The sequence below is a fragment of the Cibotium barometz genome, chromosome 32 (genome assembly GCF_041138505.1).
Source record: "Cibotium barometz isolate CiBa-2024 chromosome 32, ASM4113850v1, whole genome shotgun sequence".
NCBI classification, from domain to species: domain Eukaryota; kingdom Viridiplantae; phylum Streptophyta; class Polypodiopsida; order Cyatheales; family Cibotiaceae; genus Cibotium; species Cibotium barometz.
This window is the reverse complement of record NC_141077.1, coordinates 13,164,212-13,231,711: the sequence shown is the minus strand read 5'-3', so window position 1 is coordinate 13,231,711 and position 67,500 is coordinate 13,164,212. Positions and strand designations below refer to the sequence as shown.

Below are 67,500 nucleotides of genomic sequence, written 5' to 3'. Positions count from 1 at the left end.
AGCTGCAATATTATTTTTCTAGGCACATATGTGAGGGATATTCATCAACGGATCAACAATCTTTAGGGATGAAGAATGTGTGGATGGAGTTAATACATCGAGAGGGTTCTTAGAAATCTTGCTTAACTCAGTGCAGGCAAAGCAAAAGTTGTTTGAGATTGTACCTCTCTTTTACGCCAGGCAAATGGTGCATGTGCTGCCATGCGTGCCTACTGCTCACTAAAAAATCAATGCCTTATATGGATGGAGGTGGTGGATTTCCCAACTACTCTACAAGATGCACTACCATAGATAGCTCAGACTTTGGGAAAAGTAGTGTATGCACTTAGAATCACTGGCGATAAAAGTGGGATATAAATGTGCCAACACCTGAAAGCATTGAAATTGAGATTGTCGATGTTCCCATGGGGGAAAAGCCATATGAATTAAATTGGTCTCCTTTTATTGGGTTGTGTTTTAAATGTCACAAGTTTGGGCATTTTGCATCTGAATGCCCAATGCTGAAATCGCAACCCCTTCAGAACTCAATCCCTCCTCCATTGGTGCAAGAGCAACCAAAACTGCTAGAACAAGTACCAATGGTAAATGCGGTGAATGCAAATGTGAAACAAAGTATGGCACAAAATAAAGGGAAAGTAGTGCAAAAAGCACAAAATAAAAGTAATGAGAAAAACAAACAAATCAACCAAAGAAAAGATAAAACATCTATGGCCTCCACCTCGGGTGAGTCAACCACATGTACATCCATGAATTGGTTGAATGTAGTGAAGGGAGGGATGGAATACTTGCAACAACAAATGCATGGAGAGCTACAGAGAGAGATGGTATTAGCAAATGATTATATGCATGATGGAGAGCTACAGAGAGAGATGGTATTAGCAAATGATTATATGCAAGATGCATGATGGACATGACACCATGTAAATATGTAACATATAATGTACAGGGTTTGGATGATCCTAATAAATTGAGGTTGCTTTGGGATTATGTTGCTTCAGCGGCAAATCCGTATGTGGTTTGCTTTGCATAATCAACATGCTTCTGCTAGAAAAGTAGGTTATTTTAGAGGTTTTACTATATTTTTTGCGAGAATTGCTGATTACTCAGGCACATGCATAATGATACGGACAACTTTAAGGCTAATGCTTCCCTATAATGATCCTCTTAGATACATTGTGTTGCAATGCATGTTGAATGAGTAAATGCATAAATTTGCACGTGTATATGCATCGATAGTGTCAGCTAAAAGGGAAAAACTCTGGAGAAGGCCGGTTGTCTATCTATGGTTAACAAATAAATTTGTGTTAAGAGACTTCAATAACCCTCCATCAGTGCAAGATAACACATCTGGAATTCACACATGATTATTGCAATAGAAAAAGTGGCTTGGTAGACATTTATTAGAGACACTGTATCAATGGATATGTGGAATGTGAATTATGCTGACAAAAGAGGATTCACATTTCAGCATTATACTAAATCAGAGTATCAATCAAGGCTTGAAAGATGCTATATGTTAAATGTACACAATTGGGGATTCGAGCCCTGCAAAGGTATGGGTGGATTATACATCACAATTATCGAATCATTATCCATTGTGGGTGGGGATGCATTTTTAAATTTCTATGGACAATGCAAGACTGCAATGTAAACGACTGCAAATAGTCAATAACGCCTACCTAGCACATGATACTTATCGATAAAATGTGTACAAAATCATTGCATTACTTAGAGAAGATGCCTACTATGATCTGGACTCAACATGGAGAAACTTTGCAAGAAGGATGCAATCTATCATTATAGAATATGGTAGATGGTATATGGGGTAGCAAAAAAATGAAATAAACCATTGCAAAGTAGATGTGCAGGCATTGCATGAGGTTGCACAAACAATGTAATTGAATAAGGAGGAAGAAGAAAAGATTTAAATGCACGATATATGATAGATTGCAACAATCAGAGGAAATTGAAAAAATGGCAAATACAAGCTAGGAAAAAGCCTTTACTAGATAAAGGTTGCTTATTAAAACAATTTTTCAAAACCTTGCATGCTAAGAGATAAAAGCAAAGCATACATCGTGTCCAAAAGCCTAATGTTGTGGACCAATGATGTAAATGATCTTGAAAGGGAATGTGTGGCACATTTCCGCCAATGAGTCTTTGCTACACCAAGGGACTTCCCGTGTGAGAGAAGAGTTGAAATTAAAAGCCAGGATCTTTATAAATGTGACACCAATTCTTAACCAACAAGAAGCTACACACTTGGAATCCCCTTTCATGAACATGGAATTGCAAAGTGCTCTTACCAGATTAGGTAAGTGGGAGTCATCAGAATGGGATGGATTGATCATGGAAAATTTTCAACATTTTTTTAGAGGAATTGGAAGAAATGTTATTGGCAATGATAAATGTTACATCGTTGCAAAGAGTGATGCTTGCTTCCTGGCAAGAGGGCCTTGTGAAATTGGCTTTGAAAAAGAATGCATGCCTAAATTTGGTTGATTGGAGACCTGTCACTTTAATGCCAATGCTATACAAATTGGTGACAAAGATGATCTCCAATAGAATAGCCAATGTGCTTAACAAAGGGTTGCATCCTACCTAATACGGGTTCATTCCTAAACGACAAATAACAGGCAAGATATGTACAACTCATGTGGGAATAGAGTATGCCAAATATATTGGTCAGAAGGTATTGTTACTAGATAGACATTGCCAAAGCATTTGACATAGTGGAACTTTATTGCTACCACCATGAAGCGTTTGGGGTTTGGTTTGAAAATGATAGAAGTCATCTACTGGTTGTATGCAGGTAGCACAAATAGATGTATCATTGGGAAAGGATTATCATCACCCCTAGACTTTGGGAAAATTGGTTAGACAGGGTTGTGCAATGTTGTATGCAATTGCAACTCATCCTCTGCTAATGTATATGGATATTCTCACTCAAGAAGGAAAATTAGATGGACTAGTGTAGCTAGACGGGTCATCATCAATGGTTGCACAGGCATATGCTGATGAATCTTTTTTCTTCCCCCAGCAGATACTTCAAGGTTTGACAGTGATTATGGACGTTTTGGAATTGTTTGGGATAGCACCATCACGGGGCTGAAAATAAACTTTAGAAAGTTGAAATTGCTACCACTAAAATGGGTGGATTGGGATAGTATACTCTGGCCAGGAGATATACTATCCCCATGCCAAATCACTAGGCATTTGGGAAGCCCTTTGGGTTGGAACATATCTTTCAAAGAAGCAATTGCATGGGTGCTCACAAAAGTCAAACAAAAGGTTGACTACTCACACTTATCTACATAGCCTATGTCAGGCTGCGAATAGTACAATCTATCATAATGGCTTACATATAGTTCGTATTGTTGTTATCGATATGGGACAAAAAATCGATCGACACATTCATGTCATCAGCAAATGGAACTGTTATGGAAAAGTAGCTCTGATAAGAAGGCTTTGAGGCTACTAAAAATGGAGCATGTTTGCAACCCTTAAATGCATGATGGTTAAATATCTTGAATGCGCATTACCATGTACTGGCTCAAAAAAGTACCATGATAATAACTTTCATAGAATAAGGACACCCATGGGCACAGATGATGGCTTTGCAATGTGTACGTGTTACAAGGCTAATTCATTTGGGCATTGGAATCTTTCCTATTGGGATATCTTAGTAGGTTAGGTACATGGAAAAATTTCAGGCTATCCCTACTCTTCCAAATTGCTCCAAGGCTGGAGATCTGTGCTCATACATTTGCATTGGCCACATAGACAAATGCCTCTTGGAAACACACTGGTAGATGAAAATGTGCATTGGAGCAGAGCATTCGATACGCCATTGGCTGTGGTTGAGCCAAGAAAAGCTTATTTTTAACACAAAAAGGAATTTGCATGGTGGGAGATGTCATATCGATTGTAGGCAGACCATTATCATTTCCACAAGTATAATGACAATGGCAATTAGGAGCCCATTACCACCCCGTATGGAGACGACTTGTTGCTTAGCTAGAAGGACATGGGGATATGACCTATATATCGGTTGGGCAAAAACAAGATGATTGGCCTACTAAAAAACATCTGACCAAGTTATATTATGCAGTTTCCTCTTTAGGACTGACAAGAGCAAGGCATATAGATTACTGCTTCCATAGCCATGGATAAAGAGACATATGGATCGGGTGTGGCATATGAATAAGTCCTTAGGCTGGTGGAAAGGTAATTTAAAAAAGATATGGAAAACCAATTTGCCTTTAAAACCAAAGGTTTTTATGTGGAGATTCCTCATAGGAACGCTCCTGGTAGGAGAGTATTTGGCAAAGCACAAATTTGGGGCTCCAAATTGTTTGCAGTGCCATCATCGAATGGAGAGTACTTATCGTTCGCTCCAAATTGTTTGCAGTGCCATCATCGAATGGAGAGTACTTATCGTTTGCTATGGGCTTGCACTAACAGAAGGGAGTTTTTGGATTGCCTATCTTCCAATATGTAAATAAGATTCCCTGGGGTAAGATTTGGGAAAATATTTTGGATGTTTGGAAGCTATCCTTCTAGATTGCAGGAATACGTTCTTTTCTTTAGCTAGGCAAGATATTGGGCTATATGGACAATTTGGTTGGATCATAATTATGAGATGTTTGCATAACCTCGGATGGAAAAGTATATTTACTTCCATTGATCATTACTTTAGTCATTACATAATAGTTTTGAGGTGCGCAGCAGATTAATTAGCAAAACTACAAAGTGTTTTTCTACTTTTTCTAGATGTACTCTAATGAGAGCCTTATTGGTATATATGATATAAGTAGAGCCACATGTGAACATGGGCTAACCAAGGGCACTTTTTCCCTTTGAATTTTTTCCCTTGGAGATCTAGTGTGAAGGGATACCATCCACTTTATTTGTATTATGACATTATGGAGTTGACCTACAAGCTCTACACATTCCAATGCAACTCCTTTTTTTTTTTTTGTAATGTGAGATTTTTTATTGGTACCAAGCGGTGTCCTTACAGATGAGTCCTTACAGATGAGAGCTGGAAGTAAGACTGGATCACTGGAAGTAAGACTGGATCACGAGACCTTACCCCAAAAACACACACACACTGCTATACCGCCCTGTTGGTGAGTGTGTACTTACTGTGTGTACTTACTCTAGTGTGTGTGTGTGAGAGAGAGCGAGTGTGTGCTGCTATGCCAACCCTAACTCCGTGGCTGTAGCTCTCCTCGTGGGCCAACAATGGTATCATAGCTTTGTTGCCGGCTTCCTATCATGTAGGCGACGGCTCCGTCCATTCGCACACACGACCAGGTGAGCTTCCGTCTGGCACTAACTCCGACCATTCTGTCCGGTGCCCCTTCCACCGCCTTGCCTAGCGGCTTGCTGCCCGACCCGACGGCACTAGTGCGGGGAGGTCCACCTTCGCCCAGTCCACAGGCAGTGCTCAACGCACATTGGGCGGCGGAGCTCCGCCCGCCCACTTTATGCCTGACATGGAACAAGGCGGATTTTTGCGTTTTTTGGGGGGTCTTTCGTCCGGTGATTTCGCCACCCGACTCCAATTTCATCCCCGTCTCGTCACCGTCGCTTTTGCGTCTCGCAACCAGCTACATGGTTTCCTTGTGTCTTCGCTGTTCCCAAGCTCGTCGCTTCTGTCTCAGGGCACCTTTCCATGCAGCACCCACTCCTTCTGCAAACCTCGACACCCTCATCATCGCTTCCCTTCAAGGAGTCGACCCACTTTGTATCAATTCTTCTGTAAAATAGAGGTTAATTCTAAAATTCAGCACATGCTTAATTGTATAATTCAAGGCAAACAGTACAATTTCATGCACAGTTGCAAAATTTTTCCTTAATTGCAGAAATTAAAGCTGTAGGCTTTACATAATTTGGGGGTTGGGGGTTTCAATGTTTTACATGCTTCAATGCATAATTCACACTTTGGGGCAAAAATTTTGGGCTTTTGCAAATTCATGTTTAATTGCAAAATTCAGCTTGCTGTTTTTTATAGAAAATTGGGGGCTTTCAAAAGTCAGTGCTTAATTGCAAAATTGAAGTTGCAAGGAACACACATATTTGAGGCTTTTCACATCTGTATACAATTGGCACATCATACAGCACACTGGTGCACAAAACTTTGGGGCTTTCCATTCTACAAGCCTTGTTTGGATGTTTATGCATTGATTATGCAGAGAGTTGCATTACTTGTGTACAGCCTTGTATTTGGGCAGAAAGTTTGCTCAGGATTTTGTGATTGCTTGGCATAGCACTCCGGTGCATTGGAGTGCTTTTTAGAGCATACTTGGTTGCAAGTGTTCGCATATCTTTTCCGCAGAGAGATTTCAACATTATGGCTGGGAATACAACTGATATATTTAGAGATTTGTCCTAAGAGGACAAACTGGATGGTAGTAATTACTCCTTGTGGAGTTTCATGGTCCGAAACCTTCTTGTGGCCAAAGGTTTATGGGGCCATGTATTAGGTGAAGATGTGCGCCCTACAAACATAGCACCTATTACACATGGCCGTGGTACTCAACAAGCTGCAACACCTACTCCTTAGGCAGAGCAGACAAATTTTTTCCCCTAGTGGCAGTTTGTTTTTCCCTAGTGGCCTTAGGCCCAAGATCTTCATATAGTTACCATTTTTTCATCGTCCGGGTGCATTACATTGCATGTAAGTGCTTTTTTCTACCCATAGTAGAGGCGATGCCGTTGAGGGAGCACCTAGTGGGGGTTTGAACCTGGTCCCAAGACAAACACTCCACCACTTGAGCTACCACCTCATTGGCGTGTCGCAGCTAGCTTTTGTGCTGCTTTTTGGTCTACACTGCAAGAGTGCACTCAAAATAGTCCTATCTCTAAGGTCTTTATTCGACAGTGATATTTGCAAGTTCTATTGATTGTACACTGTTTCTCATACATTGCTAGACAAAGAAACGAGGGGACGAAAAAGAGCGGGAGGACAAAAAACAAGCAAGAGTGAAGGGGGGTTAGGGTCGGAGGAGCCGAAAATTAATCTTGCAAAACAAAGACTAGGGCTGAAGGGAAACAGGGGTTAGGGTTGGAGGAGCCTAAAAACAATCACAAAACAGAAACCACGGCAGAAAGAGCATGAAGGGGGTAAAACCGATGCCGAGTGATGACGAAGGAGGAAGGGGGAGGAGGGGGCTATGGGCTAGAGAGGGTTGGGTAGTGCCCCGACACTGCAGTAAATTTTTTCCCCTACTCGGCTTAGGCCCAAGATCCTCCTATAGTTACCATTTTTTCACTATTCATATGCATGTAGGCGCTTTAATCTGCCCATAGGTGGTGCCATCGAGGGAGCACCGCGAGATTGGGTTTGAACCTAGGACCTCCTAGTCCCATGACAAACACTCCACCACTTGCGGTACCACCTCGTTGGCGTGTCACAGCTAGCTTTTGTGTTGCTTTTTGGTCTACACTACAAGAGTGCACTCAAAACAATCCTATCTTTGAGGTCTTTATTCGACTGTGATATTTGCAAGTTCCATTGATTGTACACCATTTCTCATGTGTTGTTTGGTGATACTAGTGTGATGATTGATCTTGGTCAACCATAAACTGGGGAACCATACAAAATTCTTCAAGCATAAATCATTGATAGCATCTCCTTGTCATAATTTCGATAACTCATCTCTCGAGATGTCCATCTAGTTGTAAATTGCTTCTTCTATACATACCCTTTTCACACAAGTTTTCTTAGCCTTCTTTAACTTATGGAAAGTATCCAAGGCCTTCCATGTTACCTAGATATGTTTGGTTTCCTTGACCCATTTCAAGAGGTCTAATAATGGAGGTGCAGTGTCACAAAACTTGTCCATGAGTGGCATTTTAAACATAATCATGTTTAAGACTGCATAATCTCACACACTCAAACTTACCCAATATAATGGCCGCTCCACTAATGGTATAATGATGAAAACTAGGCCCTTCCTCCACCCTTGCAAATTCAACTCCAAGATCAGGACCTCTGCTAAAGTCTATAAGGTTCCTCTAGGAAAAGCCTCTTGCAAGACTAAAGGCCTCTGTAGGAGTGGCATCTATTCTTGCTTGTTTCAACGCACCAAACTTCATAAGGTATTCCATAGTTCCTATGTTGTACATGTCTAACGGTTCAAGTCAAGAGCTTACCTTAGCCTTGTCGAAGCATGTGTTGTTAGGCCTTGCCTTAGAGCCACAATTGCAACTTCCCAATGTGGGTGTGCTAGCTTATCCATTGTGTCTTCACTCACTATCACACTAGAATGCTCCTTTTCCAATGGGGTGAAGGTAGATGTTATGAGAATATATTTTAAGTTCTCTTTAAGAATATTAAAATTTCCCTCTTGAGTAATTTGGGGACGCCTAGGTTACTCTTGCGTCATGCCGGCTAGGTTAATATTGTGGGTGACACCACTAAAAATATTAATACGTGCGGTATATGACGTATGCTTGGGGCCGTCTATGATTATTTCAGTTAGGTTTGTATTGGCAGGGTGATCCCTGGAAGTACTTACGCCTGGTAGTCATGAGTTGGTTATGGTTTGTGCCTGTTTAATATTTGTGAGATTAATTTAATTATTAATTGGGCTTATATTTTCAGGTCAAGAAGATTACGAGGATTGATAAATAATGTTGAGGAACATTCTTATGTGCATCCCATTTATTTTTACAAGCATAGCTTGTAACCTTAGCAAATGATTTTTCCATTTTGAACTTTAGGAAAGATACATTTATAATGTAGAATTTATTAAAGCCTATGGCTTTACCCTAGTCCCAATATTTAACACTCTATTTTTGTAAAAGAAGAGTGCCGTGCTCTCTAAAAAGCACATTTAGTATATTTTGGGACTATGGCCTATTTTTGGTGAAAAGAAAGCTAATAAAGAAATACTCTTGTGTGGGGGAAGGCCACGCACAAGGGGGGGGGGAAGATTGCACCCAGCATGGTGTTGATGGTGATGTTTTTCTTTCTCTTGTCTAATGTTTTGTTATATGCTTAATTTTTAATTTAATTCAAGTAGTTGTTTTGATATTTGATTTAATTTATGAGTTTTTTATTATTCTCTTCAAGAAAATTAAAGGTCCGGTTGCAGTGGTATCAGAGCTTTGGTGTAATTTAATTTTCTTGAAGGCGGTCAAAAGAGGTGAAAGAGACAAAAAAAGAGGTAATTTTGGTAATTTTCTTGAATTTAAATTGAGAAGAACACGTTTAGGGATTTTTATTTATGTATGGATGAAATAAAGCTTGTTTTTAATTGTTTTTAACCATTGGGTAATCAATCTCCATCAATCTCCATCAATCTATTGACCAAAGGGAGTTAGTTTGGATTTCTTCTACAGATTTTTAGAACTTACCTCAAGAGAAATTTCAAGAGTTGTTAAATTCTTGTGAATAATGTTGTTTTCTAAATCCTCATGAAGTACGAATAATATAAACAGCTTGTTAGTGAAGATATCATTATTTAAAATGTTTTAACCTATGGCTAGTTTTCTAATTTTAAAAGAGTACATGGATTATTTCTTGAAAAAAAAATTATACATATTCTTTTTAATTGTCAGGAAATGGGTGAATATCCGCAACACCGTCGTACTATTCAGGAACAGCTAGATTCTATCTATATTCTTTTGAATCAAGAACGAGAGCATCGAGACAAATTTCAACGAAAGATTGAACGACATCTGTCTAGAATAAACAAAAATATTAAGAAGTTAAAAATGTGGAAGCATCTGACATGCATAGCCCGACCAATGACATCGTATCCGAGCTGTCTATTGTCGAGTGTTTCAGGTGTAAGATGTTGGGACATTATGCTAAATCTTGCCTGACTAGAAAGAAGAACCAAATTGCACAAAAGGACATGCTAGACACCGAAGAGGTTAACGCACTCGACACATTAACCAAAGGTGGAGGTATGTATTAAAAATTATTCATTGTATACAATTTTTTGTTTGCTTTTGTATCTGTCTTCTGAATATTCTTTCCTTCTATACCTAGTTAGAAAACTTTAGCTCCTGAAAAGAATTTTAGATACCGTGACCTAACTAGAAAGATCGAGACAAGATTAGTAAAAGTTATCTTCAAGATCTAGTTGCCCAAATACAAGTAAAAGTGATTGCTAGACATTTCATAGAAGATTAAGACCAATTTGAAGATTTAAGAACCGAGCAAGTTTCTCCAGTCTTTGATTCAAGTTATCAATTGCTTTACCATCGAATTTAGTGATGATGAGAAAAGTAAAGAAATAGCTTTCAAGTGACTAGAAACCAAGCTTAAGTTGTATACCAATCACAATTACGAAGTTTATACCAATTCAAGTAAAGTTTTATCTAAATTTTCAAGTGTTCCAGTTTAAGATCTATCTGAGTACAAGATTCTTTCAAGTAAAGTTTTGTCTAAATTTTCAAGTGTTCTAGTTTAAGATCTATCCAAGTATAAGATTCTTTCTAGACCAAGAATTGCTCTAAGTCAAAGATATCTTCAACCACAAGATTTAAACTCTTTAAGAACAAGATTTATTCAAGAATTACAATTATGATTTAATTAAAATCTCTCAATTTTCTCTCAAGTCAATTATGATTTAATTAAAGACTAATCTCTCAATTCAATTATGATTTAATTAAAGACTAATCTCTCAATTTTCTCTCAATTCAATTATAATTTAATTAAAGACTAATCTCTCAATTTTCGTCCATTCAAGTATTTTTAATCTAAGCCAAGATTCATTACTAGTATATCAAGTTCTTGCTATCAACTAGGGTGCAAGATATCTTTCTTCAAGCTCTGATTTTAAGTTTAAGATTAAGCTTAAGATCAACATCCCCTTTAGATTTCATTGTTTACAAGTAAGATTCACAAATTCCAGAATTATAAACCTATTCAAAGATTATAATTTTCTGAATTTAGTTAGACAATTACAAGATTAAGATTAAGATTTTTTTAAAAAAAAAATCTCGAGAATTCATCAAGATTAAGATCAAAAACAAATCCCGAGAATTTCGTTAGACAATTACAAGAATAAGATCAAGAACAAATCCCCAGAATTCATCAAGTTATTGACAATAATGTAAGTGATTATTTTTCAATCTTAAGTTGATAAGAATTTCCATTTCGACCTTATTCATTTTTGGAATAAGACTTGTAGTCTAATTTTGAGGATAGAGAAAAGTTATGTCAGAATAAAAGTTTCAGAGGGAATTAGCTACTCCGTCTCAAACTTCTGTTCTTAAGGTAGTGTTGTGTGGAATTAATCTATGGTATGGGACATTAGATTGGTTTTACATGCCTACCCCAGACGTATCTATGTCTTCTATCTTTCACCAGCAAGTGTTTGTATGTGGAAGGTACCTCTGTGGTATGGGACACTTAGATCCCTTTTACATGCGTTCACTTATTTGGTTTTATTTTCAGAAATTGTTTGATGTGATGATCTTGTCCTCCACTTGTGCCATGAAGCCATCCACTCATTGATTGCGCAACTGAGGACAGTTGATTCCCAACAGGGGGGACTGTTATGATGCTCAGATAATCCCAACACCCCACTTGGAGCAAAAGCGGAGTGAAACGCAAACGTAAAAGAAGAAACCAGCCTCCAACTCCATCACAACACTACAAAGATGTGGTCTAGGCATGCACACCAGGCTTGTGCCATGCAAGTCCCTCACTTAGCTTTTTATGAGAGAAGCAGAGATTATTTCTTAGTCACCCCCTGGCTCCTAACTGGGATACATCTTTGCCTTTTGTAGCATCAAGGCATTACAATAACTCCAAAAAACATCCAAAATATTTAGATCTCGGGGGACAACCTGGGCAGAGAACCCTAGACTTAAACATAAATAGAAACTTAAAAATCCCCCCTCAGACCCAGAATGGCAGAAGTTTGAAGTAGAAGAGAGAAACCTCGTCAAAGTGGAGGCTTCATCTTGACGTCAAAGGCTTAGCCCTGAAATATTTGGGAGTTCTAAATAAATATTTAATATTATTATTAATTAAAGGTACAATAATAACCAGGGTGGCAATGAAGTTTGTGAACCCTAAGTTATGGATTAGTAGACTGTTAGGCAATGTAGGTTGGTGAACCATGACATTGCAACACTGCCTTGAGGGCTAGTAGTTACTGCTAGGGCCATTGGGCCTTATCACCCTAGCCCTTGAGGCTTAGGTTTAAGCGTCAAAATCCTTAAGGCTTAAGCCTTAGCGGCTTAGTGCTAGGCACTGCGTGCTATCCTACATGGGGCCTAGGGCTTGGGCCCTAGCGCCTATGTGCAATTGTATAGTGAGCTTTCTTAAAAGCTTTTGAAGTCTTAACTTGTAGCCCTTGGGGATCTCGAGCTTTCTCAAAAGCCTTGTGTGCAGCCCCTTGGGGATCTCGAGCTTTCTCAAAAGCCTTGTGTGCAGCCGCCACCTTGGTCCTTGTCTTTAGCTTTTCTACTTGTATGATGATTGATCCATGCTTTGAGCTTTGTAAGAGTTAGAACTTTACAAGTGATTTTTAATACTAAGACGCCTTCAAGGCTTTAGCTTCTTCTTTGGAAAACAAAGGCGCTCACTTAAGGTGTTTCAATTAAGATATATCTTCGATCCATAACTTCATGCTATTTTTTTCAATTCAATTGCTTTACAATTTCAGATTTTTGTTATGCATGCATAAATCATGAAAGACTTTATGCCTATTCCCATGCTTATATAATTATGCAAGCCTAATCATAATCTCTCACATGCCAAGTACTCTGGGCCCCGGCTATGGGTGTGGCTTATACGCAAGCTTTTACATGTCATGGTTAGAACTTAGGCCTATGTGACCTTTGACCCATAAGTTACAATATCATGTTCTTTTTCTCAATTCAATTGATTTAGAGTTAAGTTCTTTATAATTCATGCATGATGAAAGACTTTATTATGCCTATTTTCATTTTTACATAATTATTTTAACTTAATCATAATCTTTCACATGTCAAGTACTAGGGCTATGTGTGTGGCTTGTACGCAAGCTTTTGTATATCATGGTTAGGAATTAGGTCCATGGCACTCCATACGGCATAGAAGTTTCAAGTTCAAAGAAGCGAAAGCTAAGTGGAAGCAAGCATGCATCTACTCTTGTCAGAGCGAACGATGAGATAATCGACTTAGTCAATGAGGAGTACAAAGAGAAGGAAAATCTTGCTAGTCATACGGAGGCTATTTGATGCCAAAAAGCTCGAAGAGATTGGAACAAGGCATGGTTGAGAACTTTCGACTGGGTGCTTTTTGATCATGAGGTAGGCCGTATCTTTTGTAATTTTTGTAAAGGTGATCCAAAGTGTAAGAGTGATTTTGGTAAATCGGGTTTGATTGATAATATTCAAATTAGTGCACTTCTGGATTATGCAAAGTCAAAAGCGCTTAGACTAGCTGCATATCACCATTGTACACATAGAGTTCGTGTTACTAACTCCTTTTAGAAAAGAATAAACAGAAGGTAGAACTTGCATCTTTTCATCTATTTGTTGCTGCATATCATGTTGCTAAGCAGAATCTATCATTTAGCACGTACCCATCAGTCTTGAATTTATTGATGTTTGTTGGCTACACTTTTAATCCAAGTGATACATATCATACTGATAAGGCATGTGCTATGTTTGTTCACTATATAAATGAGTCTTTATTTAAGTCACAACTTAAAAGAGTTAAACACCATTTTTCAGCTTAATGTTAGACGATAGGGACCAATCAAAATTTGATCATCTATGTATCTTTCTTTGAGCCACTAACAATGTTTTGGGGGCGTTTGGAGTTACAAAGTGGAACTGCATCATGTTTGTATAATGCTTGCATAGATTTTTTGGCTAAGCATAGCCTTTGACATTCAAAAAATGGTATGTTTTGGATCGGATGGTGAATTATCCATGGTTGGTTGTTATACTAGATTATCAACTCGCTTAAAGAGAGATAATCTATATATGACAAGTATGCCTTGTATTGCGCATCGAACGAGCTTGTGTTTAGCAGATGCTATAAAGCAGTCCGATGTTACTAAGGATGTTGATGCTTGCATGAGTGCAACTGCTGCTTTGGTCTCAAAAGGTTCTTTTAAGAAGACAGCTCTAGAAATTTTGCAAGAGAGTGTGGTGCAAAACGACAAAGCAAACAGTGGAGGGGACGCTGGACCCAATTACATGCTTTATAGGCACTAGGGATTTTTCTCTTTACCAAACCCTTAATAAGTGCTGTCACACCAAACAATCAAGAAACAGCCTTTCATACCACTCTGAGGCTTTAAATCATTCCAACAAACACACTCATGTGGGTTTAAAAAACCTCACGGTTAGTACCTGTGGTACCACTCCAAAATTTTACATTTCATTGGATGGCGACAAAATGACTAGAAGGACAAGGAATTTTTATGAAGGAAACCTCCACATCTAGATGCCAATATTAAACAAACTTGTGCCACGAACCCTTGCAAACATACCCTCAAATATCAACTCCAAATGGGTGTTGATAGCATGTATATCTCACCAATGCTCACTCAAGGGTTATGCCTAGGCTTCCTTTTGCCAGTGATTTTGGGCTGGAAATGTGGTAATGAGGAAAGTTGAAAGAAAGTGAAGAACCTTGCAAGAGAAGTGGAGATGAGAGTGTGAGAGAAGGTGGTAGAGAGAGGCATTGCTAAGTGGTTCAGAGCACAAGAAGAGAGCCAAGGGTATGTGGGTCAAGAGAGAGAAAATTCTATGTTCTTCTACTATGTTAACCCATTAAGTGACATCAATGGTGCGGTTTACATGCTTATCTTCTTTTATGTACATGCATGTGTAAGTGTATATGTGTGTCAAAGTGGAAACGTCAAGAGTGCAAGAGTTTGCACACGGAAAGGAAGTGTGTGTGTGTGTGTGTGTGTGTGTGTGTGTGTGCGCGCGCACACACACACACACACACATGTATAGAGAGAGCCAATAACTTTCTTCTATGTTGCAATGATGGTGTTGTGCATTTTATCTTGGGATTGTGTACACATAGACCTTACACCTTTTATTGGCTATTGATGTAATCTTTCTAAACGTCAACATGGTAAGCACATTCCTAGCTCCTTAGCATACAAGAAAGAGCAAAGGGATTGAAAGAGTGTGGGACAAAGAGACTTTATGCATGCTCTGCACTAAATCTAGTTTTAAAGCACATGCACAACTTACACCAAATTCTTGAGGGCAAGTGTTGTGAAGCAATCGATGGCTCAAGATTTTGTAGGACCAAAAAGAGGCCGGCCTCCCTAGCCTCTTCACCAACATAAACCATGGTCTCTCTGACAACCCACCCCCAACTTCTCCAACAACCCACCAGCTAGCTCATTCCAAGCATTGGCTACAACCTAGCAAAGCTAAAAGCCATCGGATGAGACGACCAAGCCATCGACACACCAACCTTGACGTCGGCAATAGGAAACACCCTCGCCTGTCGTTGAAGAACAAGTCTGCATCTGGACGCTATTGGCATCCTGTCGAACCAAGATGTCCCAAACTTTCATCTATCCATGCCAATCATTATATGGGGTCCTAGCATTTATTATGTCGATCATAGGGTGTGGACTCCTCCTGCCAACTACCTCATGTTGAAGGGTCCACACCACTTCCACAACCATCAAAGGCTTGCATGAACCTCTACATTGCCTATCACTTTCCATGCCGCCTCGACAAGCTACCTACCAGCATGGCTGGCCAAAGCTTTTCATCACTTTGCCCAATATCTGGCTGCAGGAGATTCGGCCAAAGCTGCCCAGTATATGGCTGCAAGAGATCGGTCCCGAACTAACCACTTAACCTCAGCACCACCAACTCCATGGCATATCCTGGACGATCCACACAATCTGATTCCGTATAGCAACTTCATGATGTATCCTGGACCATCCTCACAATCTATCCAAGATATGCCAACTCCATGGTGTATCCTAGACCATCCACACAAGCCAGTTCCCGACAGCAGCTTTACCACACCGACTTGGGTGACGTGAAGAAGTGGTCACCATTAGGAAGGAGGGTACGTTAATCACTCCCTTAGTCAACATGGTTTCACTCGCCCGCCCGACCTACCATAAGGCATTTCGCCATCTTATCTATGTGAACAGACACTTTTTTTGTAAGACGGCAATGGATTATATAAAGAAGCCATACCTTGCACTTAAGAGTAGTAATAGAGGTCGGGCCATGTTTAAGTTTGTGAGCTCTGCTTCTTCCCTCTTCTTACTTTTACTTGCAAGCTATTGTATTCTTACTTGTTTTGATGGATGCTTGTTTGAATAGATGTAATTGTAAGTTTCCCTCTTCAATAGTTTCTTCTTTTCTTGCCTTTTGCGAGGTGAATCACCACGAAGACAGATCTTTTCTTGCCTCCATCTAGGCATTGAGAGCTCTCCCTTCACCCCTTTGGGGCAAGGAGCATTCCAGTTTCTTCTTTTCTTGCCTTTTGCGAGGTGAATCACCACGAAGACAGATCTCTTCTTGCCTCCATCTAGGCATTGAGAGCTCTCCCTTCACCCCTTTGGGGCAAGGAGCATTCCAGTGTGACAACAAAGTGAGGACGCGACGAAAAAGCTAGCGCACCCACTAGGGAAGGCAGATTGCAGATCTAAGGCAAGTCTCAACCACACACGCTTTGCCAAAACTAAGGTAAGCTCTTGACTTGAACAAATGCTTCTATGCGTTTGACCCTAGTCACATTAGATATCTAGCCTCACAGAAGATCAAATTTTAATTTTTGGAAAATCCATTAGCTACTTTCTCACATAGTTTTCCCTTAGTTTATGTTAGTTAGAGACACCAATGTAGACATATAGATTATTGTATTGCAATATGTTTTATAGAATCATTAGAATCTAAGTCTATTACTACATAGATTTAGTAACACTACATGTGGTGAACTTCTCGATCTTTTAAGATCATAACTATTTCAAGTGTTTCAAGGAAACATATCATCAAATTTTTTTCCTTTGCTTGATTGGCATGTATTTAAGCTAATGATAGAAATGAAATTTTTTGAATAGAACCCATGATCCCCTTGTTATTTTATCATTTTTTTACAAGAATTAATATTATTCTATCTTCTACAAATTCTCTCTCTCTCTCTCTCTCTCTCTCTCTCTAACATGAAAAAATAAATATCCCTAGGGCTTTTGTTACTTCGCTTTCCCATCCACAAACACTTTAGGTTAGATACCTTTTTATACTAATTGGCTGGATGCTGCAATAGAAATGTTACAGATTCCAATGTTTCCATGGTTTAGTTTTTGGCAACTGGGAATACACCAGACCTTGAAATTTTCTTAGAACGAGGAAATAAAATTGATGTCGGCAAGTCGTATGATCCCCAATATCTAGCTAGCTCCACCCAGTAGCCTGAGCAAATTTCTTTCTTCTTTATTGCATAAAGAATCATCTCTATAGTAATGGTATTTCACATTGGAAGTTGGTGGAACAGGTGACCTAGAGACTTCACTATCACACTGCAACATTATTGGCAAGGGCACGAAAAATCGATACCATCATCGTGACTTCACTTAATGATCCAATTTTAGCATCATCAAATCAAGTTTGCACCGACCGTAACCATGAATTTCCATTCCTTATTGAAACAGATTGATATTATATTTTTTCCTCGTCTCAATAAGAGGATTCTTCTGGGACATCAATCCCTTCATGTCATACGGTTTCTGAGCCAAACCAGTTACACATACACCCAAGTACATAGTCCTCGCCGAATATTCCTTATGTCATCATGTTTCTTTCTGTGCTCATGAGCATAGTGGCCCAGTTTTCCACAATAAAAGCAACTACTACCTTGCCTATCTTGTGGACTCCATGAACCATGACCTCGAGATCTCCGCCTACCTCAAGAAGGTTGTCCCCATAAGTATGACCCGACTGTCCATTTAAGTGTTATCATATGTATCCCAATTGAAGTTACCTCATTGTTGCAAACCATGTTGTTGATTTCCACTTCTATCTACCCCTTTGCCTCGTGAGGAGGTTCTTCCCATGTTTCCTCTTCCTCTATTTGAGTAAAATCCATGTTTATGGGCATTGCTATTGGCAGGTGCTCCTCCCAATTCCAATCTAATTTCTTCACTGCTCAACAAAAAAACTAACTCTATGAAGGTAGAGTAGCAAGTTTCCTTACTAAAATCTATGTCTCAAACGATGTATACTCTTTCCCAAGTCCCGGGGTAGTTGCCAACACCATGTCATCATCATCATCCACAATGACTCCAATGCAACCCAATGTATCAACAATCTTTAATATGTAATCATTTATGCTCAAGCGGTCTCTTGACACTATTAAGTTCCTGCTTAAGCTGCAACTTACGTGCTTTTGTGGTAGCTTCATGCATACCAACCAAAATATCCCATGCTTCTTTCTGAGCAGAAGCATCTTGTATACAATCAACCATTCCTCACTAACCTGAACGGATATCTAATGTAGCACTTTCTTGGATTTCTCATACTAGGCTTTCTATCACTTAAGGCTTCTGGATCCTCTATCTCAAGATCAACCTCGAGTTTCTGTTCTTTACATGTTACCGAATCCTACATGCTTTTTCAATAAGGAAATTTGACATGAGGAACTTCCATGTGTGGAAGTTATTCTTATCCAACTTCTCCTGTAATCTAGAAAATGTTGGATCGGGAGGCTTTTGGGCACGAAGGACAAAAGCACCTACCGGCCAACCTGAGGCCAGGGAGAGGTGCCCCCCACCTCTAATCCCCTGCACCCACAAAAATGTGGGGAGATGGATTCTCATTGATCGTTTTTTCCAATCCCCTCTCCCTTCAACGGACAGCTGGCGACTCACACCTCATATGCCCTCTCAATGCCCAACCTTTCACTCGTATATGGGATATATCCTTTCTTGCGTGGCAGCTCGACATTGTTTCCAATACCCTCTCCCTTCAACGCACCCCCGCTCAGCCATGGTTTACCACCGACAACCAACACATCCCCCGCCCAGCCATGGTTCACCACCAACAGCCAGCCAACTCAATGCGCCTGTGCAAACCATGACCTCCCATTCACCCGGCGTATCAACGTACTTTGTAGCTGCAACCCAAGAGCAAGGAATCGACAACAACATCAACAACCATTCAACTCCACGCAAGGCACCACACGAAATTCTTTTGAGCAACGAAGGACACACCTACCAGCCAACCTGAATCCCCTACACCCACAAAAATATGGGAACATGGGTTCACACGAAGCTTTTTGCCTCATATGCCCTCAATGCCCTCAACTCCACGCAAGGCACCACACGAAATTCTTTTGAGCAACGAAGGACACACCTACCAGCCAACCTGAATCCCCTACACCCACAAAAATATGGGAACATGGGTTCACACGAAGCTTTTTGCCTCATATGCCCTCAATGCCCAACCTTTCACTCGTATATGGGATATATCCTTTCTTGCGTGGCAGCTGGGCGTTATCATTTTTTCCAATACCCTCTCTCCCTTAAATGGGTAGCTGGTGACTCACACACCAGCACCAACAGTGGGTCACCGGCAACCAGCGCACCCCCGCTCACGGCGCTCAGCCATGGTTTACCCCCACCGACAACCCCTCCAACAGTGGGTCACCGGCAACCAGCGCACCCCCGCTCAGCCATGGTTTACCCCCACCGACAACCCCTCATATGCCCTCAATGCCCAACCTTTCACTCGTATATGGGATATATCCTTTCTTGCGTGGCAGCTGGACGTTATTTTCCCAATACCCTCTCTCCCTTAAATGGGTAGCTGGTGACTCACACACCAGCACCAACAGTGGGTCACCGGCAACCAGCGCACCCCCGCTCAGCCATGGTTTACCACCGACAACCAGCACATCCCCCGCCCAGCCATGGTTCACCACCGACAACCAACTACTCAAAGCACTTGCCAACCATGACCTCCCATTCACCCGACATATCAACGTACTTCACAGCTGCAACCCAAGAACAAGAAATCAACAACATCAACAACCATTCAACTCCACACAACCCAAGAACAAGAAATCGACAACGTCAACAACCATTCAACTCCACGCAAGACCCTCGCTTTAATACCAATGTTGGATCAGGAGGCTTTTGGGCACGAAGGACAAAGGCAGCTACCGGCCAACCTGAGGCCACAAAGAGGTGCAAGAGCCTCCCTCGCTCTGATACCAGGAGGCTTTTGGGCACGAAGGACAAAGGCAGCTACCGGCCAACCTGAGGCCACAAAGAGGTGCCCCGCACATCTAATCCCCTGCACCCACTAAAATGTGGGAGGGATGGATTCATGTATGTGAAGCTTTTTGCCTCATGCCCTTAATGCCCAACCTTTTGACTCGTATATGGGATATATCCTTTCTTGCATGGCAACTGGACGTTTATCGTTTTTCCAATAGAAAGGACTATTTGACACGATGACCAAATAAAACCTACAATTTTCAGGCAAGATGCTCTTCACATAGAGCAACCAAAACATGCAAATGCTCTTCTTTGCACTTGCCCATGCCGATGAGCTCCAACTCAATGTCAAGTTTCAGATTTGAGCAAGAAAAAAAAACTATACAAGCTTTTACACCACATGTACATGCTTCCAAAATGTGCTTGCGTGTGTTTTTGGCAACATTACAACGTGCTTCCTTTGCTATCTTTGGCAATCCATTCAAGGATGTATCTGAACGCCATAAAGCAAAACTGAGGCTGAAGGTTAGGAAGAGATGGATCTCCAAGTTTCAACATCATCGCACACTCTCTCAAACACGGTATGCTCATTTACTTGCTAGAAGTCACATTGTTGCAATTTATGGTTGACAGCACTTCAATGTTGAGGTCTACAAAGGTACCCATCATCTCAACAAATTAATTTTAATAGAATACCACAAGAAAATGTTTCTTCACAAGATTTTGCTAGTGTAACATGGGAAATCCTTTCAAGGTTTTCCTTACCATAATTTGAGTCTTTTGCAAATTGACTATACCATATCTTACCATAATTTGAGTATTTTGCACATTGACTACCATATCCCATACACACGTCATTTCACTAGTTCATAATATAGCATAGTGGAAAATATAAGCTCACATGGCGCTTTTACTTCCTCCGTCATTCTCCCAAGGCTTGTCTGTTAGGACCATGTCAAAAGCTTTCTTAGAGTCTACAAAGCAGAACTACAACCCTTGTGTCAATTCGGTTCTCCATAAGCACTATGACGATTATAATAAGGTTGGGTGCACACCAAAAACCTGTTTGCCCTAGGGCTCACTCATTGTTTGCTTCTACCCATCTGCTGTTTGTGTTCCATGACAATCCCAAAAAAGTTGTGCACGTGCGTGTGTGCGAGAGAGCGAGAGAGAGAAAGAGAGAGAGAGAGAGCATAAACTTGGTTGCATTTTTTAGAGACAACAATTGGAAGACTTGGAAAGCATTTAAGATGGCAACAAAAGCTAATGATATCTCTTGCTAATCAAAATATATAATTACATCGCCTATTGAAAAAAGAGTAACCTTAATCATATAATCATGCTCAACCTTTGGCACATGGTAATTGGACAAATGGGAGGTCATTTTTTGGCTGAATAGTCTCGAGGACCAAAGATAGTGGATCCAATTCTAACATTTGTGCTTCCCATTTCAATCTGCAAAAGAAGAGATGTCGTTTTCAATTAGCTTTCCACAGAAAGAAAGAGCTCTTACAAACTTGTAGGCATCAACCAAGGGCCATCACCAAGCAGCATGGCCATCCATCAGCTATCTCCCTTATTGCATAAGAGAAAATTGTAATTCCTATGCCACAGGTTACATTTGGCATCTCTCTCTCTCTCTCTCTCTCTCTCTCTCACACACACACACGCGCGCGTGCACGCACACACAGCACGCGCATGCATGTGTCTGCATGTGCACACAGATTGGGCAGACAAATGCTCGCACTTGTGTGCTACACATCCATGGGTGCACACACACACACACACACAAAGAACGGGCTCTACACATGTTACACAGAGAGAACAGGCTCTACACATGTTATGTTAAATGAGAAGGAAAAAAAACAACAATTGCAACTACTTACTGCCTGCTCAAAGTCCCCTGACATGCCCATCGAAAGCTCAAGCTCATCCTCCGGAATCTCAAGTTCCTTAGACACCCGTGCCCTGCAGTCAACCAAGGTCTGCAGACAACACCAATTCAATTCATACATAGGTTGATAATCATAAGCTTTTGAAGTGCCAATAAAATCGTGGCAAAAATCAATACCATGAAATTTTCTGGACGTGAACTATAGTCGAGCATCCCAATGGTCATCAAACCGGAGAATTTCAAGTTGGGACATTGAAACTTGACATGTTTCGCAAGGTCAATGCACTCTGAGGGCTCCACACCAAACTTTGCTGTAGCAAATATCATTAAAAGAGTTAAAATATATTAAAGACAAGAATTTCTTATCCTAGATTCATATTTTTTAGAGGATAAAATGGTATGCTTTGCCAATAAAAAATTGGCAATTGAGCTTTACACGGGTCATTTACCCATTTAATCCCCATCTTAGCTGCTTTGACTACATGCATGTAAAACCACTTAGCATAGACACATCTTGCATTGGTTGAGATAAGGAGACTTACATTCCTCCCCACTGGTGTTAACTTGAACGAGCACCTTCAAAGGAGGCCTTTCAAGCCCTGCCACTGCTTTGTCAAGATTATTTGCCACCTACAAAAACATGAGACCACACTCTTTGAGTTTTTGCCAGTCTTCAAGCTATTTTATTCCTGACGGGAGTCAAACCTCCAATGCCAACATATATTGGAGACGTATATTGGAGCTATTCATGCGTGCACGCTCATGGCTTCTATAGACTTAACATGCTACACAAAGCCATTCAAGTCAACCCTAAAGTTAAACAACTTTAGGTTCATTGATATTTGTTTCCAAGAAACTATCCTTCAAGTCAAAAAAGAGAATTTCTATTCAAGAACGGACTACATCCCTCGAAGCATGTATAAAACATCACAAGAGGGGAAACATTATAGGCTCCCATTGCCAGTAGTATTTTGGAGGCCCCTTGCACAAGTCCTAAACATGAAGCTAGAGATACGAAGATAGTAATAGAAGCGCATCACCACTGGTGGGTTTAAGCATCATCTTGGATATTCAAGTCCTTTTGCAAGGACAACCTACAAATGGATTGGATCCTTCGCACACACTCAGTAAGGTCAATTCAACTCTAATCATGCTTCTTGGGGATCCCACAGCTGCCTCAATCTTCCTTCTTGGAGATCCCAAGGACTAAGGCACACACGTCTTTGACCCAGATAAATCGAATTCTTCTCTAAAGAATGTTGTTATAATATATGGACCGACAGGATCGAATCTATGTAAAATTTCCATGTACTTTCATTGGCAAGTCCAGGTGCAATGTGATTATTGTAAGGTTCCCCCCTTCTAAAATAGGAGAAACACTTATGATAGTCCGCTAAGTCTTAACTTGGGGAAAATTTCCTATTTATCGACACCTTGATCATGTAGAGATTCAAGGATACGATTCATAGGTAAGACCTAGTCCTAGCAAGGGAAGCGTGATCTTCTAAAAGTCAAATCACCCATAGGGTAATTTATCATAAATTGGGCAACTACTAGACTTGATTTCTAGAGGCAACGCTTTTTTCCTCATCCATGCAAGGCACAGCCGCTGACCTAGTCTTCTAGAATAGAGTTACCCAAGAACCTAATTATCTAGCGTAGGGCTTTCACTTAATCTGTTGGAAAGCTACCCGACTAATCGGGCCCACCCGTCCGTAGGATGGTGCCATCGGGACATTCCATCCTTCCACTTTTCACCCTACTCACGCGTCAATTTGTTTTCTAATTAATCCTACCACACTGTTTGACATAAATAAACATGTTCCTTAATTAAGGTCCTTTTCACAAGGTTTGTTAAAACAGCCTTTTTACACAATACAATCATGCCAAAGACAAGATATATATATAAAAAGTTTATACATGAATCAATTCCATACAAGCCAAACCGGCTCTCTTATTCTTTTCCTTTATTCTGCCGATGATCTAGAATTCGGCCTTCCAGCCTCTACATGCTGGGCAAAACCCTACGGGACCATACACCTCATCGTCGGCCGTTGGCAAGGACTCAAGCCGGCCTGTCGCCCTCTCAGGCTCCATTGCTCGATCCTCCCGCCCCTCAGAGGGATGTCTGCACACTAGGGTGGGCTTATTTACCGCACTAGCCTGGGCCCTCAGAACTAAGCAGCATCATAACCTCTCGCCTCAATCGACGAACCTTATTCTCCCAAGGGTATGAGGGATACCTTGGGCCATTCCCAAGCTTTGCTAACGACGCCGCCCGGCTACACAAGCACGGAACGGAGTTAGCGTTGAAGCCAGGAAAAACTTGCACTCTTTAAAGATAACAATTTCAATGCAATTTATTGAATACAACATCACACAATTCGTAACTTCATACAATTTTATGTCATTATTTTTAAAAGGAAAAGATACACATTTATTAGCACTAATATTTAAAAAAAAAACTCTTCTTTAAAATATAACCAAGCTAACCTAGCCACCATTTCCTTGAGGAACTTGAAAAGAGAGGGTTGGAGCCGCATCGGGAGCATCTTCCCTAATCTCGTTGTTGCGCGCTCCTCTCAAGGCAATATTCTGACGTTTCCGGGATGGGGCCATCTTGGACGTCGACTTGTAGAGCTCGCTTCCGCGGTCGAAACGCTTCAGTCGGATCTCAATTCTGAGATCGTTTACTCACCGTATGAGCAAAAGACTATAGCGTATGAACCCTTTCTTAAGGCAAAAACCTCTTATTAAAGTCTACGCAAATGGGGGGGGGGAGGATTGTGAGATGTCCTTAAGACAAAAACGTTTGTACTGAGGACTGCTGTAAGTCTCTTCACACGGGGGGGGGAGGGGGAGGGAGAGGGGGAGGGGGGGAAGAAGAGTTAAGGACACTGCCTCCTGGCAAGAGGGGGATGGAGGAAAATTGCCTTATCTGAAAAGAGGCAAATGAGGGGGTGTGAGAGGGGTGGTTGCAAGGGACGGCTGTACTACAGCAAGTACACTGCACAGGGACAGACGGCGGTACGGACGGCAGTACAACAGGGCATACGCTGTGCAGAAATGCGTGTTGCCTGTGGAGCATCCCGAGAGTTTATATAGCTGTGGGTATGGGTACGGGCGCTGCGCAAAGCAAGGACGAAAGAACGGTGTACCATCAAAGACTATGGATCAGTGGCCTGCATGGGTCCTAGGGAAAAGGTACGGTGTCGGTTATCAGGAAAAGGTGTCATGTGCACAGTGGGTATCTACCGTGTGCTATACGCATGCAAGACTAGTTTCAAGGCTTGGGGAAGCTTGGAACTAGGCAGGCTGATTGACGAGCTGAGTTAGGGATATACTAACGGGCGGGCACCCAAGTATGGACGGGCGGGCGGCCAAGTGTGGACGCCCGATGACCGGCCAAGAGCCTATAAAAGGGTGGCCAAGGTTAGTTATTGGGATATAGAGAGTCTCGCGAGTTTGTGAGAGCTCTATGGTCTTGGAGCCTGGATCTAGTGCAGACGTGCACCTGCTTTATGCAGCCGAGGCCGGCAGCGATCTCGAGGCCCACGGGGGCAGCTTCGTGGCGGTATGGGACGTCGCGAGGAGGAGATTGGTCGGTACGTCAACCTAGTTAGCTCAGCTCGTGGCTCGGAGGGGACAGCCAAGACTGTGGGCTTGCCCACGGCTGTCATGGTTGGGAGGTGAGTCAGGCCTGCACCCCCTTGCTTGTTTGTTGTTCGTTTGTTTGCAGGATTCGAGTTCGAACCAAGATCGATCACGAGGGGATCCGTGGGGATTTGACAGTGGTATCAGAGCCCGAAGCAAAAGGGTATTGACTGATCATCAGTCAATCAAGTATGTGTGTGATGCGGATGATTTGAGAGGCAGGAAAGCTCGTTGGGCAGAGTTAATGCAAGATTTTGATTTTGAGATCCGTTATCGGAAAGGGTCCATGAATAATATTGCAGATGCGCTTAGTCGGATTAGAGAGGTGAATACTTTGTCGTTCACCGAGATTTCTACTGACTTATTTCAGTCATTGAGAGGGCTTTGCAGGACTGATAGTTATTTTGGTCCATTTTGGCAGAAGATCCAGGACGGGAGCTCATTGATTGACCAAGACTCGGTGACTGCGCAGTCTACTATTCAGGCTGCAGGAGGTCAGTGGATGATTCGGAATGGTTTACTAGTCCGTAATGACAAAATTTGTGTACCACAGATCCCGGACATTAGGTCCAAGATTCTGAAGGAGTGTCACGACGCCCCTTCTGCTGGACACCCTGGGGTACACAGGACGCTATCATTAGTGAAACACACTTTTTATTGGCCGAAGATGAAAGGGTATGTAGAAGATTATGTTCTCAAGTGTCAGATTTGTCAGGCAAATAAAGCTGAACGCTTTAGACAGGCTGGGTTGTTGCATCCTTTGCAAATCCCAGGTAATAAATGGGAAAGTATTTCCATGGATTTTATTACCGGATTGCCAAGAACACATCAAGGCCACGATTCTATTTGGGTTGTGGTAGATCGCTTGACAAAAATGGCTAGCTTTTTACCGACCCGGAAGAATATTACAGCTACGCAATTAGCTCGGCAGTTTATCGAGCAATTGTTTAGACTGTACGGGTTACCGCAGGACATAGTCAGTGATAGGGACTAAGTTTACGAGTGACTTTTGGAAACTTGTTTTCGAGAAGTTGGAAACAACTTTGAATTTGAGTTCCTCTGATCATCCTCAATCTGATGGCCAGACTGAAAGAGTGAATCAGATTTTGGAGGATATGCTTCGAGCATATGTATCCAAAAGACAAAGTTCATGGGAGGATTATCTTCCTATGTTAGAATTTGCATATAACAGTACTAAGCATACGAGTACAGGATTTAGTCCTTTCATGCTTAAGTACAGTTTTCAACCAAGATCACCTGTTACAGTAGGATTCTCAGGACTTCAGCATGATGCAGTACGTAATTTTTTGCAAGATATGCAGGAAATGTTACAAGTTGCGAAGGAATCTATTAGAAGTGCTCAAGACCGAGACAGGTTTTATTCTAATAGACATCGTTCACCTAGAGAGTTCTCTGAAGGAACGATGGTGTATTTGCGAGTTCCGAAAGATTCCGAGACTTTACGAACAGGTAGATCTCCGAAATTATCCCCTAGATACTGTGGACCATTTCGTGTTACACGACGGATTGGTTCAGTTGCATATGAATTGGATTTGCCTTCTCATGTGAAAGTTCATCCTGTATTTCATGTCAGTAGACTTAAGGAAGTACTGGGTGGAGCAGATCAGTTAGTTACTCCTCAAGAAATTATAGATGTCCAAGACATGACATTTGTTCCGCACGAACCTGAAAAGATTCTTGGCTTTCGTGAACGAAGATTGCGTCATACGCTTATCACGGAATACAAGATCAAGTGGAAGGATCGTGTTGAGGAGGACGCTACATGGGAGACATTGACTTCTCTTCAGAGAGATTACCCGGGCTTTTTAGTGAGCTCAGGAGTGAGCTCTTAGAAGAAGGGGAGTATGTCATGTGCACAGTGGGTATCTACCGTGTGCTATACGCATGCAAGACTAGTTTCAAGGCTTGGGGAAGCTTGGAACTAGGCAGGCTGATTGACGAGCTGAGTTAGGGATATACTAACGGGCGGGCACCCAAGTATGGACGGGCGGGCGGCCAAGTGTGGACGCCCGATGACCGGCCAAGAGCCTATAAAAGGGTGGCCAAGGTTAGTTATTGGGATATAGAGAGTCTCGCGAGTTTGTGAGAGCTCTATGGTCTTGGAGCCTGGATCTAGTGCAGACGTGCACCTGCTTTATGCAGCCAAGGCCGGCAGCGATCTCGAGGCCCACGGGGGCAGCTTCGTGGCGGTATGGGACGTCACGAGGAGGAGATTGGTCGGTACATCATCCTAGTTAGCTCAGCTCGTGGCTCGGAGGGGACAGCCAAGACTGTGGGCTTGCCCACGGCTGTCATGGTTGGGAGGTGAGTCAGGCCTGCACCCCCTTGCTTGTTTGTTGTTCATTTGTTTGCAGGATTCGAGTTTCGAACCAAGATCGATCACGAGGGGATCCGTGGGGATTTGACAAAAGGAGTGGTACACATGTACCTTATCTGGTCTGGGACAGCATGGATGTCCACGTAGCTGTACGTGTGGACCACACAGTGGGCGGCCGTCCTTTGGTTCTTGTGCGGCCATCGTACGGGCACCCTGGTAAGTGTGTACGGTCCAAATTTGGGACGCTCGCCTCGATTTGCGTGTCGGACCGCCCCGAGGGACAAAAAAATTTTTTGTCCGAGAGGTTCTCTTGGTCGTTGGGGTTCAGACCGTTCTTCAATGGGACGCCCGGTTGTGCATTTATTAAGGTTTAAAGGTCGTCACTTTTTAACTAAAATGACTGAAATTTGCGTATAAGCTTGATCCGATGTCTGTTTTGGATGCTGTAAAATCCTATATTAGGGTAAAATCCCGCACAGATTCCAAATTTGGGCTCAGAATTTGAAGATTCTAAGTAGAAATGACTCAAATAATAAAATCATTGATTTTTATACTATAAAAACTCATAAATTTATCTATTACATGAACATTTCTTTATTAGTGAAGATGGGTATGTTACAATTATGAAACAGTGGAGGGTTTTCCAAATGATTGAAGCTTAGATCAATGGTTACACCACCTTACCCTCTCCGAGGCACTCTAAAAGATCCCAAGCTGCCAAAGCTCCCAACTTCTGATGTACATAAGAGAGTGTTAAGCTGAAGACTGTAAATGGAGAACGAGGGACCGTACAGTAGATTTGGAGTCACACTCTTTAATGATCTAAGGCCTTGCAGCACCCTGAGAAGGGCTGGGACTAAAATGAGCTTTAAAACTTTCTAAGAGAAGCTTGTTTTAAAAACCTTCCTTACTCTTGTGGAAAGCATATTCACAAATTATACAGCAGTCATCATTGGAGCGTAAAAATCCAGCATATAAGTACCACGAGATTAAGAAAAGAGCTGATTGTTAATTCAAAGTACTAGTAAGAGTCAGCAAATTCTAACCTTACCTTAGCATTGTCGACTCCTTCAACCATAAACAGGTTGGGGACACCGGCTGTAAATTGAAACAAAACACATTAAAAGAAACGCCTTTGTTTTTCTTTTCATTATTTTGATCTAATATTGCCATGCAAACAGAAGTGCCAACAAAGTAACATGATATCAGATTTTGCAGGTTACTTATTTTTTATTTTATAAAAGAATTAGTCAAGCCTCACCTAAAAGTGTTTTTGCTTTGTTGCTTTGTAAATGACCGATAAAATGCCATTGGATATCATCTGGAAGCTGCTAGTATCCAGTTTTCAAACTGAGGCTCATAAGTTTTACTGAAGTAATGCACAGCAAGAAACAAAAAGTCTACACAATTGAAATCCACGTACTAATCCATTTTCCTTATGCACAGCCAACTATCAAGAAACCTATAAGAGCCTAACAGACTTACGACAATGAGCACATAGATGTCCGCCCCCCATAAGTTTCTCATTTTTTAATCGTCAGCCAACCTCAACATCTCCCCTCTTCCCAGCCTTGTTTCCACCTCAGCAGCACATTCTGTTTTCAACAGGCTTCTCTCCTCCCTAGCACCTCTCTTACAATAAAATTTATGGTGGGTGAAGAGAAAACTCATAAGCTAAGAATGATGCCCCTGTTGCATAAACAAAAAGTAGGCAATGCACATAATGACACAAAAGAAATATACCCACAAACAAATCTTCACTCCATTGCCATTGCTCTCATTCAAATAAGGTACATCCATATTTATAGCCTCATGGACTCATCCTATGACCTCATTGCTTACATTGCTCATCCTCCTCCTCTCACACTAATCTTATCCATCCTAGTCACACTCAAAACACTCATCCAATCTAACACTCACACCTTACACCACTCTAAATTCCCTTTCTTGTAGAGCTCATATACCTAGATGAATCCAGGAACATGCCCAAATTCACCCTTTAGAAACGTGCACGTTATATACTCATGGTAGTCAACCCACAAGACTATATAACTATCAACTCCATTATGCATAGTACGGACTAATACTACGGCATCCCCACTAGCGTCATCAGTACCCAATAGTGGGTGTAGAACTCTGTATCAAGATATGCTCTCACACACGCACTCCACACACACACACACACACACACATAAGAGCATATATTCACACAAAGCCCTTCGTACTGAGTTTCAGTCAAACTTGTAGAGATGCAGGGCGGACTCAGCCATAATGAAGCCTAGCACTAAGGGAAGTAGCAAATAGAAAGAATTAGTACAGCAAATAAGTAGTTGATAGGGTAAATGCACTACTAAAGATAGAAAGAATTAGCACAATATCAACTGGCCACAACTCGGACGAAAACTTCACAATGTGAAATCTCCATGTCCACTAATACAGCTGAATTATATACCTAGATGAATCCAGGAACATCCCCAAATTCACCTTTTAGAAACGTGCATGTTATATACTCATGGTAGTCAACCCACAAGACTATATAACTATCAACTCCATTATGCATAGTACGGACTAGATACGACATCCCCACTAATGTCATTAGTGCCCAATAGTGGGTGTAGAACTCTGTATCAAGATATGCTCTCACACACGCACTCCCTTTCTTGTAGAGCTCATTTTTCAACATTTGCTGATTGCATCCATGTTTATAAGTGTTTGAGCTTGGGAAATCCCTCTTAGAACTTCCTATTCTTCTTCTTGTGGCATCCAACTTCTTGGATCTATCTATGTTGGATGGAGGGTCATGGTGCTCTGCATTGACGGCATCTGATCTGCACGGTAATCGGGCTCGCTGTGTGAGAAGTCCTTTGGGGCACAGAGCTGAGGCATGGGTATGGGTTGTGGCCTCTGATGTCGGAGCAAAGGCAATGGTATGGGTGGTGGAATCTGATGTGGGTAGAAAGAGAGAGAGAGAGAAAGAAAGAAAGAAAGAAAGAAAGTTGTATTAACGTCTTCAAAAGGCCAAAATAACCTATGAGACCAAAAGGTTACATAATATCCATGAGGTACATCATCCTAGGTACAAAATAGTAATAAAGAAAGATTAAAAAAATCTAGAACTATAAAATCTGATCTAAGTACATGAACAGATAGCTCTCATATCACCCTAATACATCCCTCATGGTCCGTTGTGACATGGTGCTCAAGGTTGCAAAACTGGTCTGGGGCGTTGAGCTCTACATAACTCAGTGGCTCTGTTGAGTGTCACACCTCTCGACTGAGCTCCTGCGCTAGCCCGTGGTCCGGGTATGATGGGTGGATCGGCCCTCGGAGTGCTGGTATGGAAATAAGTCGGTGAGAGCTCTCTGTGCCGGTCCTCAAGCAAGTACAGCTGATCTAGATCTCACTAAGGACTCCCTGTGTCTACTAAGCTTTAGAAGAAAAATTCCCAGCCATATCTGATCCAAGAAGTCCATGATCCTAGAAAGTGGTCTGAACCCAACTCGGAACAGGGAGTGGAACCTCCCCCAAATCTCATAGTATACAGGGCATCGGCATATGTAATGATCCTCTGTCTCAGGCTCTATGTCACAGAGCTCGCATATCCTGTCCTCTGGTGCGGCCGCCCTGGGCCCATATTTGGCAGTCTCCAATCTCAGCTGGTGGGATGAGGTGCGGATCTGGCCGATCACACATCTCACCCCAAAAGATAGGTGTGTGTCCATGCAGTGTGGGCGGATGATGAAACCATCCTTTGTCAGGCATTGGAGGTGATCTCTGTAGAAGGCCATCTTCGTCCCTAGTGGACGACTAGTTGAACTCCATGTCCTCTGAGTATCTAGTCTGACAATGTCTTTCCTAATAACCCTGTCCCGCTCTATGCGGCTGAGAGTAAATGACGGGGCCTCTATGCTGTATTGGAATGGGGGGGAGTTGCCTCCATCTACATACCACGCATGCGCAACCAAGTGCCTACCTATGCATACCAGCACACTGTGTCTCCCTGGAGTGTCAGCTGTCTCGAGGACTCCAGGGCTAGCCAGGGGTATCTATCTAGTGGAAGCTCCCATAGCCTCTGCCAGTATGTCACTGTCTAGAATAGAGCCTCTGTCACTATCGGTGTAGCCATCTCTGCCCGCACATCTCTGCCCACACAATCTCATGTGGCACTGATGGCTTACTCCTAATCATCATCACCACTAGGGGCCTCTCCATCGGCTTCCACCCATCATATACCTCCTATGTGTTTGTATCAACTGGCTCTCTCCTCTGTCTCCTCCTGTGGTATAAGCTAGGACCCCAGATGGGGGCACCATACAGTAGTGCAAGTGTAACTAGAGTATCAAATAGCCAAAGCTTCGTCCTCAGCTTCTGAAACTGTATCTGTGAGCATTGCCTGAGCCAAGGGTTACATATCCCCTCATCAATCTAGCTTCGGCCGCCTTCCGCATTGAGAAAAGGTCCAGCAATAGTGATCCCAATGTATACATATGAGGTAGCATACTCCACAGGCTCTCCACTATATGTAAACTGTACTGCAGATGTACTTATCCACTGTGAGGAGGTGTTAAAGATCATGACCTTGGTCTTTCCAAGGTTCACAGTGCGGTCCCGATCCTTGCAAAAGGCCGTAATGCATCCAAATGCCTCTGCAGCCCCTCTGATGAATCAGAAATAAGAACAATATCATCTGCATACAAGAGGATCGGTATCAAGACTCCTGCTAAATGTGCTGCTGGTCCTCCCTATCTGTCTATGTAATCCAAAATTCATCAAATGGGATGTTGGGGTCGAGGTCGGAGAGGATGCAGTAGACGTGATCAGAATAGATGGAAGAGGTCTCTCTGGTGAAGTGGTATCTCGGGCAGTGATGGGGCAAAGAAGGTGTTTGGGTGGTGTATCGGCATGTGAGGGAGAAGGCCAAGTATGCATGGTCGGCTACAACACCAATGGGGCGTGATGGGGAGAGAAAACAGAATTAGGGTTAGAGTTTATTCATGGGAGACATACACAGAGAAGCAAGGGAGAGAGAGAGAGAGAGAGATGTGGGGATAAGTCAACTCATCAGGCATGAGTGTGTGACTCCCCTATCACACATGTATATTGCACTAGTACACATAGTGCACTTAGTACATTAAAAGTACTAAGTGTACTATGTGCTATAACTTATGGGCTTGTACACACTATAAGGGTGGGCATAACGCCTTTACCCCAACAACCTCCCACTTAAAGGCAAAGTGCCCTTAAGTAAAGGAAAAAAAAAAAAAAAATCAGCATGTACATGATAATATACAAGGCCATATCAAGGCTGAAAATGGCCTCATCCAATGCCCATCAAGTGTCTGCAATGAGCAAACCGCTCCGGAGGCAAACTCTTCGTCAACAGATCAGCCGGGTTGTCATCCGTATGAATCTTAACAAGCTGAATTTGCTTGTTCTCTATCACCTCTCTGATGAAGTGATACTTCACATCCACATGCTTCGTCTTTGCATGAAAAACAGGGTTCTTTGCCAACTGAATGGCACTCTGACTATCACAATGCAACAATGGAATATCCCCTGTATAACCCAAATCAACCACTAACCGAGATAGCCATAATGCCTCCTTGCAAGCCTCTGTGGCTGCAATATACTCGGCCTCTGTAGTAGATAAGGCTGTGCACTTCTGCATCCTGGATATCCATGACACAGCACCTCCTGTGAATGTAAATACATAACCGGTAGTAGACTTCCGGTTATCCGGATGACCAGCATAATCCGAATCCGTGTAACCATGCACTAATGCATCCTGTTTGCCAAAGCAAATGCACAAATCCTGTGTGCCCTTCAGGTATCTCATGACACCTTTCACTGCTTCCCAATGCTTCTTGCCAGGGTTGGCCATGTATCTAGAAACCACTCCCACTGCAAATGCAATGTCCGGCCTAGTAGCAACCATGGCATACATGAGACTGCCACAAGCTGAAGCATACGGAATCTTGGCCATATCAGCCCTGTCTCTATCTGACTGTGGGCTGTCCATAGCACTGAGTTTCACATATGGAGGCAAAGGAGTACTAGTCTTCTTCCCCCCGTCCATATTGAACCTCTGCAAGACTTTGCCAATGTATTCCTTCTGAGACAAATACAACACATGCTGATTTCTGTCCCGAAGTATCCGCATACCCAAGATGTCATTTGCATCACCCAAATCCTTCATATCAAAGGTTTGATGCAGCCTCTGCTTCAAGGTATCCATCTCCTTACGAGATTTCCCGGCAATCAACATATCATCAACATACAAGATGAGGATCAATAGACTGCCATCCAAAGCTTTCTTGGTGTACAAGCAGTGATCTATGTCACTTCTCTTGAATTTCTGAGATTTCATGAATGTATCAAATTTATGATACCATTCCCTTGGTGCCTGTTTGAGCCCATAAAGACTCTTTTTCAGCTTGCATACAAGCTTCTCCTTTCCACTTACTGCATAACCCTCTGGCTGCTGCATATATATCTCCTCATGGAGATCACCGTGAAGAAAAGCAGTCTTCACATCCATCTGAATCAAGTCCAGATCATCATGCGCAACCAAAGCCAACACAGCTCTAAGTGTGGTCATTTTGACCACTGGAGAGAAGATCTCATCAAAGTCCACACCATATTCCTGCTTGAAGCCCTTAGCCACTAACCTGGCTTTGTATCTTGGCTTTGCATCTGGTGCAACTTTGAGCCTGTAAACCCACTTGCATGGCAAAACCTTCTTGCCTGCAGGCAAAGGCACCAACTTCCAAGTTCCATTTTTGTGCAGAGAATCCATCTCCGACTTCATGGCACGCTCCCAAAGAGCCTTGTCTGCCCTCTGTAAAGCCTCCTTATAACATGAGGGCTCCCCACAGTCAGTGAGCATCAAGTAGTCAACCCCTGGAACAAACCTGTCAGGGGCTCTGGAGGGTCTAGTGGACCTCCGTACCCAATGACCATCATTTGCAGGTTGTTGTCCAGCCTGCATATCACCCATTGGTGGCTCCTGTTCCATGCCATAAGGCTGAAATATCATGCCCGGTATATCCTCTAACTGTGGTATATCCATAGGGATATCTTCTGCCATCTCTGGCTGTCCATTTGGACCATTTTCAGCACCATTTAAGGGCTGGTTTTGCTGCTGTAATGGCTGATTTACAGCCCTTTGTTGTTGTCCATGATGTCCATCATCATCAAAGATGACTCTGCCAGGCTCCTGTTGCCTTGCAGGCTCCTTATACATGCATGTTTCATCAAAAATGACATCATTGCTGCGTATGATCTTTCTATTCATGGGATCCCAAAGTCTATACCCCATTTCACCTTTGTCACCATATCCTAGGAATATGCATTTGTGAGACTTAGGATCAAGTTTGGTGCGCATTTCCCTGCGTATGTGCACGTACGCAACGCAACCAAACACTCTCAAGTGCTTGTATGACGGAGGCTTCCCTGTCCATACTTCTTCTAGCACTTTCCCACCAAGCCTCGTGTTAGGTGACCTGTTTATAAGGTGAACGGCTGTCATAACAGCTTCAGCCCAAAAACCATGAGGTAATGCAGCATGTGACAACATAGAACGGACCTTCTCCTGAATGGTCCTGTTCATCCTCTCTGTTGTCCCGTTTTGTGGAGGATCATAAGGAGTAGAGAGCTCCCTCTTGATGCCTTTAGCATCACAAAAGTCCTGAAACTGTTTGGACATATACTCTCCACCATTGTCGGAACGCAAAGCCTTCAGTGTTTTGCCAGTTTGATTCTCAACATGAGCAACAAACTTCTGGAACACTGAGAATGTATCACTCTTCAAACGAAGAGGATAGACCCACACCTTGCGTGTGGCATCATCTATAAAAGACACAAAGTATTTTGCCCCTCCCAAAGAAAGCTGAGGCATCTCACATACATCTGTATGCACAAGCTCTAACTGAGCATCTTTCTGTCCAAGAGCTTTCTTGTGGGGGCACTGTAGTTGCCTACCATATATACAATGCTCACAAAATTGAAAACTTGAAAAGTTTAGAGAAGGCAAGTAACCCAAACGAGACAATTGCTCCATTCCCTTGACACTCATGTGTCCCAACCGGCTATGCCACATAGAGATTTCCGGCAGCTCGGTTGCATTTACATTAGCATGGTGACAAACACCTGCATGCATGAAGTAAAGAGTGTCCACCTTAGAGCCTCTGGCAACAACCAGTGAGCCCTTACTAATTTTCCACTTTCCACTACCAAATGTGGTAACATAATCAGCATCATCAAGCTGTCCAGTAGAAAGTAGATTCTTCTTGATCTCAGGCACATGCCTGACATCATGGAGCATAAGCTGTGAGCCATCTGAAAATACAAGCCTCACATCACCTCTGCCAATCTCTGCAACCTGTGACATGAAAGGAGGCACCTGAATCAATGATCCATGAGTGCATACCATGACCACCTGTAAGAAGTGAATGGGCATCAAGTGAAGAAGTAAATAGGACCTCATCCTCACTGCCACCTGCATGTGACACATTGATTTCTTCAATCTTGACTCCACTTTTGCCCTTTGGCTTTACATCTTTGGCTTCATCTTTCTCTTTGTCTTTGCCCTTTCCCTTTTCCTTTTGATCATTTTTCCATTTGTAGCATTGCTTTTTAATGTGTCCCTTCTTGCCACAATAATGGCATTCCAAATCCTTTTTGGAGCGAGACTTGCTCCTTCCCCTTTCTTGGCTTTTACCCCTTTGCTGGGATCTCCCACGTGCATTCATTGCATTGGACTTTCCAACAGAGTTGTTTTTCCTGTTCATCTCTTCTTGAAGAAGAGCACCTTCAACATCTGCATATGACAGCATAGCATTCGAATTGCTAGTGGCTGTCCTGAATGTGTCCCAACTCTCTGGCAAAGTGCATAACAAAAAAGTGGCTTTGAACTCATCGTCCATTGCCAACTTTTGATTGATGACCTGGCTGACAATACCATTAAACTCATTGAGATGGGCTGTCATAGATGCCCCTTCCTTCATCTGAAGACCTATGAGTTTCTTCAACCAATACACTTTGCTTGAGGCACTTTGCTGGGCATACAAGTCCTGCAATCTCTGCCACATTCCCCAAGCTGTCTTCTCTTCACGAATGCTGAAAAGTAATGAGTCTGACACAGATAACATGATAGTAGATCTTGCCAGCTCATCCATATCTTCCCACTCTTCAGCAGTAAGAGAAGCGGGCATTACACCCCTTTCTTTGATAGGCTTGTGCTGCTTTTTCTGGAGCAACACATTGTAGCACTGGGTTTGCCAAATATCATAATTATGTGAGCCTTCAAGCTTCTTGATGTGAAGCAATGAAGAGCTCTCACCTGTGGTTGCCATAGCAAAATGCAACCTGTCAATGCCTGACTCCCTGCAAAATGTGCAAACACTGCACCAAAAGCACACAAAGTGCTCACAGTTTTTCTCCCAAGCTTTATCTCCCACTGCGGAAGCACGAATGCAACTTTTCTCCCACTTTATGTGATGAAAACACGAAAATCTGGTTGCTGCAGATTTTGGACAGCACCTTAAATGTGCTCTTTTGCCCTTCCAAAGTACTGTACAGCAGTACCAAGTGCTCACCAATGATGTACCAAACCTGTACCGGCAAGTACAGCAACTGAATTTGAACCTTTTGGTCACTCAAAACAGTGTACAGCCATGCCAAAACATGCACAAAGCTGTGCCAAATCTGTACCAACAGGTACAGTAGCAATAAATGCTCTCCTGGCTGTCCAAATGAGTAAAAATCAGACTTTTACAGTCCCGAACACTGCATAAAACAGTCCCGAACAGAAATTGGGCAAAAGCCCCTTGACTGCAAGCTGATTTCTGAGGATTCAAGGCATAAATGTCTTGCCTGCTGCTTTGCCAAGCTTAACAAGCATACAAACTTGAAAAGCCCCTTGATTTAAGATCAATTTCTGATCATACATGGTACATTGACGCACATGAAGGCATCCTGTGTGTTCACGATGCTTCCCCCTGGCCACATATACATCAAATACATGAAAGCCCCTTGATTTACAGGCACATTGAGTGCTTGTAAGGCATCAGCACATTATCCACAGCATCAAATGCGATCGCCTGCATGCAAATCAACCAAATCGGCACAAAAGCCCCTTGATTTGCACTGCAATTTGCTGCAATTTTGCCCAAATGTGCGATTTTTCACATCATACAGCATGTATGAGTGCTTAATTGCACAATTACATCAAAAGCCCCAAATTTCGACATCCAATTTCCTGCAAATTGATCCTGATTTGACCAATTTCCTGCAAATTGATCCTGATTGTGACCAATGTCACCCAATTTTGCCAATTTTGCTCAAAATTGAGCAATTGGGCACCTGTACCTGCTCAATTGTTGATTGTACTTGCACAATTGCAAATCCCAAAAAAAAATTAAGGCAAATACCTTGTAATTTCTGATTTTTGTTGCAGGAAAGGAGGGCGTCGATTTTGCTGTTGATGCTGCTGCTCGTCAAGCTTCTGTGCAGGTGGACACAAGGGAGTCTTGCCAAGCCTTGTGCAGAAGGCTGTGGCTTCTTTGACAACCGAGTCAGAGGCTTGTTCTGTTGCATTTGCAGAGGCGCCTCTGATTTGGTAACTGTTCTAGTTTCATCATCTGCCGGTTGTGCAGCACTACGATTCAGCAACGGCACGTGAGCCTGTGCGGAGGAGGATGTATGCTACGCTGCCTTCGTTTCGGCTCCAGTTGTGTGGCGCCGGTGACGAGTTGGATTTCAAGACGGCTGTAGCCCGCGTGAATTCGCAAACGCCTTCGCCCAACCCTTTTCGCTTGCCTTGTGGACCAGCCGACGACTAACGTCTAGTAGCCTTCGCTCACTTCCAGCAGTCAATCGACGACTTCGTTTAGCGCCACTCGCTTCTACCATGCCGTGCGCTGCTTCCCTTACGGCTTCGCCTAGCTATGCGCCTTCGCTGTCTCCGCCAGCAGCGCTAGTCTTCGCCTTACAAGATAGAATCACGAGTTTGTCTAAAGAGTGAAAGCGGGTGCTGGGCAGCGTGGATGCGCCTGCCCACGCTGCTGCTTCTCTCCACCCACCTGCCTGCGACTGGTCACACAGTCGACCAGTAACCAGCGCTGCACAAAGGCGACCAGCGCTGCACAAAGGCGACCAGCAAAAAAGGCGACTCACAGAATGAGCAAACGACCAGCAAAAGGGCAAACAATTCTTGATGAGAGGGAGGGGAACCTGGTGACCAAAGCTTTGATTCCAGTTGATGGGGAGAGAAAACAGAATTAGGGTTAGAGTTTATTCATGGGAGACATACACAGAGAAGCAAGGGAGAGAGAGAGAGAGAGAGATGTGGGGATAAGTCAACTCATCAGGCATGAGTGTGTGACTCCCCTATCACACATGTATATTGCACTAGTACACATAGTGCACTTAGTACATTAAAAGTACTAAGTGTACTATGTACTATAACTTATGGGCTTGTACACACTATAAGGGTGGGCATAACGCCTTTACCCCAACAGGGCGAGGCGAGATGGTAAACTCCAGAATGAGTGGGATCAGAGAGAGGGATCCCATTAGATAGTCCATTGTACTGGCTCCATGTCCGAAGGGGTAGGAGGTGAAGGAGCTGGATCCATGCCATTGGATCCAGGCCATCTGGCCAGGCCATTATAAATGGCTAGCCTATGTTATAGCCCTTGGACTACATGGGGAACTGGCCGACTGCTGGTCGGCCAGTTACAAGTTCATAAAAATCCATTTAATGCAGCCGACTAGATGTTCTTGATGCGCCTGCTGCCCACACTTTGCTGGCGTCAGCCGACAGCTCTTCTGGCAGCCAGCATCCTCTTTCTTGCAGCCGACAACCCTCTGATCCATGCTTTGCTCCAAGTCCTGCTCCATGTCCATCTTCTACTGGTTCATGGTCTTTCTCTGTTTGCCTCTTCTGGATCTAGCCCTGAGAATGTCCATGGCATCTGTGATGCACATGACATCCCCCTCTGCTAAACTTGATGACGGGAATCCAACCTGCTCTTGGATTACTGTCATCATCCCAATCCTGTCCCGAAGTCCCTCTGTCATCATCCATCCCTGGCAAACCCTTTTCCCTGAAAACCCGGCCTGTTCTCCAAACCACTCTGTCTCTGATGAAGATCTATGCATCTGGATTCCTCTAGTCCACAATCCATTCCTGCCCTGACTCTGAACACCGTCTTGGTCTTCATTCCTGGAACTAAGTCTGGCACTCTCACATCACCCTTGGAGGATCAACCTCCCTTGGGACCGTTACCTGAGAACCTATCTGGCTCACGGAACTGCCATCCCCATCTGGCACTGTGGAACACCACCAACAAACCTCCTGGGAGTTCTTCCCGATCTGTGTTCCCGCCTTGGGCTTCGAATCCGTGTACTTTCCTGTACCTTGGACCTGTACACCATCATATGGGACTGATTCAGCGTTTAGCTTAGCTGAGCCTGATGCTCTGATACCAATGTAACACACGGAAGCTCTGGGTAGTCTTCTTTCAGCCCTAAACACTCTTGGCAAACCTTCTGATGCAAAAACGCACCATCTGATGCAAAAACGCAAGTAGAGAGAGAGTAGAGAGAGAGAGTGAGAAGTGCTGGAAATTCAGTATATACTATGGTACAAAAAGGTACATATCTGCAGCCCTTGGCTGCCTTCTTGAAAAGGTGGTAAAACACCCAAAATTCTGCCCTAGACTAGGACTCCTAATGACTCAAACCCCTAGTGGGTTGAATGACTAAAACATAGAGCAAGGGGGGCTATTTATAGCACTTGGACTACATGGGGAACTGGCCGACTGCTGGTCGGCCAGTTACAAGTTCATAAAAATCCATTTAATGCAACCGACTAGATGTTCTTGATGCGCCTGCTGCCCACACTTTGCTGACGTCAGCCGACAGCTCTTCTGGCAGCCAGCATCCTCTTTCTTGCAGCCGACAGCCCTCTGATCCATGCTTTGCTCCAAGTCTTGCTCCATGTCCATCTTCTACTGGTTCATGGTCTTTCTTTGTTTGCCTCTTCTGGATCTGGCCCTGAGAATGTCCATGGCATCTGTGATGCACATGACATATGAGCCCCACCGAGGGCTAAGAGATACTCTCCATAGTCTGAGCGGGCTACTATATCCTGTGATGTCCGCTCCAGATCCATACCCACCGTGTCAATCGCCTGGTACATGGGATCATCTGTCTCAAAGAAGGGTACCTGTGCACATGCGGTGCAGGCATTGAAGTCTCCAGCCACGAGGATGTCCCCTAGACTGGAAAACTTCATAATGTCATCATAAAGGGCCAAATACGGGGACTCTCCATGGGTGGCATATTTAGAAGTGGAGGGTGCAAAGTAGCACACTGCAAGGTAGATGTCCCGGGTCCTCTCCTCACCCAAAAAAACCGTGCAGCCTCATCCCGCCCGACTACCTGTATCACATGCTGAAGCTCCTCCTTGTATAGTAAAGCCACCCCTCCCGACCCCCGGATACCCCCTACTGTGTGTGGGTGTGGGCAGTGAACAAACTCGCATCTGTATCCTCTCACCTCTGGAAGCCAACTCCCCTCTGTGAGGATTATGTTGTTAATCCCTCATATTGTGTACTAATTACTACTTAAGTACTTAACTTAGAGAAGACCCTTCACCTTCAGGAGAACACTTGAGAGAAGATTGAATTGACTTGAATTGATTAAACTGAGTACAATAGGTCTCTTATATAGGAGATGAAGAGACACATTTGAAGAGGCATGTCCTTTGACGAAAGGACATGACCATAGACGAAAGGATACAACTTTAGGCTAAGGGATGTGTCTATTCGGGCACAACCATTCATCAAGGGATACAACCATTCGTCGAAGGGATGTGACTATTCGATGAAGAGGTACATCCTTTGGCAAAGAGTTGCAACCAATCAAGGGTAGGGGTTCCCTTGGCTAGTTACTCTTTGCATCTGCAAAAGGAATCAACAGTGAAGAGAGTATCTGATACATGCATACGTCACAATCGTGACACCCTGGCACTGATGTGCCTCTGTGTGTAAGACCAAGTCTCTCCCTCTAAATGTCTCCTCGAACAAACTTGCATCTGTCCTCAAGGCACCATTGCAGTTCCAAACCGCAATCTCTAGCTTGGTCTCATAGGTCTCGCACCATCATTGGGCACGTCGCTCAGTGATGATCACCCTCCCATCTATGTACACTGCCCATTTCCCTGCCCTCCGTGCATCCAAGATGCGTGGCATGCATTCCCTCTTGTGTGCCACCTGTGCTAGTGTGAGATCGTCTTCGAGGTAAGTCTTTTCTCCTTCTAGTGCCCACCTTTTGGTAAGGAATGCTTGCCTCACCTCCAACCCCGCAAACTTGAGGATGAGTGCGGGTTCCTTGGTGGTGTCTTTGCCCACCCTCCATGCCTCGACGAACGCGGTATCAGGGATTTCCAACTTTCTGCATAGTGCTATGGCGTCCTCTTTCAGAGCGAGACTCCTTCCTTCCATCCCACCACTCTCACATTCAATGCCCTAATCTTCCTTCTTTTCTCCTCTTGGAGTGTGTCATTGATGATGTTTGGGGATGATGGTGGGTTCCGTTGCTTCTTGGCAACTTCAATCCAGCTGCCCGCTTCTTCCACTTGTTTGTGTCTTCTTAATCATCTCGGCCCATGTGGTTGCCTCATTTGCCTCCTTCTCCTCTTGTTCCTGGAGGGTCTTCATTTGCTCTCTAAGTAAATTCAGCTCATCATTGAGGGATAGTTCAATTTCTCCTTCTTTGAATTGAGTGCATGCCCTCAAGGTCTCATTTTCCACTTTAAGGGTAGCGACTTGGGCCTCCAGCCACATATCTCAAAAGGCACAGCAGTTTGCCTTTGTAGTTCCCTCATTCCAACGAGATTTCATTGTCTCGCCTCTTTTGAAGTGTGACATGATCTTAGGAATCCAGTCGTTTCGTCAGTATGAGCCTATTCCCGATTGGGGACAGGACACTATTACTATCTGTAAAGGTTTTCATAAGCCCGTCATGATTCGTGGGGATAGAAGCATTCTTGGCATCCCATTGATTTCTCATCTCCAGGCCCGGTGAACTATCTACAAGGAAGCGGAAGGAGCATTGATTTATGTTCGTACTCAAACAACTTCTATCTCATCGATAACAATTGTCTCGTCTTCTTCTTCAATCCCTCAGTTGGCAGATCTCCTTTCTCGTTCAGACATTTTGCTTAAGGATGATCTCCCACCCTCTCGTCCGGAGGATCATCATATCGATTTGGTCGCTGGGGCAACAACTTCTAGCAAGTTTTCCTATAGTCTTTCCAAGACTTTCAAGGACAAGCTAGAACAGCAGTCAGTACTAGATTTAAAACATGTTCCTTATGGATGCGTTTTCACGGTCAACACAGACCACCAAGCACTTAAGTGGCTCCCGATGATGCCAACTGCCCACCAGTGGAGTGATCGGCACACTAGATGGAGTCAGCTCTTCCACCAATTTTGAGGACTGAACAAGTACATCCCTCGTAAGCATTACCCGGTGACTGATGCTCTTAGTAGAAAGACCCGCATCTAGACCATTCAAGAGTCTACCATTCTCAAAAACTCTGGAAAAGACTTGGATAGCATGACCAATCTGCATGTAAATTCCGCACAGTTTGGTCCCCCATTCTGTGCCTAGCCATTATTCAATTCACAAAAAGGAAAATAAGTCTAGACGAGATGTCCGCTTCAAGGAAGGGGATAGAATCTATTTGCATATCACGAAACAGAGATTGAAACAAGTGGACAAACGTTATCCCAAGCTTTCTTTCCGTAGTTTTGGACCCTTTTCTATAGTTAAAAAGATAAGTGATGTCTCCATGAAATTGAAGTTGCCTAACAATTGGACAATGCATGCTGTTTTCCATGTTTCCTGGCTAAAACCATATGTTGGACCAGAATTGTTTGATGTTTCAAATGAACAGCAGCCAGACGAAGTAGACGAATCAGAAGTCATTGAGCCTGTGCAGATCCTTCTTCATCGTTAGAAGCATGGTTCCGGTCAAAGACTCCGTTAGTTCTATACGAAGTTCCGAGATCGAGATACCCACGAAGTAGTTTGGCTAGACGAAGAGTTCTTTCAAGAGTACCCCCAATTGTTGGTTGTTGGCGGACTACTTAGAAGCCATGAACCTACCGCCAAGCTACGCAGGAGGGAATGTCACATGCACTCTGCATTGTAGCACATGGCGACAAGATGTCTCATCATTAGTACAACACTGATCAACAATAGAACCCTTTAGGATTTGATATTTGTCGTACGCCGTGACCCCATTGTAATCCTCAGTCCAGGATATGTCAGGCACGAGCTACGTAGGTCATTCCTTAGCCTTATAGAATCAGCCAGTCAATCACATCCCTTAACCCACTTGGATTCATGCATATAGAAGTCAATAGAAGCCCATCTAGATCATTGCAGAAGACTCAAAATATCATCCAGTATTTTTTCCATATTTATAGCATTTATCTGGCATTTTTACCATATTATTATCAACATTATCCAATTTATACAAGACGTGATTCAGCCAGCCAGCTTTCAGCCAGCCGACCAACTAATGAGAGGCATATAAATAGCTCAACCTTGCATTCATTCATTCATTCATATCATAATCATTGGAGTCGAGCGTTTCCCTTCAGCACAAGGAGCATCTATGCATGAACCATTCAGCCCTACATCAACAAAACGCAGCATCCACAGCATTCAGCCAGTAGAAGCACATCAGTACCTTGCGTTTTCAGGATACATACAGTTTTCAACATTCACTCACATCATCGTTTTGCTACATCCCTACCGGTGAAGGTAAAACGCATTCATTCATTCATTTCCAGCATATATTCACATCCTAGAGCAGTCCCACGCAGCCCCTTCTCTCAATCTCAGATTTGCAGCCTTCCTACGTTCCATTGGAAGAGTGCATAGGCTTGAGATAGGTCATCATTGGTGCTTCTACAGCCGTGTACAGTTTCAGTCTGACTCTTGGTCCTTCAAAGGTCTTGCATTTGGCTTATCTACAATCCAAAGTCAGTCCCTCATTCATTCTCTTCAAAGATAATAAAGCAAATACTACTAGCAATAGAAGCGGGCCCTTTAGTGAGTAATTTGGGACCCAATAAGGTGTACAGATATCTCTCTCTCTCTCTCATCTCTTAAAGTTTGAAGTGATAAAAGTGGATTGTTAAAGACTCGCGAAACTTTGGATAAAGAAGGCGGTGTGAGACTTGTGTGACAGGATCCTTCATTACGCATAATTCCGTTGAATGTTACACATTCATACCCTCTGTGGTCAGTGGGGCAGCTTCAAGGTGGCTCAGGAGTCAGACTACATGCGGAAGTGCCGGGAGGCCTTCTTGAGGATCTAGCAGCATGGTCCCTTTCTTACAGATAGTGGTGGCAAGCCCTCTCTAGGCTAGCAACACGCGCACAGTGCTCTCCAACGGCACTCACACTGCCCATTGTTGCCTCCAGAGCCAACTAGAGCAACATATTCAAGCAGCTATAGCTTCCACTCATCTCTCCATCTCCTACTCATTTATGTCCACTCCATACCTCAATAGTTGTGGTAGCAACGACAACAGTGCCATTCCATGAGTGATTAGGAGAATATTAGAGAGAGAGAGAGAGAGAAAGAGAGAGAGAAAGCGCTATGCAAATCTACTCTTCTTTCTCTTTTCTGCAATCATAGAAACAAAAAAAATGAAGCGAAGCCATCAAGGGCACCCTCGCCTCGCCTCGCCTCGCCTGCAGAGTCTATACGGAGCATCTGGCTCAATATCATTCATAGCTTCAAGGAGGCTCAAACTGTATGCGGAAGCGCCAGGAGCCCTTCTTGAGGTTCTAGCGGCACAGTCCCTTTCTTACGGATAGTGGTGGCGAGCCCACTTGGCATTATAGACCACCTGTGTGGTTGTTTCCCCCTCCCATTGTAAGAAATAGCCTTCTCCTCCTAGAGCAGCCAGCCAGAGCAGAAGAGCATCCTCCCCTTGTGTACATCTTGACTCTCGTTTCCCATTTGAGGATGAGTTTATACTCACCATTTTGGCCGTTTTCTCAGTAACTAATAGAAGGATCTTTTTCTCGAGGGGAAAAAAACACCCATAGGGGTTACACCCAACAGCCACCATGCCCTCTCATGAAGGTGTTGCTGGTTTGCACTCTCCTATGCGCCGCTCGTGTTACCCATGTGCATGCATTTTGGGAGGGGGGGGAGGGATGTTCATGGAGCTCAATTGGATGAGAGCAACGGCAATGCTATGTAGATTAGTTTAAGAGTATATTTCTTAGTGTTGTTGTGTGCATTGTCTTTCTGTAGTTTACTCTTCGTTTAAGCAACAATGTGTCTTTCTTAGCTTATGAGTAAGCCCTTTATCCACCATGAATCGTATCAACATAATCAGTAATGGAATGGAACATTCTTCAGTGTGGATCAGAACTCAGCAGTAGGGAATACCTTCCACAAAAAACATGTAGGAGACCATCCAATGTTTTGGTCACTAAATAAAGCTACGTGACCCCCGTGTAGTACCTAGAAATTGGTGCTCCCAATAATGGTGCAAAAAGCCAAGCTACCTAGAATTTGGAAATCTCAGCAATAGTGTGAAGAGTTTTGATGACACCTATTGTGAACTCTTCGATTCAAAAGGTGGAGAACATTGAGCTGCAATACACACATAATTATAAAGGCAACTTTGCAAGCCACTTGCCATTCCTTGAGGCATTAGGTTAATGCATAAGCACAACCCAAAAATTGACTAGCCACACCATTGTCATTATCCATCATGGTCTTGGTTCATGGGAAACAATAGTATAATCCATCATAATTCCTCCTCAGAATGCACAACGGATTCTCATGAATCATCAGACTGCTTATGAACTTTTTGAATTCACTGATGTGGCCATACCATGAGTTCCAAATTGTCACCATCATCCCTTTCCCAATCCCATGACATCATGGATGGATCATGGGTTGCCCATTCTCTAAATTGTATAAGCTTCCAACTCTTAGTGTTGTATGTAATGTGTAGAAAATGGGAAAGGGTGTTCAAACATCCATCCTTGCCCCCTTTCTATACATCACATACAACACTAGAGTTGGGAGACTGCTATGAATAAATAGATGGGAAAAGACTGTTTCTAGATAGCTTGGCGAGATTTGACAAACACAGCTACAACTGAGGTCACAAAGCGAGGTAAGCTCTCATATGAGAGAGTGAAAAGGCAAAAAAAAACATCAGGTCATACCTCAGGAGCTTTTTCAAGCAGCTCTTGGACATAATTCTCCCCAAAGTGCCTATGGCTTGCATCATACAAATCTCTGATCATTGAGGATGGTTTGGTCTTGCTGACAGCAACGACTCTAACCTGAGAGAGGGATGCAAAACTCCACGTGAAACCATGCCTTCACAATGCCGAGAAAATAGAGAAAATTTCCTGATATCTACCTGAGAGGCAGAGCGGCCAGATCGTTGGGCGGCCTGAGAGACTCGGAGGAGGACGTTGCGGAGAGCGTGGGCGGCCGCCCCCTCTGCAGCCGCGGCCATAGTGGTGGCGGAATCCAGCGTTGTTGGAGTGGTGGTCTCCGAGCTACCATCCATTTGGTTGCACAACTCTTTTCCTACACTTTCTGGGTAAACCAGCCTTGGTACAAATCTGAAGTCATCCTCGGATAAATTGGCTGGTGGGCCCGGACAACGTGTGTCTGGAAGCTACCCTTGCAAAGGTGGACATTGCTTGATGAGGATGGAAACTCACATTTTCAAATTCTTTAATTGTGAGAGTGCGTAATGCCACTAGGGTAGATTCTCACCCAATACTTCAACTTTGGTAGAAGGCCTCGATGCTACACATTAAAGGCAATGAATCTCAATTTCTAGGGAAGATCTCCCTCGCCCAAGCTCATGCGCACGAAGTCACCATTGCGTATCACTACACCCACGCCAAAAACTGGTTGTTGAGAGCTCAAGTATTGTGTGTGAAATGTGCTAGTCATTGATGAATGTGTAGATATTCGACATCCATCCCGATGGAGGATTATCCAATTCCTTATGCTTCTCAAATCTTCCTTGCCAACAAGAGGTGTTAAATAGAGTAGTAGGTGCTTGCTTTACTAGTGAAGTTGTTCTAGGTGACTACTACGTCAATTGCTACCAAAATATTGGCAAGCTAAATGGCATTCCTAAAATAATATAAACTACTTTCCTTGAAACAATTTGAGGACGAACTTATAAAACTAAGTTGGTTGTTTTGCGCTCCCTGAACATGAGAGTGTAATCACTCAATCGACTATTGACAAACTAAACGGCATTCCTAAAAAAAGAATATAAACTACTTTCCTTGAAACAATTTGAGGAAGAACTCTATATAAGTAAGTTGGTTGCTTTGCGCTCCCTTTGGTCGCCACTATCTCCATTGTAAGTGTCCGTAGCATTAAACTTTAAAGCTAAAACAAGTGAATTGCTCACATTAGGCCAACATTGGGCATGTTCTCATGAGATTCTAGAGCAACCACTAGAGGCTCACCATTTAAAGTAACAAGTGGACTGATAGTTCATGCCTGCATGGCGGCTATAAACATCGACTCAGTCTTAAGTGCACTAAAAGAGGTTGCGAAGAGTGTGACAAAAAATATTTTTACTAGCTTCACACATTGTTTTTTTTTAAGAAAACATATATGTGGAAAGTTGTTTAGAGAAGATTGGCGTGTAAAAATCATGAAGAAGAAGGAAATCTAGCTCCCCCAATGTGTGGCATGTCATATTCTCAAATGCATTAAATATGGCGATTTTTCTTTGGTGGTATTTCTAACCAATCCTTCTCAAGGCTATTGACATTAAATATGGCGAAGCTTGGCAACCTTACTTTGGTGCTATTTCTAACCAATCCTTCCCAGGGCTGTTGAGAAGAAACTATAAAGTATTTCCATGTAAAGGAAACAAGATATTATTTTTTGTCTACATAATGTATACACTAGGTTATCTTACATCACTTTGAGACTAAGAGCCTTTGAACTTTGACCTTCGGGTTTGAAACCTTGGGTTATTGGCCACTTTCATGTGCTAATGTTGATGTCTCTCACCTTTTCTAGTTTGTTAGGATGAAGTAAGCTTCCTAGCTATCCCTAACATGGTATCCTTAAATAATCTTGAGTGCCTATTGTGAGATAATTGAAATTCTGCATTCTTTGGATTTTACGGTTACAGCTGCATGATGGCACTCATGGCCTTTGCATCTCATTACACTATTGGTGTTGCTTTAGCCATTTTATAAGGGATTCGAATTGCTTGAACCATCCCATCAGTCACACCTTCTACAAAGATTTGAACTATTAAATTTTCCTATGCTTCTACTCCTTAAGCACTAAGAGTATTATTTCCTTGGATATTGTGTACAAGAGGATACCACACCTTAAGGTTTTCCCATGCTTCTACTCCTTAAGCACTAAGACTACTATTTCCTTGGATCTGGTGTAAGAGGATATAACACGCGTAACACTCATAACAAGGAGGACCTTTGAACACTCATATAAAATCAAATTGCATAAGTACAAAATTGATGAACGACATTGTTTTATTGATTTGATATAATACACAACAATCCCCCCACCCATGTGATGAGATGAGAGGTTGTATGCTAACAAAAGCTTGAGTGTAATATGTAATAAGAAAGATAATTGATGATATGAGTGGATCATCTAGAGTGTAATAATTGTGTAAATAGCCCATGCGATTTGGTCTAGGTGGCCCTCTATAGTCAATGTGTATCATTGTGTAATGGATTGATATGATTATGTGGTCAATAATTCTAGTCACAAATTACAACCTTGTAATAGCTATTTCCACCCATCTAGAATCATTTGGTTGCTTATTTGGTACTTATAACCTCATGGTAGGGTGTCAATGGCACAATCTTATAATAGGTTTTACACCCATCTAGAATCATTTGGTGGATGTTTGGGCCGTTGGTTCCATAACCTCATGGTATGTAGTCCATGACAAAATTGTACCAACCCCATGTGCACAATCTTATAGTAGCAGGTTTTGCACCCATCTACCAACCCCATGTTTAGACTATCAAAGAGGATAATGGTCCAAGCAAGCATGTACCCCCAAGTGTCCACTAACCACTTTGTATGTTAACATGGTTTCACTCGCCCCCAAATGACCTACCACCATAAGGAGCTTTGCCATCTTACTTGCTCAAATGGGCACTTATCTTTTATAAGACGATGATAGAACATGTAAAGCGAACTTGCCTTTATCTTAATGTTAAATAGGGAAAGTCTAAGGATTTCGTGTACATATCTTTTATAAGACGATGCTAGAAAATGTAAAGCAGTCTTACCTTAATCTTAATGTCAAATAGGGAAAGTCTAAGGATTTCGTGTACATACTTGTTTAATATTAGATAATAGAGGTAGGACCATTTTTAAGTTTAGCTGGCCTAGTGTGAAAACTAGTCACTTTTATAAAAATCATTTTTTATATTAAGCAATACACAAAAACCATTCCCTTGCACAATAGAATACTTGTGAGCTCCCCTTCTTCTCTCTATTCTTGCTTGCATGCATACTATTAGATCTTGCTTACTTGTTAATGGGATGCATGCTAGATAGGTTTGTTTGTAGGTTTCCCTCTTGAATTATCTTTCTCTTCTTCCCCCACCTTTTGTGAGTGAGAACTATCATGAAAGCTATCTCTTTTTGCCTCCATCTAGGCATAGAAAGCTCTACCTTCACTCCATTGGCAAAGTTGAAAGAGCCAAATGAAGCCCCATCACATAGATCTATAACCTCAAGTAAGAGAAGGGTGAAACAATGAGTGACTACATTGCTAGAACCAAGTATCTCCACATGATATGTACCCCTAATGAGAGACTAGATGACTTATTGCTCATGGATTAATTTATGATTGGTCTTGTAAGGGCAAGAGGCTTTATGACCATCTCTACAAGTCTAAACACTAGATCTTTAATTAGTGTTGTGCGAGGCAATAGACCTAGTAGATAATCTTCAACATAAGGATGTAGAAGTCATCCACCCAAACTAATGGATAAGATCACATCATCCAAAGCCTCAATGGCTAAGGGTTCCCAACCAACACCAATAGCTAGAGTCCTAGTCAACAACATGAGCATGGATGAGTTGGCAAAAAAATTGCTCAATCGTTTAGGCCAACAGTGGTAAGGGCAACCCCATCTAGTTTCTCAAGCGCGACAATCACATTTGTTAGCATAAAAAGATATGGTTTAATGTGTAATTTACCGTGTGCAATTCCATACAAGCACGGAGTGTCCATTGCTATGGCCTAGACAATAACAATATTGTGCTCATTGTTTGTCAATGCCATGAGAAACATGATAGAGCCCATTGCTTGTACCAAGGAAACCTGACACCACAACCTATGCTCCGACAACAAAGTAACCGCTAGCCCTACCACCCATACCAAAGACCACCACCTACCCATCTCCGATATTATCACCCCAACTAGTTCCTCCTAAAACTGTAGCAGTAAGTACTCAACAACTTTGCTAGCAGACTCTAAGAGTCCATTAAAAAAACGTTATGAGTTAATAACCCCCTTCATTGATTATGCCAGTGAGAGACTTCCATAACATGTCACGTAGGACACCTCTTCAATGTTTCCATTGCAAGGACTTGCACCATGTTGATGTGTATCCTTATAATAGAGCCATTGCACCAAGTATCCCAATTTCATCCCTAAATCTAGTGCCAAACCCCAATGTCATTCCATACAGAGACACATGTTACTAGTGTGGATTCATACATGCTTTCAAGGATTGTTAGGAGTATTAGCCATTTTGGTGAGGCTTAACTTGTTAAGGCTCACCAAAGAGGACTTATTCATATACAACCCCCTTAATGCCATCACAAGGCTCCAAAACCAAGTCACGAGTAGTAGTAGCGAAGGAAACATCCAAGGTAGCTAAAAAGTAGAATGCTCACACTTCAACCTTAAAACTTGAGGTGCAAGCACCAAAGGCTACAATAGCCCTTGAAAAGGCTAGGACCAGAATGAGAGGTCGAAAAGAAGAAAACATCAAACAACATGTAGAAATACAAAAACGAGATCAGTTTATCAAGGATAAAAGTGAGATCAGTTATCAAGGACAACGATATCATGGCCATTGAAAATGGCCATTGAAAGTGGTTTGAATGATAGCTTTGAAGCTACCTCCCTCATGGAGATAATGGCCGACGATCTCCCACTCAAACTAGCTCTTCCTCCACCAAAGAGAACACATTGACTATGTAAACCTTCCAAAGAAACTCAAAGAGTACCCCAAGCCCCTACTCGAGAAAAAGTGAATAAAACAAGCCTAATCTCTAGTAAGGTACATGCTAAACTAGAGCCAATAGTTGAGCAGGTGGTCGAGTATAAAGCATTGAAATAAGCATGAGCATATCCCAAACCCTATGCCAGAGTCAATCATAAAACCAATAAAGGAACCTCATGGGTGAGAAAGGACGTGGTGACCAAAACCAATAAAGGAACCTCATGGGTGAGAAAGGAAAACCATGACCATTGTTAAGAAGTTGCAAAAGGGCCAATTCTAGAGCCTTCACTCTAAGGGGGAGGCGAGTAGGTGAGTAGGGGGTGGGCGTGAAATGTTCGGTTTTTATCTTCATACTTGTACCTTCTATGGGAGTGCTGGTGGTTGGTAGGTGGGCCGGGGCACTTTTTACTTCCCTTATGGAAGGTTTTTTCCCCCAGGCTAATAATAGCCCATGTGACCTCATTCTGAGGCTAGGGGCACTCTGTTTTAGGCCTAGATAGCACTTAGAGGTGTGCTAGTAGGCACAACCTAATCCATTAGGTTGTATGCATAACATTACATTGTATAAGCACTTCTTTTATCCAACTACTGCAATACAACAGTCGTTTTTGCTCTCTCCTGCATTGGCCCTCATTCTCTTGCATCCACCTCCATCATTTGGTATCAGAGCATCAGGTTCCACTCTCCCGTGAGCCTCCAGTCACTTCCCTCATCACGTGGGCACCCGGAAGACACTTCAAAAGTCTGAAATCGGCCAGCTGCTGCAGGAATTTTCAAATCATCGCCACGTTTTCTGCCCAGGGGAGCTTGCTTACTGATTTTCGTCACCGGAAACATCACCCAGGAGCTTCCCAGAGTTGCTGCGCAGCCATTCCAGCCTGCTGTCGACATTTTCCAGCCCTGCTCAGGGTCCAAACTGCTGAAAACAGCTGCGCAATACTTCCCTGCAGCACGTGGAGAACATGGGTAAATAAAAATCATTTTTTTATCAGTTTCCTCCCTTCCAGAAGCTTGTGGGTACCTGCACAGGTGTCCATTCCAGGCTTGGAAATTGGGGATTTCGACTCCCGTGAAGTGCTGTAACAGAAATCAGCATGTGGACAGCTCATATGCACTTTATTTGTTGAGGCATTGCCTTCCAGCCAAGGGGCTTTCTGTATTTTCTTTGTTGTATGCCCGGTTTATGCTTGGTACAGCAAGAAAAGTGCCCGTCCACTCAGGAATTGAGTGCGAAATTGGGGGATTTTATGCCTAATTCAGTTCAGAAATTAAAAGGTGCATTTGGAACAAAAAGGGGGATGCTTTGCTCTCAGTTTTGACACTGAGAAGGGATTTACAGATTGGGACAGCAAGTTATAGCAGTGACATTGCTCTTGTGCAGTGAAAGGGTGAAGTACTGAGGTTGTGCCCATCTCGGAAGAGATTTTTTATTTGAGGTCTCTATTTTATTTCCTTGCAGGTGATCTTTGCAGTGACATATTGCCATGGGGAAAGATGGTGTGCTTGATTTACTTTCAGCCGAGAACAAACTTGATGGCAGTAACAACTACCCTTTGTGGTCATACATGATGAAGCACATACTTGTAGCCAATGGGCTGAGCAAGATTGTTGACGGTACTGAGGTTAGACCCGGTACGCGTGCTACACCACCTGATGATGACTCTGCCACTACTTCTACTGTCACACATAGTAGAAGAACACCTCCTTCACCACCAGTGCCATCCACCGAGGCTCAGCAAAAGTGGGATGAAAAAGATGCAAAAGCACATGCAATGATTGCATTGTCTGTAAAGACTGGTATCATACCGCACATACGGTCTTGTCAGACGGTAAAAGATGCATGGGACTGCTTGGCAAATTTGTACCAGGTACGAAATGAAGCCAAAGTTGCCTATCTTAAAAGGCAATTGGAGCATCTTGTTATGCATGAGGGAGAGGCAATGGATGATTTTCTCACCAAGTTCAAGGACTTGCATGAACAGTTAATCTCTCTCGGTGTGAGGAGATGTCAGATGGTTCATTGGTCACCATTATCCTAAATGGTATTCTAGATTCTTATCAATCACTTGCATCCACATTGCGTCTTATTATGAAAGGGAATCTAGACTCTTTCAAGCTTGATGACTTGGTGCAGGTGTTGTTGCAAGAAGAGCAATCAAGAGAGAATCGGCGGAATATTATAAAGGAAGGGGATCAGGCCTTTTATGCAGGGTAGAAAGGAAGAGGGAAAGCTGCAAATAAAGTAGCTGGAAACAAAAGCAAAACAGCACCAAATCAGCCCTCTCCCAGTGGGGAGAAAGAGGATGCAAAGGGCAAAAAGAAGGGCAAGTGTCATTATTGCAGGAAGCCAGGGCATCACATCAATGAATGTCGCAAGAGGCTTGCAAAGGAGAAAGAAAGGGGCACAAAGCGAGAAGCAAATGTTGTAGTAACGGATACCCATGCAAGTGAGAAGCAGGAAGTAGCAAACTACACTCACATTACTCATGATGATGATTATGATGAGGAGTGGGCATTTATGGTAGTTTGCAGCTATGATCCTTCTATGCATGATGATGTATGTCTCTCTATGGCTAGTACTCAGGAATGGTACTTTGACAGTGGTGCTAGCAAGCATATTACAGCACACAGAGAGCTATTCTCAGATTTTGTGACTACCTCACAAGGGGTTATGGTCACATGTGCCAATAACTCCAGCTATCCAGTGCAGGGAGTTGGCAAGGTTGTGTTGAATTCAGCCCACGGTGGTTCTTTCACCTTGAGTCACGTGTTGTATGTGCCAGGTATCAGAATCTTATATCCATCCCTGCAGTTGCCTTGGGAGGATTGGATGTGAAATTCTCAGGACCAAAATGCACAGTGCATGATCTTGAGGATGCAGGCACCATAGTGGCTTCAGGCACACTCCGCAAAGGATTGTATAGGCTGGATCATTATGCAGCAAGTACACATGATGCTATGGCAGTGGTAAGCACAGAGGAGAGGGCCAATGCTGAATTATGGCATGCACGGTTTGGTCACTTAAACTTTAAGAGCTTACAGAGACTCCATGCACATGAGATGGTGTTAGACATGCCACAGATACATGCCCCTGGAAGACATGTTTGTGAGGGGTGTATATTGGGAAAGATGCATCGGGCTCCATTCCCGAAAGATGCCACTGTAAGAGCTGTCCGCAAATTGCAGCTTATACACAGTGATGTATGTGGTCCCATGAGGACACAGTCTTGGTGGTTATGCATATTTCCTCACTTTCATAGATGACTTTTCATGCTTTACATGGGTGTATCCTTTGAGGCATAAGTCAGAGGTGTTTGTCAGGTTCAAAGAGTTTCTTGCCATGCAGGAAAATCAAACCTCAGAAAGGGTGAGTACATTGCGTACTGATAGAGGTGGAGAGTATATGTCAGATGCCTTTCATGGTCTTTTGGCAGAAAAGGGAATTATACATCAATGTACAGTGCCATACACTCCCCAACAGAATGGGAAGGCGGAATGAAAGAACCGTACTATGATGGAAATGGCACGGTGCATGATTAAGGCTAAAGGCCTGCCCCCAAGTTTTTGGTTGGAAGCAATCATTTGCGCCAATTATGTGTTGAACAGGTGTCCAACCAAAGCTCTTCAAAACATTACACCTTGTGAGGCATGGACAGGCAGGAAACCTACAGCTCAGCATTTTAAAGTATTTGGATGCCTGGCATATGCACTTATCCCTGAGCACAAGCGGGGAAAGCGGGGAAAGCTTGATGATAAGGCTGCAAAATGCATTTTTGTGGGATATAGCACTGAAAGCAAAGGCTACCGGTTGTATCACCCAGGTACAAGGAAAATTATTGGGAGCAGAGATGTAATGTTTGCGGAGGATTCAATCCTACCAATGCAATCCATTAGGCAGCAGCCTGCAGTTTATTCTCGTGACATCTTTGAGTTTTTGTTGCCTCAGAGGGAGGGAAACACAGCCCCACATATGGAGCCTGTGGAGGAGCCTGTGACAACAACAACGCAGCCCACTAATGTGCAGGAAATTAATGAGCAGGAAATTACAGTTGGTTTGCAGCCAACTAATCATGATGTGCCACAGGTTGATGTGCCTGAATCTTTCAGAAGGGTACCTAGGTGGCTCACCGAGACACTAAAGGACAGCCCTCTCGATATGCCTTTGTCAAGCAGGACAAGATTGGGTGCACGCAGAGCTCAGGGTCTTTGTACTGAGTATGCTTTGGAGAGCACAAGTCATGAAGAAGAGCCTGTCTCTTTTGAAGAGGCAGAAGAAGATCCGCATTGGATGGCAGCCATGCAATCAGAATTTGATGCAATCATGAAGAATGATACATGGTTTCTGACAGACTTGCCAGTGGGCAAGAAAGCAATTGGTGTGAAGTGGGTTTATAAGATTAAGAGGCATGCAGATGGCTCAGTGGAGAGATACAAGGCTCGTCTTGTAGCCAAAGGGTATGCACAGCAGAAGGGCATTGATTATGATGAAACCTTTGCCCCCACTTCCAGGATGACTACTGTCAGGAGTTTGATAGCATTGGTTGGTCATCATGCATGGGTTATACATCAGCTGGACATAAAGACCGCATTTCTCAATGGAGATATTACAGAGGAGGTCTATGTACTTCAGCCCCCAGGTTTCAAAGTTAAGGGACAAGAAGCTAAGGTGTGCCGGTTGCAGAAGGCCCTCTATGGTCTTAAGCAATCACCTAGAGCTTGGTATGCTAAAATTGACTCCCATTTGCTTTCACAGGGCTTTGTACGCAGTTCAACAGAGAGTACTCTATACATTAAGAATACTACTGAGGTGTTTCTCGTCATCGTACTTTATGTCGATGACATGCTGCTTACAGGACCTCGAGAGGATCATATTGCAGCCTTTAAGGCTGAATTACAGCAAACCTTTGAGATGTCAGACCTTGGTCCTTTGCACTACTATCTTGGGATACAGTTTATGCAGACAGAGAGGGGCATATTTTTGCAGCAAAGTATGTATATTTAGAATTTGCTGCAGCGGTTTTCCCTTCAGGACAGCAAGCCCGTGGCTACTCCTGTGGAGCCAGGTGCAAGGTTGAGTCTTGAGGACAGTGGGGAGCCGTTTGATGGCACTCTTTACATGCAGGCTGTGGGATCATTGCTTTATGTGTGCAACACTAGGCTTGACATACAATATGGGGTCTCTTTATTAAGCAGATATATGCACTGCCCAGGAACAAAACATTGGCAAGCAGTGAAACGGGTGTTTAGGTACTTGAAAGGTACTATGCATCTTGGATTGTTCTATCCCAGGGGGGGAATATCACGCTTGCATGGTTTCAGTGATTCAGATTGGGCAGGTGATTATGACACCAGGGTGTCCACGACAGGTTATTGCTTCTACATTGGAGATGCATGTGTTTCATGGCTTAGCAAGAAGCAACCAACTGTGGCCACCTCTAGTTGTGAAGCAGAGTACAGGGCTGCTTTCACAGCTACTCTTGAGTGTGTATGGCTCAGGAGATTATTTGCAGATCTGGGTATGGAGCAGCATGCTCCCACATCCCTCTACACTGACAGTATGAGTGCCTTGGCTGTTGCCAAGAATCCCGTGTTTCACGCTCGCACGAAGCATATAGAGGTGCACTATCATTATGTCAGAGAGAGACTCTTAGCAGGGGAGATCAGCATGTCTCACGTGTCGACACACGACAATGTAGCAGACATCTTCACCAAGGCATTACCTCGTGATAAGTTTGAGAGCTTTCGACAGCTTTTGAACTTACTTCCTTTCGGTGATTGAGGCTACATCCCTGTATATGTACATACACCACACATCACTCCAGGGGGGTTTGTTGGGGTTTTTATCTTCATACTTGTACCTTCTATGGGAGTGTTGGTGGTTGGTAGGTGGGCCGGGGCACTTTTTACTTCCCTTATGGAAGGTTTTTTCCCCCAGGCTAATAATAGCCCATGTGACCTCATTCTGAGGCTAGGGGCACTCTGTTTTAGGCCTAGATAGCACTTAGAGGTGTGCTAGTAGGCACAACCTAATCCATTAGGTTGTGTGCATAACATTACATTGTATAAGCACTTCTTTTATCCAACTACTGCAATACAACAGTCGTTTTTGCTCTCTCCTGCATTGGCCCTCATTCTCTTGCATCCACCTCCATCATGAAAGGGGTGAGTAGGTTGGGCCGCGTGTAGGAGATGAGTGGTATAAGTACCATGCAGAAAGGGGCAAGTGAGAGATGGCCACACTGGAAAAAATTCAAGATAGGGGCGAGCATGAAGAAAAAACAAGACAGGGGAGCATGAAAATTGGCATATGGGAGGTGAGCGAGGGAGCCAAGAAAGGAGTGTAGAGAGAAGAGGAGATGGATAGTGGTGTTTTGTTTTGACCTATTGAGAATACAGTTTTTAGGACTACTTTTTTTTGGGAGGGGGGTTTATTGGACAAGGGGGGGAAAATGATGGAACCATTTAGGGCATGATCCATTGATGATGATAAGTGGAAGGTTTTGCCCGGCCAATGTTTGGATATGGACTACACCTTGGGAGAGGATCTCTTGCACTTTGAAGGGGCCTTCCCAAGCTCTAACGAGCTTTTTGGCATGTTTTAAGTAGCATGCTTAATAGATGAGGACTAGATCCCCCTAGAAAATTAGAGGCTTCCCCAGGTGCCTATTGCGCCCAGCTTTGCATTGGTGTTGTTTTGTTTCCAATGCTTGACCTACTCTGGTTTCATCCAAGATGGAAAGGCGTAGTAGTTGTGCAACATATGCTAATTGTGGGTAGTCAACGCTTCCAGCACCAACTTTGGAGAATCCATGTCCATCACTAATGATGTTGGGGCTGAAGGCTTTCTCGAGCACTTCTTCCCATTTGCTTCGTGAGGGGTGGGGCCAGGGTGTGTGGGTTGTTAGGATTTGAAGCTTTATGTGTGTAAATCAGCCCTTTGCAAGTGTATGTATGTGAACCACCCCTTAGTATGTGTAAGTGTGCCTATATGTGTGAATAACCTCTAAAGATTATGTGTGTATGTAGTAAGCAATGATGTCTTTTCATGTGCCATGTGTCACATCCTATAAAAGCACTGTCCGTGGTGAAGGATTTACATGATTAATCTAATCATCATTGAGTCATGCAACACTTTGAGCTTCGTCGTATTTCTCTCTCTTTGAGATTCGTCATATTTCTCTCTCTTGAGCTTCATCATCTCTCTCTCTAACCCTTCACACACTCGCACCATGGATTTCTTCCAATTACCTTATGTAGATTTGTGAACCCTAGCCCTAAAACACTACAAAATGGGCACTTATCTTTTGTAAGACAGGACACTCAAACATATAAGCTTGATGCTAAATGTCAAATAATAAAAGTCTAAGGACTTCATGTATATAATTGCTTAAGACTAGTAATAGAAGCCAGACTATTTTTAAGTTTGGTCGACCTAGTGTGAAAGCCAATCACTTATATATGTCATTTTTAACACTAAGCAATATGCAATCATTCCCTTGTATATATGTCATTTTTAACACTACGCAATATGTAATCATTACCTTGCAATAGAATACTTGTGAGCTCCCCTTCTGCTCTATTCTTGCTTGCATGTATGCTATCAAATCTTGCTTTGCTTAATGGCTAGATAGGTTTTTTTGTAAGTTTCCCCTCTTGCATTCGCTACTTCTTCTTCCCCTACATTTTGTGAGAAAGAACCACCTTGAAGGACATTCTCTTTTTGCCTCCATCTAGGCATAGAGAGATCTACCTTCACCCCATTGGAAAAGGAGCATTCTAGTGTGATAGTGAGTGAAGACACAATGGACAAGCTAGCACACCCACATCAGGAAGTTGCAATTGTGGCTCTAAGGCAAGGCCTAACAACACATGCTTCGGCAAGGCTAAGGTAAGCTCTTGACTTGAATCGTTAGACATGTACAACATAGGAACTATGGAATACCTTATGAAGTTTGGTGCGGTGAAACAAGCAAGAATAGATGCCACTCCTGTAGAGGCCTTTAGTCTTGCAAGAGGCTTTTCCTAGAGGAACCTTATAGACTTTAGCAGAGGTCCTGATCTTGGAGTTGAATTTGCAAGGGTGGAGGAAGGGCCTAGTTTTCATCATTGTACCATTAGTGGAGCGGCCATTATATTGAGTAAGTTTGAGTGTGTGAGATTATGCAGCCTTAAACATGATTATGTTTAAAATGCCATGCATGGACAAGTTTTGTGACACTGCAGCTCCATTATTAGACCTTTTGAAATGGCTCAAGGAAACCAAACATATCTAGGTAACATGGAAGGCCTTGGATACTTTCCATAAGTTAAAGAAGGCTATTGTATCAACACCAATTTCAGTCAGGCATGGTGGTAGCAGCTTTTGAGGTCATCTACAATCTGAGCAACCAGGCTATTGCAACTAGATGGACATCTCGAGATGAGTTATCGAAATTATGACAAGGAGATGCTATCAATGATTTATGCTTGAAGAATTTTGTATGGTGCCCCAGTTTATGGTCAACACATGAGAAATGGTGTACAATCAATGGAGCTTGCAAATATCACAGTCGAATAAAGACCTCAAAGATAGGATTGTTTTGAGTGCACTCTTGTAGTGTAGACCAAAAAGCAACACAAAAGCTAGTTGTGACACGCCAAACGAGGTGGTACCGCAAGTGGTGGAGTGTTTGTCATGGGACTAGGAGGTCCTAGGTTCAAACCCGCACTTGGTGCTCCCTCGATGGCATCACCTATGGGCAGATTAAAGCGCCTACATGCATACGGATAGTGAAAAAATGGTAACTATAGGAGGATCTTGGGCCTAAGCCGAGTAGGAGAAAAAATTTACTACAGTGCCTCTCTAGCCCATAGCCCCCTCCTCCCCCTTCCTCTTTCGTCACACTGGGCATCGGTTTTACCCCCTTCATGCTCTTTCTGTCGTGGTTTCTGTTTTGTGATTGTTTTTAGGCTCCTCCAACCCTAACCCCTATTTCCCTTCAGCCCTAGTCTTTGTTTTGCAAGATTATTTTTCGGCTCCTCCGACCCTAACCCCCCTTCACTCTTTCTTGTTTTTTGTCCTCCAGCTCTTTTTCGTCCTCTCGTTTCTTTGTCCAGCAATGTATGAGAAACAGTGTACAATCAATAGAACTTGCAAATATCACTGTCGAATAAAGACCTTAGAGATAGGACTATTTTGTATGAGAAACAGTGTACAATCAATAGAACTTGCAAATATCACTGTCGAATAAAGACCTTAGAGATAGGACTATTTTGAGTGCACTCTTGCATTGTAGACCAAAAAGCAGCACAAAAGCTAGCTGCGACACGCCAATGAGGAGGTAGCTCAAGTGGTGGAGTGTTTGTCTTGGGACCAGGTTTAAACCCCCACTAGGTGCTCCCTCAACGGCACCGCCCACTATGGGTAGGAAAAAGCACTTACATGCAATGAAATGCAGCTACTACGGACGATGAAAAAATGGTAACTATAGGAAGATCTTGGGCCTAAGGCCACTAGGGAAAAACAAATTGCCACTAGGGAAAAAAATTTGTCTGCTCTGCCTAAGGAGTAGGTGTGAGCACCACGGCCATGTGTGATAGGTGCTATGTTTGTAGGGCGCACATCTTCACCTAATACATAGCCCCATAAACCTTTGGCCACAAGAAGGTTTCGGACCACGAAACTCCACAAGGAGTAATTACTACCATCCAGTTTGTCCTACATTGAAACATGTAAAACATTGAAACCCCCAAATTCTGTAAAGCCTACATCTTTAATTTCTGCAATTAAGGAAAAATTTTGCAACTGTGTGCATGAAATTGTACTGTTTGCCTTGAATTAAGCATGTGAAAGGCCCAAACTACAAACACTGCTGAATTTTAGAATTAACCTCTATTTTACAGAATTGATACAAAGTGGGTCGACTCCTTGAAGGGAAGCGATAAGGGTGTCGAGGTTTGCAGGAGGAGTGGGTGCAAGGTGCCCTGAGACAGAAGCGACGAGCTTGGGAACAGCGAAGACACAAGGAAACCATGTAGCTGGTTGCGAGACGCAAAAGCGACGGTGAGCACCACGACGAGACGATGGCAAGACAGCGAGGCAACGACGATGGCGGGGATGAAATTGGAGTCGGGTGGCGAAATCACCCAAAAAACGCAAAAATCCGCCTTGTTCCATGTCAGGCATAAAGTGGGCGGCGGACTGGGCGAAGGTGGACCTCCCCGCACTAGTGCCGTCGGGTCGGGCAGCAAGCCGCCTAGGCGGTGGAAGGGGCACCGGACAGAATGGTCGGAGTTAGTGCCAGACGGAAGCTGTGTGCGAATGGACGGAACCGTCGCTTACATGATAGGAAGCCGGCAACAAAGCTATGATACCATTGTTGGAGCTACAGCCACGGAGTTAGGGCTGGCATAGCAGCACACACTTTCTCTCTCACACACACACACACTGAAGTAAGTACACACTCACCAACAGCCACGGAGTTAGGGTTAGCATAGCAGCACACACTCTCTCTCTCACACACACACACACTGAAGTAAGTACACACTCACCAACAGTGCGGTAGAGCAGTGTGTGTGTTTGGGGTAAGGTCTCGGTAGAGCAGAGCAGTGTGTGTGTGTTTCGGGTACGGTCTCGTGATCGAGTATTACTTCCAGTTCTCATCCGTAAAGGACACTGCTTGGTACCAATAAAAAACCTCACATTACAAAAAAAGGAGGAGTTGCATTGGAATGTGTAGAGCTTGTAGGTCAACTCCATAATGTCATAATACAAAATAAAGTGGATGGAGACCAACGCTCTACCAGATGAGCTAGCAGTGTTCAAGTCTTGGGGCCCTCGTTAGGTACCTACCCTTGATGGGTTGATTATAAGCATGTACGATGGGTTCGCCAGCCCTCATCCCGGTGGGGCTGCCTCCACCTCACGGAGGCTGGGTGTGTGTGTGTTTCTAAAATTTCCTGTATCTTCGAGAAAAAAAAAAATAAAGTGGATGGTATCCTTTCACCCTAGATCTCCAAGGGAAAAAGTGCCCTTGGTTAGCCCATGTTCACATGTGGCACTACTTATATCATATATGCCAATAAGGCTCTCATTAAAGTACATCTAGAAAAAGTAGAAAAACACTTTGTAGTTCTACTAATTAATCTGTTGCGCACCTCAAAACTATTATGTAATGACTAAAGTAATGATCAATGGAAGTAAGTATACTTTTCCATCCGAGGTTATGCAAACATCTCATAATTACGATCCAACCAAATTGTCCATATAGCCCAATATCTTGCCTAGCTAAAGAAAAGAGCGTATTCCTGCAATCTAGAAGGATAGCTTCCAAACATCCAAAATATTTTCCCAAATCTTATCCCAGGGAATCTTATTTACATATTGGAAGATAGGCAATCCAAAAACTCCCGTCTGTTAGTGCAAGCCCATAGCAAACGACAAGTACTCTCCATTCGATGATGGCACTGCAAACAATTTGGAGCCCCAATTTTGTGCTTTGCTAAATACTCTCCTACCAGGAGCGTTCCTATGAGGAATCTCCACAGAAAAACCTTCGGTTTTAAAGGCAAATTGGTTTTCTATATCTTTTTTAAATTACCTTTCCACCAGCCTAAGGACTTATTCATATGCCACACCCGATCCATATGTCCCTTTATCCATGGCTATGGAAGCAGTAATCTATATGCCTTGCTGTTGTCAGTCCATAAAGAGGAAACTGCATAATATAACCTGGTCAGCTGTTTTTTAGTAGGCCAATCATCTTGTTTTTGCCCAACCGATATATAGGTCATATCCCCATGTCCTTCTAGCTAAGCAACAAGTCGTCTCCATATGGGGTGGTAATGGGCTCCTAATTGCCATTGTCATTATACTTGTGGAAATGATAATGGTCTGCCTACAATCGATATGACATCTCCCACCATGCAAATTCCTTTTTGTGCTAAAAATAAGCTTTTCTTGGCTCAACCGCAGCCAATGGCGTATCGAATGCTCTGCTCCAATGCACATTTTCATCTACCAGTGTGTTTCCAAGAGGCATTTGTCTATGTGGCCAATGCAAATGTATGAGCACAAATCTCCAGCCTTGGAGCAATTTGGAAGAGTACGGATAGCCCATGTACCTGACCTACTAAGATATCCCAATAGGAAAGATTCCAATGCCCAAATGAATTAACCTTGTAACACGTACACATTGCAAAGCCATCATCCGTGCCCATGGGTGTCCTTATTCTATGAAAGTTATTATCATGGTACTTTTTTGAGCCAGTACATGGTAATGCGCATTCAAGATATTTAACCATCATGCATGCAAACATGCTCCATTTTTAGTAGGCTCAAAGCCTTCTTATTTTATCAGAGCTACTTTTCCATAACAGTTCCATTTGTGCTGATGACATGAATGTGTCAATCGATTTTTTGTCCCATATTGATAACAACAATACGAACTATATGTAAGCCATTATGATAGATTGTACTATTTGCAGCCTGACATAGGCTATGTAGATAAGTGCGAGTAATCAACCTTTTGTTTGACTTTTGTGAGCACCCATGCAATTGCCTCTTTGAAAGATATGTTCCAACCCAAAGGGTTTCCCAAATGCCTAGTGATTTGGCCTGGGTGTAGTATATCTCTTGGCCAGAGTATACTATCCCAATCCACCCATTTTAGTGGTAGCGATTTCGACTTTCTAAAGTTTATTTTCAGCCCCGTGATGGTGCTATCCCAAACAATTCCAAAACGTCCATAATCACTGTCAAACCTTGAAGTATCTGCTGGGAAGAAAAAAGATTCATCAGCATATGCCTGTGCAACAATTGATGACCCGTCTAGCTACACTAGTCCATCTAATTTTCCTTCTTGAGTGAGAATATCCATATACATTAGCAAAGGATGAGTTGCAATTGCATACAACATTGCACTTAGTGGGCAACCCTGTCTAACCAATTTTCCCAAAGTCCAGGGTGATGATAATCCTTTCCCAATGATACATTTATTTGTGCTGCCTACATACAACCAGTAGATGGCTTCTATCATTTTCAAACCAAACCCCAAACGTTTCATGGTGGTAGCAATAAAGTTCCAATGCACTATATCAAATGCTTTGGCAATGTCTATCTAGTAACAATACCTTCTGACCAATATATTTGGCATACTCTATTCCCACATGAGTATTACATATCTTGCCTATTATTTGTCATCTAGGAATGTACCCGTATTAGGTAGGATGCAACCCTTTGTTAAGCACATTGGCTATTCTATTGGAGATCATCTTTGTCACCAATTTGTATAGCATTGGCATTAAAGTGATAGGTCTCCAATCAACCAAATTTAGGCATGCATTCTTTTTCAAAGTCAATTTCACAAGGCCCTCTTGCCCAGGAAGCAAGCATCACTCTTTACAACGATGTAACATTTATCATTGCTAATAACATTTCTTCCAATTCCTCTAAAAAATGTTGAAAATTTTCCATGATTAATCCATCCCATTCTGATGACTCCCACTTACCCAATCTGGTAAGAGCACTTTGCAATTCCATGTTCGTGAAAGGGGATTCCAAGTGTGTAGCTTCTTGTTGGTTAAGAATTGGTGTCACATTTATAAAGATCCTAGCTTTTAATTTCAACTCTTCTCTCACGGGAAGTCCCTTGGTGTAGCAAAGACTCAATGGAAATGTGCCACACATTCCCTTTCAAGATCATTTACATCATTGGTCCACAACATTAGGCTTTTGCACACGATGTATGCTTTGCTTTTATCTCTTAGCATGCAAGCTTTTGAAAAATTGTTTTGATAAGAAACCTTTATCTAGTAAAGGCTTTATCTCTTAGCATGCAAGCTTTTGAAAAATTGTTTTGATAAGAAACCTTTATCTAGTACGGGCTTTTTCCTAGCTTGTATTTGCCATTTTTTCAATTTCCTCTGATTGTTGCAATCTATCATATATCGTGCATTTAAATCTTTTCTTCTTCCTCCTTATTCAATTGCATTGTTTGTGCAACCTCATGCAATGCCTGCACATCTACTTTGCAATGGTTTATTTCATTTTTTTGCTACCCCATATACCATCTGCCATATTCTATAATGATAGATTGCATCCTTCTTGCAAAGTTTCTCCATGTTGAGTCCAGATCATAGTAGGCATCTTCTCTAAGTAATGCAATGATTTTGTACACATTTTATTGATAAGTATCATGTGCTAGGTAGGTGTTATTGACTATTTGCAGTCGTTTACATGGCAGTCTTGCATTGTCCATAGAAATTTCAAAATGCATCCCCACCCACAATGGATAATGATTCGATAATTGTGACGTATAATCCACCCATACCTTTGCAGGGCTCGAATCCCCAATTGTGTACATTTAACATATAGCATCTTTCAAGCCTTGCTTGATACTCTGATTTAGTATAATGCTGAAATGTGAATACTCTTTTGCCAGCATAATTCACATTCCACATATTCATTAATACAATGTCTCTAATAAATGTCTACCAAGCCACTTTTTATAATCATGTGTGAATTCCCAGATGTGTTATCTTGCACTGACGGAGAGTTTTTTGAAGTCTCTTAACACAAATTTATTTGTTAACCACAGATAGACAACCGGCCTTCTCCAGAGTTTTTCCCTTTTATTGATACTATCAATGCATATACACTTGCAAATTTATGCATTTACTTATTCAACATGCATTGCAACACAATGTATCTATCAAGAGGATCATTATAGGCAAGCATTAGCCTTAAAGTTGTCCGTATCATTATGCATGTGCCTGAATAATCAGCAATTCTCGCATAAAATATAGTAAAACCTCTAAAATAACCTACTTTTCTAGCAGAAGCATGTTGATTATGCAAAGCAAACCACATACAGACTTGCCGCTGAAGCAACATAATCCCAAAGCAACCTCCATTTATTAGGATCATCCAAACCCTGTACATTATGTTACATATTTACATGGTGTCATGTCCATCATGCATCTTGCATATAATCATTTGCTAATACCATATCTCTCTGTAGCTCCCCATCATGCATATAATCATTTGCTAATACCATCTCTCTCTGTAGCTCTCCATGCATTTGTTGTTGCAAGTATTCCATCCCTTCCTTCACTACATTCAA

At 42.9% G+C, this 67,500-nt stretch overlaps 1 protein-coding gene across 3 annotated transcripts; it reads right to left on the bottom strand.

Moving 5' to 3' along the window:
* Positions 1-21,369: 21,369 nt before the first annotated feature.
* Positions 21,370-47,747, bottom strand: LOC147619845 (uncharacterized). 3 transcript variants are annotated; one of them, XM_086825691.1, is made up of 8 exons: positions 47,548-47,747; positions 47,348-47,467; positions 29,328-29,397; positions 29,118-29,164; positions 22,617-22,704; positions 22,252-22,385; positions 22,067-22,165; positions 21,370-21,635 (listed from the first exon to the last, which is right to left on the bottom strand). In XM_086825691.1, the coding sequence occupies exons 1-8, from the start codon at positions 47,698-47,700 to the stop codon at positions 21,561-21,563; spliced, it is 786 nt and encodes a 261-aa protein (XP_086681817.1). In that variant the 5' UTR covers positions 47,701-47,747; the 3' UTR covers positions 21,370-21,560. The 3 variants fall into 3 exon arrangements, with proteins under 3 accessions (XP_086681817.1, XP_086681819.1, XP_086681820.1); XM_086825693.1 differs by having other exon boundaries at positions 29,328-29,394; positions 47,548-47,745; XM_086825694.1 differs by lacking the exons at positions 29,118-29,164; positions 29,328-29,397.
* Between the last annotated feature and the right edge of the window lie 19,753 nt (positions 47,748-67,500).

Excerpts from the sequence above, each read along its gene's own strand:
- LOC147619845 (XM_086825691.1), bottom strand. The coding sequence starts at position 47,700 with ATGGATGGTAGCTCGGAGACCACCACTCCAACAACGCTGGATTCCGCC. Across the intron at positions 22,386-22,616 it reads TAACACCAGTGGGGAGGAAT|CAAAGTTTGGTGTGGAGCCC; the intron begins GTAAGTCTCCTT and ends TATTTGCTACAG. Across the intron at positions 22,166-22,251 it reads CACGTCCAGAAAATTTCATG|ACCTTGGTTGACTGCAGGGC; the intron begins GTATTGATTTTT and ends TGTTGTCTGCAG.